The following is a 72,089-nucleotide window of genomic DNA, read 5'->3' as shown; positions in this document are numbered from 1 at the left end:
CTACACAATGAATGTAAGCCTCTTCAAAACTCCAACACAGTTGTTCAAAGAATTTGAACAAAAACCATAAAATTCATATGGAAACACAAAAGACCACTGGATAGCTAAACCTGTAAGTGAAAATACCAATGTTGGTATCACCATCCCTGATCAAGTTACACTAAAGTAATCAAAAGAGCATGGTACTGACAACCATAAAGACACATTGTCAGTGGGATGGAATCAGGTTTATTAATTGCAACTGTAATTATACTCAATAATAATTTTATCATTAAATATATTTTTCCATTATGAAAAAAAAAAGAATGCTAACATAGTTATAATTACAAAACTATCAGAGAACAATGAAATTGTTGAAATCAAAGAATAGTATGCAAAGAAAGAACAGGCCTTACCTTCAAGAATAGAGTGTTTAAAGTAAAGTTAAATGGTAGAAAAAGATACACTGCTCAAATAGTATTCCAAAGTTAATTGGGGTGGACATTTGAAAATCAAGGAAAGATTTTTTTATAGCAAGATATACACATTTCATATATACAGCAGTTCTAGATAGCCTCCCCTGTACATAGGACAAATATTTAAAACAAAAAATTGAAACTACAGAGACAAACAAGTACAACAAAGATTAAGATACATTTTTTAAAGTAATATAAACAAGTGATAAAAAGAAAAAGACAGCAAGAAATCTAGAACACCTGAAAAGACAGTGAAGGAATTAGATGATTGTCGACTAACACGAGTAAATTACACATTCAAAACCAAGGGCCAGTCGATTTTAAAGGCTTGAATCTTGGGCTATGTTCTCTGATTACACTTAAGGGGAATTGCTAATGAGAAAGATAGCTGGGAAGTCCACAAATGTTGAAAACTAAACAATAACTCATGGATCAAAAATAATCATGATATAAATTAAAAATAATTAGAACAAAATGGTAATTGACATCTGACAACTTGCCGGGTATGGTGATGCACACTTATTATACCAGCACTCAGGAGGCTGAAATAGGAAGATCTGGAGCATGAGACAGCCTAGGCTCAACATAATAAAATCCCAGGATAGACCAGACTTCAGCACAAGGGTCTAGCTTATACCAAAAAAACAAAACACCCAAAACAAAAAACCAACCAAACACCTTAAAATACATTTCTGGAAAAGGTATTTGTTTTTACATTTCATACAAGCATCTAAAACATGAGAAAATTATAAACAATTATATGTAAATAAATCTGAACTTTTAGATAAATGTACATAGTTTGGAAAAACACACCATTCCAACACAGACTCAAGAATAAACAGGAACACAAAATAGTTACATTCATGGTTTTAGCCAATTACTAAATATTCTCCTGAGAAGGAACTCCAAGCCCAGAAGTTTCTACTCCCAGTTTTTCCTCAACATTTAAACCAATATTAGAGAACACTTCCGGAGCAGATTCATGAAGGGACACTTGCTAACTCATTCTATGATGGTTAAGGTTCAAGAGGAAGCTGCCATGGGAATGTGTTAATTAAGGAAAATGATGGGCATGCTTATCATATGAAAACAGATGAAAAGTCCATAAAGGTCAGCAAAGGGAATCAACCGTGGTGAAAGCCAGAGTCTATTAGGATTGATCCAGGTTATGTTTTTAAAGCTGTTATTACATTGGAAGGAAAGAGGAGCAAAGTTATGTGATCTTCCTATCTGAATGTTGATGTCTTTACAGAACTGCATTCTGATAAACATTTGATTTAACATTCATTTATGATGAACACACTTAGACTCTAGGAGTGCAAGATGCTCCCTTTGTCTAGTAAAGGAATCTACAAACACCTCCATCATGTTTGAGGGTGATTTATTAAAAGATTTCCTTTTGATGTTGGGGACAGAGAAGGGCACTGCACTCTTGTCATTGTTTTGGGGGTCCTACATAGAGCAACAGGATAAGAAAAAGAAACAGAAGACATGACACTTGGAGAAGAAGTCAAGTAAATTGCAATTTTGGTTCCAGGTATAGGAAATCCAAATGATTTATGGCCAAACTATTAGAATTCCGAAGTGACCCTTGTAAGTATGCTGCAGAGCGAGCAAACTATTTAATAATAGGGTATGGCACATTCCATCACGGAAGGGGATGGGCGGTGGCTGGAGCTCTGTCTGTGGCAACAGGACAGGAGGATCAGTTGGTGATGCACTGTGAGCCAAGAAGCAGAGGGCCTGGGCCGAAAGAGACCCGGCCTGTAACCACCAAGTCCCACCCCTATAGTCTGACATCTGCCTTTGGCCCCATGTCCACAAGGTGCCACTTTCCCATAGAGTATGGCTTAAACACATGAAACATTCTCGACTATTATGACATTTCAAACAAACTTTAGCTAGAGTGTAGATCTAAATAGAAAAGTAACACCGTTAAGTTTGGGAAATAAACATGAAAGGCTACATATATATATATATATATATATATATATATATATATATATATATATAGTTAAAAAGATTTAATATGTCTTATTCAGTGTATCATCAAAAGATTTTAGAAGGCTATACCTTCTGAGAAAGAAAAATATTCCTGAAACCCAGTTGGTATTAGAAAAAAAAAAAAAAAAAGGAAAACCACAATAAACTTGTATTAAAATATAAAAGTTTCCTTAAAAGATATCACTGAGCATAAGAAAGGACATGGGACAAAATATCTTTCATCAACTTTGCAACAACAAATTGAAAGTTTCCTCTTTAAAATTTTTACAATTAAACAAACAGAAAATGGAAGTGGGTCAGAAACAAAATGCCGAGATGTCTATAAAAACATCGCAAGACACTTAGCTTTGGCAGCCATGAGGAAAACGTCAGTCAAAGCCCTTTGATATGCCCACACCACCATAAGAAAAGTAAAGGGACAAACACAGGCAATGAGAGAAACTGCTCACTCGACAGCGTGTTCGCATGGGAGCCTGAGGGTCTGAGTTTGGACCCCCAGCACCGTGTTAAAGAAACGGATTTGTTGTCGTGTGCCTCCAATTCCCAATGCCACGGGCCAGACACAGGATGGTCCCCTAGAGCTCATTGGTCAGCCACGATAGCCAATTGGTGAGGCCCAGTTTCAAGGAGAGACTCTGTCTCAAAAGTAAATGAAGAGCCATGAAGGAAGATATCTGATATCAACCTCTGGTCTACAGATGTGCGTGCATGTGCATAGGCACTTACACACATGTGTACATGCATACACCCATCACACACAAACAATAAATAAGTTAAAAGAGAAACATGATCACCTGGGTGGTGGTAATTCAATATTTGGAGGCAGAGACAGGTAGATCTCTGTGAGTTCGAGGCCAACCTGGTCTCCAGAGTGATTTCCAGGACAGCCAGGGCTGCACAGAGAAACTCTGTCTCAAAAAACAAAACAGAACAGAACAAAACAAAACAAAACAAACACATTCCCAAGTATGATTGAGAACATGAAGCAGCTGACAGGCTCATGGACTTTTGTGTGCTTTGAGTGGAAGTGTGGAGGTGTGCCCACAGGAGCAGCACATGCACAGACACACACATACAAACTTCTAATCACTCAAATGGCCATCCACACCAGATGGGTTCAATGACAGTATCTCAGCCCTGTAGGATATTTCACAGGAATAAGATACCCTCAGCAATATGTTTTAGTTTTGAGAACAAAGCTGAGTGACAAAAGGAAGCCACAAATAATGTGCTACCCTTTTATAATAAAAGCCACATCAGAGAAAACATGCCATACATCATGTGCATGTGTACATGTGTGTTTGCATGTAAGGTTTATATTATTATATATTTAAATGATTCAACTTATCTTTATTTGTGCATCTCTCTCTCTCTCTCTCTCTCTCTCTCTCTCTCTCTCTCTCTCTGTATGTGTGTGTGTGTGTGTGTGTGTGTGTGTGTGTGTGTGTGTGCATACATGCACACATGTACAGTTGTGTACAGGTGCCTGAAGACACCAGATGGAGCTTTGAATCCCCTGAAGCTGGAGTTATGGGTTATTCCCATGCATGTGCTGAGAACTGAGCACCAGTCCTCTGGAAGAGCAGCAGGCACTGTGGTCTGCTGTGCTGCTCCAGTCTTGGACAGTTTATTTTTAAAGGAGAAAGATAATGATGGGAAGAAACATGCTTGTGAGAACAGGGAAGTCTATGTGAAGCATGGTCATTGGAACCATACATATGTTGCTTAGCTGGGTGATGGTTTCACTGTGAGATATTGATTTAATGAAATACACGACCACTGACATGAATGTGTGTCTGCATGCATGTGCAGACAAAGTCGGGGAGAAAGGTTCCCAACAGATGACTTATATAAAAAAATGACGGAATAGTATGAGTCACGTGTGCCATACTCTGGGCTACTTTTTTAAACTATTTTTAAGATTAGGCGTGTATATGTGTGTGTGTGTGTGTATCTTGTGTGTGTATGTATGTGTAAGTAGGTGTGTATATGCTGTTTATGTATGTGTACATATATGTGTACATATATACACATGCATGTATGTGTGTATGTGATATGTATATCTGTATGTATGTATGTATGTATGTGTATGTATGTGTATGTGTATGTGTGAGTGCAGAGGCATTAGATCTTCCTGGAGCTGGTTGTGGGCCACCAGTATAGGTGCTGAAAACTGATCTGGGGTCCCCTGCAGGAGAAGTATGTGCTTTTAACCACTGATCTGTATGTATCTCCAGCCCCTGGGCTATGCATTTAAAGAAGTCACATATACACATCTTATCTCTGCATGTGTGAATTTCTGTGTATCGTGTGTTAAGACAGGCTGGCATGATTGTTTCTAGATTAGGATTTAGTTCCATGGTGTTTATCCATCACCCCTAAATATTCCATGGTGATGACAAAGGACTGTTTGTGAAGGTAGTGTGTTGTGTTTTAATCACCGCACAACATCTCAGTGTTGAGTTAGCTGTTCACTCTTACCACAGCCTCATTGCCTAGAGCAAACAGAAAAATAGAACATTCCTGTTGACTGGATTCCCTCAAGTCAATGGCTGCCCTGTAATCTGAAGAGCTGCTCAGGATCCTAATGACACTTGTAGCCACTTTGATAATAAATATCTCAATGCTCTTAACCCTTTGCATCCTTCAGAAGTTGATATCTTCTTTGCAGAGAATATAAGTTTTTTGAGGGCAAAGAAAAGTAACACACTTCCATTGGCATCCAGGCCTGCAGCTGTGTGTTTATTCGGATTTTGCGACCTGCCACTCATCACCAGCAGCCAGGTGTGGCAACAGCTCCTCACTGGTAAGACCATAAAGGAAACCTTGTCACCGAGAGCACCAGGATGCAGGGTTTTATTACAAAGTGATGTCTTTTTAAACAGCAGCGCGGTTTTAAGGCCATGCTGCGTTTGTCTGGGTCTTGTCGACTTCAAACAGCTTACTCCCAGCACTTGACGCTAAGCTTCACTGTTTCATATGTTAAGTGATTGGAAACTTGGGAACCATGAAGTAATACTTTTCTCTGATTTGGAAACTTTGAGTCTTTAACAATGAAACCTTAGATGTGTATTAAGAAAGGTATAGTGTTTTCTTTATAGATGCCTATCATTGGCCCCCATTATATAACTCTTTCATGGTGAAAAAGACATATCTAAAGCTGATTTCATGAGTTGTTTTTTTTTTTTTTTTTAACCCTCTCTTCCCCCTTTACTCACCTACTGCATTTCTTGTTGTTTTTTTTTTTCTAAAAATCAAACCAGTGCCAAGGGCATGAGGCTTTAATAAAGCCTCCTAACATGGGTCATTTCATTTTTTGCCTTAAGAAAGAGCTCATATGCCAGCTGCCGATTGCTATCACGCCATGCTCTTGAATAAACACGGTACCTCCTCTGAGCAGAGGCTCCTGCCAGTGTTTGTAATTTTGCATATATTTGAACCCAGATGGCTAGATTGAGCATTGCTGGTTAGCAGTTACAGTGAAAACCACAGAAGGCGTGCAGATTGGGAGAAGCAGAACTTAGGTCTGGCTAACAGCCGCACTCAGTTCTTGGTCCAGTAACTCTTGACTACATTTTGAGCTGGACCCAGATGGAGAGACCTATTGCTATTGGATTTAAGAAGTATTCTGTGCCTGGTATTGTACAGGCAGCACAGAGGGCCACCCAGCATGATCCTAAACCTGCCCCATAAATTTCATATTTATTTATGAGCAAAATCTAGAACTTTCTCAAGGAAACATGGATTTCACTTGACAGATGTTCTTTTGTAAGTTTTTGCATCACACTTCTTTTTGCTTTTACAAGTAAAGAAAGGCCTCCTTAGATTTTGATTCTATTTCTCATTTATTCTTTAGCACAGGTGGAACCAGCAGAAATGAATGTTTATTGACAGTGTCTAATGTATGAGAGGTTGCAAAACATCATGAAAATGTATGCTGGCTTAACGTATCATGCAGTCATTAACAAAAATAATTGATTGCTGTGTACCTGTTTTATCAGACACAGTGTTAGGGACTTCTGTATGCATCTAATATAATACTTAAAATAGTTTTGCTAAATATATATTATCGCTGCCATGTTATCTTTGCACCTGTATGTATATGGTGAATGAATGGGTGTTTGTGCAGTATTTCTGCATCTGGGTTTAGGTAGGTTCTGATGATCCAAACTCTGGTCTTCACACTTGCTTACACTTGCCCCACAGTCAATCCCTCAGACCCATCTTCACTTTTCAAACGAGAAAACCAATTCCAGATTCATATGTCTATAGCCACACCACAGAAGACCCAAGGAGTTCTGACTTAGGTTTTCCTACTTAGTTTCCTATAACTTAGTTATAATTTCCTATTTGTTAGTAACTGCAGAAAACAAAACAATGCACCTCCCCTCTTATCATTATGAAATAAAACAAACAAAAAATAGCTTTGCCTCAACATATTTTTTGTTCCAGTCCCATAGCTCAGATCCCATCCCCTCTGTCTAACATGCTTAAAACTTCAATGTTTCTCAAACAAACAAACATACCCCGCCCAAAAAAAAAAACAAAACAAAACAAAAAACCCCAACCAACACCCTTTCCTTCAGCATAAGGAACCCAGTCTTCCTTTAGTCCCTTTACTCTTGACCTCTGCTCTTTGTCACTTTGGGAACAGCACATGCATCAGGAAGTGCTTGCTGTTCTTCCTCACTTCATTTTCCTATCCAAACTTATTCCCAGAGACTGCTCATTTTTCTCTTTGCCTTTGGGCTTGAAAAATGTACTTGTGTTTTTATTTTTACATAAATTCCCCCAAAGCAAACATTTTTGTTGTTGTTTATAAGTAAAATCTGTCAGTCATCTCTGAGAAGAGGCAATATCTGGCTCTCAGAAATCTGGAGCCGTGATCAGAATTTATAAAATGTATACATATGGGGCCATCTTGATACCACATGTTTGAGAGGCAAAGATGTGCCAAAGTGCACAGATCCAAGACACTAGCACTCCATCTCACCAACTTTCTCCCTCTGACAAAGTACACAGATCCAGGACACTAGCACTCCATCTCACCAACTCTCTCCTTCTGACTAGGGTCAGGAACAGGACTGAAATGAGGGGCCAAGCTTGCAGATGCCTGGCTTGACACAACACACACACAGCAGCTTTCAATCTCAATGGGCTGCTTTTATAGGCTGATCCCCACAAATACTTTGCAGATTGACTGAGAAAAACTGACCTGTATAAAAAGCATGAAACATTTTTTAGCCAACTTCCTTCTTAATCATTATGGCATTTAATTTTCATCTCTAAGTAGTAAATGACTATTTGCAGAGATATTCTAAATATATACCAAACTGATGTAGGACCTGTGCTCATCTTGTATTCATCATACACTCTCAGGGGATTCACTCTAGTTTTGTGTCCTTTTTCTTGGCTATGTATAATTTTTCTCTGATTTACATTTTAGTGTTAGCTTTCCACCACTTTTTCAACTATTTGAGACAATGTGCTTCTAAAGAGAAATACCTTCTATGGGTTCAGAGGTTAAGCCCACACTCGTCTTCTCTGTTGCTTTGAAATTGTGGCAAGGAGGCTCCCCATAACATAAATATTGCAGTAGAACAAAACCAATGTCTTAGTTATTTTTCTATTGCTGTGATAAGGTACCATGATCAAAGAAACTTATAGAAGGTAGAGTTTATTTGGGGCTTACAGTTTCAGAGTGTTAGAGTCCATGACTATCATAGTAGAAGACTATCATGGCAGCAGGCAGGCAGGCATGGCTCTGGGGCAACAGCTGAGAGCTTACATCTTGGTACACAACCAACAGGCAGAGAGAGGGGGGCACTGGGAATGCTGTGAGCTTTGAAACTTCAAAGCCCATCCCTAGTGACACACCTCTGTGGTGATACTTTGTTGTTCTCTAATAAAATTTGCCTGAAGATCAGAAGACAGAGACAGCCACTATATTAAACATAGAGGCCAGGTAGTGCTGGCACATACCTTTAATACTAGCACTCAGGAGGCAGAGATCCATCTGGATCTTTGTGAGTTCAAGGCCACACTGGGCTATATGAGACTGATCCAGTCTAGGAGAGAAACAGAGCCAGGCAGTAGTGGCACACATCTTTAATCCCAGTATTTGGGAAGCACACATGCCATTAATCCCAGCACTAGGAAGGTTGAGATAGGACGTGAAACAGCTGGGTGGAGAAAGGCATATAAGGTGTGAGGAGTCAGGAACTAGAGAACTTTTTGGCTGAGGACTCAGGAACATTCTGTCTGAGGATTCATGGAGACAGTATCTTTTCTTTTCAGCTGAGGATTTGGAGAGGTGAGAAGTCCCGTGACTTGTTTCCTCTGATCTTCTAGCATTTACCCCAATATCTGGCTCTGGGTTTTTATTGTAAGACTAATTAGGATTTGTGCAAGACACCTCCTCTAACAAGGCCAAGCCTCTTAATCCTTCCCAAACAATTGCACCAATTGGGGACCATGCATTCAAATATATGAGCCTATTGGGGCCATTTTTTTAAAACTACTATGACCATGAGAAGAGAAAGGAAGAAGGTCCAACCATCCCCCTCAAAGTCACATTCTGAATGATGAAGAGACTATCACAATGTTACAAAGATGACAAATTTGACTACTTCCTCAAAGAGCCAGAGACAGAAGACCAGGGCTTTAGCCCTTGGGATGTGAGGAACACTCGGGTTCCAAGTTATAGTTACTCTAGTAATGATTCCAGTAAGAGTCACTGGAGTCAATTCTACAGATACACTATTTCCAGGAACTAATATACATTGATGAAAGGCATAGGATAAGCCCATTACAGTCTCTCATTCAGAAAAAGAAAGACACACAGCTATTGCTGTTCAGTCCTGCTGATGGCATCTGGTGAGGCAGGCTTTGGACTGCTGCCACTGTGGGAGGGTAGAAGTGTTTTGTGTAGGCTAGCTTCTGTAACTTAGAGAGAATGGCTTTATCCTTTATGCTGGCCCTACTCTACAGTCAAGTCTTCCTTGTTTGTTTTTCTCCTAGGAGTCCGTGGAGATGGAAATTAGACAGTGTGGAAGCTTGTACATGGAAAGGTAGGGGTTGGATTTAAGTCCATGCTTATAGTATCTCGACCAACACAGCTGAGTGGGCTTCTGAATTACTAATTTCAAAAGTCACTCTTTGTGGCTAGGACTGACCAACTTTACCCAAGTTCTTTTACAGACACAGTTCTTCATTATAATTTATTTTTGTACCCTCAGTTAATGCTCTTTGTTCACACTTTAGTAATGACTATATTAGAACTACCTAGAACCCTAGGCAAGCACTCTATCACAGGCCTGATGAGATCCAGTATAAACAGCACTTTCCCCTGGCATTGTAAGAAGTAAAAGTATGAACTGGCTTTAAACCTACTCTATTTGGCAGTGTGAACTTTGGCACCCTCAGAATTAGCTGACTCAATAACATCCTCACCCTAGTGATCACACTCCTTAAAGACAGTTGGGCAACAAGTCACTTTATATCTAAAGATCAAGTTCTGTTTCTGACCATCTGCCCATTCCAGAACTCTGCACTTTTTCAAACCCTAAACACACACATCAGCTCACTTTGTGTTTGTTCATAGCCTCTCAAAAGCACATTCTCTCTTAATTAATAATTAACTTGGGTTTTGTTATTTGGTTTATATATTGAGTGGATGAATCTTCTACCAAATACTTTCAGTGTCTTTATGGAGCTGAAAAGTTTGCAAACTAATAAACTTCAAAACTCTCCTTCATTCCTTAGGTCTAAAGTAGTTATATTTTACTGCTCATAATGGTAGAGTTTTTAGTCATCCTATCCATATTTGTTTTCTTAAAACTTATGCTTGACTTTGAGACAAGTGCTATATTATTTAGGCTTTGTTTGCCATTAGTTCTGCCTGATAAGGACTTTCTTGTAGATTTTAGGATAATTAAACTTCTTTTTTGAAGCAAGCAGTTCCAAAACTCAATGAGCATGCAATAACATCTGATTCTCACTCATCTTAAAGTGTTGGATGACTTCTCTGTGTGTCATTCTTCTCTGTATCATAACTCAAGATTACAGATCCTTCTATGTAATGATTTCCTCATCAGGGACATGCTGAGAGACAGCCATATTGGCAGAAGCATCATGGAAGAATCTTGTGGGGTAATTTAAAGCTCAGGAATAGACATGAAGATCATCTGATCCCATTTTCTACATGGAAAGGATGTAGTTATCTTGTATGTACAAGAAAAGAAAGCAGAATAACAGAATTAAAAATGTTTAGGCATCTCTAACAAACAAGAATAACCAAATTTCAAAGTTCTTTAGAAAGATCAATTCAGTTTTTTCTTTTGTGTGTGTGTGTGTGTGTGTGTGTGTGTGTGTGTGTGTGTGTATGTATGCATTTCTTGAATTAATTGAAACAGTGGAGCATGACAGTCATCTCCTGAAATGTTCAGTTTGTATAACTTTGTTTCATTCATTTAAAATTAGAACAAAAAAATTGTTTTCACTTCTTTTTATCCTTGCTTTTATATTGATATTTACATTTTAACAGTGTTGTCAAAAAGCTCGAAATGTAAGGGATAATTAGCCTGTATTCAAATAGATTTAAGGACCTGTACATGCCCCACCTTTATTCAAATAGATGACTGCACATGTGATTTTACTACAATAGATAACAGTAAATCCTTTTAGAATTGGGTAAAACCTTAAGTCTCTTAGTTCATATCAGTTGCATTTTAAAGGTATCCCCATTTAATTGAGAATGCTAAGGCTTTTCAAAAATTTATATGAAAGCACATACATACATACACACACATAAATACATACATATACATACACACATGCACACATATATTCCTTTTGGCTATTCATGCTACAATTCACTAACTTGCATTGCTATTATTAGGCCCAGAAAGATATTGAATGGAACAAGTGATTTTCCAGTCCTTCATCAGTTCTTATTTCCCAGTGACATGGGGAAATCCACACAGACACACATTTGTAGTTCAGGTGCTATGAGATCAGACATGATTTTCTGTATGTGTTATGTTAATCAGCTCAGTATTTCAGAGTGCTGCCTTACTGTTTGATGGGCTCTGGTGATGGTGTTGGCGCTGCAATCCTTACTTAAGAAACTTTCTGCAAATCCAGTGATGACTTTCTGACACATCAGGAACAGTATAGATCACATCAGTATGGGGAACAGAATGGATCCTTTATAATTACTGGACTTAATCGCTACAGGGAAAGGTTCTAACTTAGCATTATTGTGAGCCTAAATACAGAGAGAGTTAAAACCCAGTGATGTATTCAGGCAGCATGCTTGAATGTCCGCCAAAACTTCCATTATAACTCTTACTTGTTGGGAGTTGATACTCTGCCACATTGAGTTTAGCTGTAAATTGGAATATGATATCTAAATTTCACTTTAAGGTTAAAATTTATTATATTTAAACTATTATATATGCCAACAGAAAACACAAACGAGAGAGAGAGAGAGAGAGAGAGAGAGAGAGAGAGAGAGAGAGAGAGAGAGAGAGAGAGAGAATGAATCACAAAAACACGTCTCTGACAAGATTCTCTCCCTGTATGCCCAGTCAATGGCTCTTTCACTGCCATATGAACCAGTTCCCCGAACTGTCTTTGGCCTTCTCGCCTCTTTATGGAAAACTCCCTGTGTACCTATTTGCTAGTTTATTGAGTCAATGAACATCTGCTGAAGGGGTTGGTGGTACAACTCCATTGATAGAGCAATAGCCTGGCATGTGCAAGGCCTTGTGCTCAATTCTGGATCCTGAAAAACAAACATAAACTGAGAATCTACTACTTTTCTGCAATGATGTCATGAGCTGGAGCTCCCTGTAGGGATAGCAGATAGCACACAATGTAGACCACGCTGGAGTTTTGCTCAAGTACCCCAATTACACACTTAATTTATAATACTCTAATCCCTACTCTGTAAATAGCTATATACTTCTAGGAACACTGTTTGAACCATACTAGTACTAAATTGACAGCACTTTTGATACTTTCTCAAGGTCATACACTGCATGTTGAGAGCATATCTGTCACAGTCTTTTCTTATATTTCTCTGGTGAATCCCAGAGACAGTTCACATAGCCTCAACATATTCATATAAGGAATAATTGTGAGGATGTCTGTTGTTCCTTGGATTTGTCTGGTTTTTATTGCTATTGTAAGTACCATGACAAAAATCAGCTTGGAGGGGAAAGGGTTTATATGACTTACATTGCCCAACCCTAGATGGTCATAGAGGGAGGACAGGGCTGGGGAAAAGCCAAAACCTTGAGGCACAAACTGAAGCCCAGACCATGAAGTAATGAGGCTTACTGGCTTGCTCTTGAAGCTCATGTTCAGTAGCTATCTTTCTTATATCTGTTGGGACCACCTGCCCAAAGGGCCATCATCCTCAGTGAACTGGGCTTCCCATGTCAAACTCTGATCAACAAAATGCTCCACAGATTTGCCTACAGGCCAGTCTGATGGGAGCGTTTTCTCAACTGAGATTCTCTTTTCCCAGATGACCCCAGCTTGTGCCAAGTTGACAAAAAGAATGATTCAGCACATTCCTTATACTCCAGTTCTTACTTTATATTGCTTGTCTATTAATTCACTTAACTCCTTTTTTAAGGTAGGATCTTGCAGGTACCAAGGACAGCCTTGAACTCACAACTGCATTTCAGAACCTCCTGCATGCTGTACATATAAGCATGTGCCACCACACTGAACAAGATGAGGGCAATTTCAAATGAGATGAGCTTTGTGCTGTTATTTTGTGTGCTGGTATGAGTCAGATAGGCCCCTACTTTATCATTCACTGTTTTTCTCTGATGGTCTCAGCCCTTTGAGGCAGATTATGTGTTCTCAATCTGTTAAATAACTGGAAATCTTTCCTCAGAAGTTGAATACATGATTACTCTTGGGTATTGACTATCAATTTACTTATCAAAGCCAACTCAGCTTAGTCATAGTACACAGAGTTCGAAAACTATTGTTGAGGCAAAGGAAAGGGCACTCTGGCGAGGGCCCACTCTCAGAGATAACAAAGCCACAGGAAAAACTTCAGCTTCTATGTGTATTGGAAATCATCTTTCCTGTTTGCTCATTTGAACTTGAGGAGACAAAGGCTGAGCTTTGTTCTGCTTTCCCAAAAGTTCTGTGCTGATGGAAAGGTCCAGAAGACAGAGGCACAGAGTTCCCCTTCAGTCGTTGTTCATATACTTAGGATTTCATTCATTCAGTGTCTCTCAAGCATCCTGTAAATGTCAAGGAGTATGCTAGAAGCTGAGGACCATGTGGCAAAAGATGCTGTCCTGCCACAATAGCGTGCACACTGTGAACAGACAAAGAGAATGATAAAGGTGGGGTTACAGGAACCTCTTTGACTCTGTGATAAGGACCAGGAGCTCAGCTCAGCATTGGTGCTCTTACAAAAAGCTTCTGGGAGGACAAGAAACTTAAGTGAAAAACAAGCAAACAAAAATAGACGAAAACCAGACCAAGAAAGGAACAAGAACACCCCAACAAACCCCCACCACCAACAACAACAGAGATAGGAGAGTGGAGACTTTGAGAGGAAAGTGGACCCAGTCACAAGATTAGAAAACTAACTCCTTATCTAAATCCAATTTCCAAACTTGCTCTGTGGCCAGACTTTGTGCTGTCTTAAGGGCACTGCCTGTGTTGTGAGCCTGGGTATCACAATAGTCAATGAAACATGTTGACAAAATTGGTGGCGGCTGTTAAAACCTCCTCTGCACCATTAATTTCTTCCCTGCAGTCTGAAGGTTTGCTAAGAGCCTCAGATTGGTTAACAATGGTAGTGTCATTTGTGGGGAAATCGGCAACTGTTTGTTGTTCTTTAAAACACCAAATGTTTAAACAATGACATTTGAAGCTTATAGTGATTTGTGTTCTATCTTCTAATGATTTTTTTTTTTTAGCAAAGAGTTCACTCGACATTTTCTGAATGTCATGTGAATTACAAAGAACTTCCGAAGACTATGAATATATATTGATACTGGCCTGACTTTTTATGTTATTTTAACCCACCATTTCCTAGATTCAAAATTGTTAGCTAAAATGTAACTTAACAGTACTACTTTTTGTTTAGAACTTCCTAAGTAGCCATATACACACACGGTTTTAGGTACTATATTCATAAAACAAACCCACATATTCTTATATATTCAGGTGGCTTTCCACCACTTTTGAAATTTATAATTGGGTGTTTTAGATACTCACAAAATACTGAGGGCATCTTGAGCCTTATAAAAAAAGAAGGAGAAAAGGAAAAGAAAAAGACTGTCCTCAAGCTCATGTAAATGAACAGACTGCTTTAGTCAAGCACCACCAAAGTTACATGAAAGAAACATAAGGTTGGATTTAGACATGTAGCAAAGGGGGGTTCCTCACTTGCTTTGAGAGAGTAACAAATGCTGTAATTACTAAGGATATGTCATGAAGCTTAGCAACACATTGTGTAATAAAATGTGTTATATAAAACCTGGCAACTGTTGAAATGTGTGCCTTCCCTTTTCCCTCACTCCACAGGAAACCACATCTTTTCCCATCCAACAGCCCTAGACAGTAAGAGCAGTCCCCTGCCTAAAAGAATCTGGTTCTCCTAAATGGACAGAATCCAGATACCCAAAGGTAGATGATTTCCACCATCCCTCCTGGGACCCATATAGACCATATAAAACACATTTTCCTTTTTTTCATTTTTTAATGTCCATATGTTTATTTGGCGGGAAATCAAGTTTCATTACATGTTCCTATTTTTCCACTGTATAACAATTTTATTTATTGGCCACTCACATAAGAACTAATTTCTTTGATAGAAAAGCTGCTAATGTTGATTTAAGCTCACTATAATAAAAGCAGTATTGCTGGCACTCCAAACAAATGCTGGACCTGAAAACCATGCCTTTGTTCCCTCTTCCAATAAGGTAACTACATAGCATCAACCTCTTCTCTTGGCTCCTTACACAAATGTGCCAAAGGTCCACAGGAATATTATCAAATGGTGGAGATTCCTACACAAAACAAGGGAAGTATACCTAATCCCCCAGAATGTCTATGAGAAGTCTTTCCAATATAAGGTTATACTTGAATTCAGGGACACACATACATAATAAATGTCTCTTAGAAAACTATGTAGGAAGTAAGCAATATTCTTTTAGAGCACAATGCTATCTATATGGAATACATGTGTATTGGCAATCTTGGTTTCTCTACAACTCTGCAAAAACATTTTGCTCATAACAGATACTAAAAGACTGCACATAAAATACATCCCCTGCAGTATTAGAAGTTCACTGATGTTGCATTAAACACTGGAGAGTTTTTCCACATTGATCTATAGGTAATTAGATTATGTTCCATAAACAATGGGCTGGATTCACAGCCTCACTTCAAATCCAGTAGGGTCTGGTAGCAATCAAAGATGCCTCAATATTAACTTTAGAAAGTTTATACTTCAAGCAAAAGGAGTTTTCTGTTTCAAGAATGTCACTTCAGTGTTTCAAATGTTTATGTTTTTGCTTACAGATGTAGCCATGAGCAAATGAATACATGGGTTAGCATGGTATTTCATGGTATGGTTACTTTGGCCTCTAGAGTGTCCTGTCAGCAATCTAAAACCATATATTGGCAGTCAAACCCAATAACATCTAATTAATCTTTTCCTTGGAATATCATGGTCAAAGCGAGTTATGATGCATGCAAGTGAAAGATCATGTGTTATCTAAGATACATGTCCAAAGATAGTGTGAAAACATCTTGTTTTTAAATCATTTTAAGTGACTCTGATTTTTGTTACAGACTTATATTCATAAAATATAGGAATAAAAAATGAGTAACCTTAAACATCTAAAGTAAAGGTAAAACTCTCAATCTGCCCTCAAACTGGAGGTTCTGCATACATTATCTAGTCTGCTTGCAGTTAGAACTTATCTCAGGAACCATTCCATGAGTGTTCCTCGGTGATAAATTCAGACTTTGCATGCTGTGTCTTACAAAGAAACCCAAATTTTATTATTAATGTGTTAGTACATCCCTTGTTCCTGGCAGAGTATTAGATAACCAATAAAAACACATTTAGTAATTCAGCCTTACCTTAACATAACCTAGATGAATGTCTGCATATATTTGTGTGTTTAGGGGGTACACATGTATACAACTGACTGTGTGGAGGCCAGAGCACAACCTCAGCTGTTGTTTCTCAGATGGAATCTACCCTGTTCTTTACAGGCAGGCTCTCTCATTGGCCCAGAGATCATCAAATAGGCTGGGCTGGTTGGTAAGTCAGCTTCAGAGATATTTCTTTCTCTGCCTCCCAAGCACATGAATTACAACCACCAGCCATGATATATCTGACTTACTTTTAAAATATATGTTCTGAAGGACTGAAATTATGTCCTAGGGCTTGCAAGGCAACTGGTAGACTGGCTGAGCCATCATTCCAGCCTCAGTCAAAGTAATCCTTTTTTTTTTTTCAAATTTTATTTTTTATATGGATATTTGTGTTTCAATTTTACATATCAGCCATGGTTTCCCCTGTACTCCCCACTCCTGATCCCCTCCCTTCCCCCCGCCCCTCCCCTCCATTCCCATCTCCTCCAGGGCCAGGACTCCCCTGGGGATTCATTTAAACCTGGTGGATTCAGTACAGGCAGGTCCAGTCCCCTCCTTCCAGGCTGAGCAAAGTGTCCCTGTGTAAGCGTAAGCCCAAGGTTCCAAACAGCCAGCTCACGCACTAAGGACAGGTCCTGGTCCCACTGCCTGGGTGCCTCCCAAACAGTTCAAGATATTCAATTGTCTCACTTATCCAGAGGGCCTGATCCAGCTGGGGGCTCCACATCTTTTGGTTCATAATTCACGTGTTTCCATTAGTTTGGCTATTTGTCCCTGTGCTTTTTCCAATCTTGGTCTCAACAATTCTCGCTCATACAATGTATGTACTCACTCATAGGAGGATACTCAATGTAAAACAAAGATGAGTAGACTGCTACTCACAACTCCAGGGAGGCTACCTAGAAAACAGGACCGTAAGAAAGATGCAGGGATCGCCCAATGACAGAGAAATGGATGAGATCTACATGAACAACCTGGATGTGAGTGGGGGTAATATAGGGCAAGGTTCGAGGGAAAGAGAGCTTAGGGGAGCAGGAGATCCCAGGTGGATCAAGAACAGAAAGGGAGAACAGGGAATAACAAACCATGATAAATGAAGGCCACATGAGAACAGGAAGAAGCAAAATATTAGAGAAGCCCCCAGAAATCCACAATGATACCTCCACTGTAGACTACTGGCAATGGTCTAGAGAAAGCCCAAACTGACCTAGTCTGGTGATCAGATGGCCAAACACCCTAACTGTCATGCTAGAACTCTCATCCAATAACTGATGGAAGTGGATGCAGAGATCCTTTGCCAGGCCCCAGATGGAGCTCTGGGAGTCCAATTGGCGAGAAAGAGGAGGGATTGTATGAGCAAGAATTGTTAAGACCAAGATTGGAAAAAGCAAAGTAATATTAAAAGTTAATATTAGTGCCTTCACTTAAAAGAGAATCCAGGGACCAACATATTTATGAGCTGGACTTGATAGGACATTAGTCAGAGTAATGTTTACCACAATCTTCCCACTGTCTCTCCTTGGGGATGTCCACTGGAGTCTCTGTCGCCTGTGCGGCAGTACTTTTAGGAAGTGATTATCCTTCTATGAAAAGCATTTCTTCAGCGCTAATAGTGGCTTGCACTATATTACCCTATTTATTGAAAATAAGTCTTAAAATATTACACAATGTAAAAATTAGCATTTTAACCATTTAGGTATATAGTTCAGTAGTTACAGTATTATAGTGTTCACTTTTTTATACTGGAAAATTAAAACTCGGGATCTGTTATGTTTGGATATGAAAAATCCCCCTGAAACTCATGTGTTGAGAGGCGGGTCCCTTCAACTCAAAAGAAGTGGGGAGAACAACCTTGGAGGCATCATCCCATGAGCTGATGACCGAGGCTGGATAAAATGGGGGAAAGGAGGAAGTAGAACCCAGACATTCCCACTTCTCTGCATCCTGGTACAATGCATAAGCAGCTGCAGCTCCACCATGCCTCCCTGTCTGTCATAAAGCATAATTCTTCAAACCATTGACTGAAGTAAACTTCTTTCCCATTTAATTGCTTGTTGTCAGGTCCAGAGAGGAAACTAGTAAAATGTATCCATCATTTCATGGGCTGTTGGCACATGGCAAAGACTTTAGTAGGAGACAGGACCTAGATGGAGGAAATAGATCACTGGGAGAATTCTTTGGAGGCTGTGTTTTTGCTCATCGGTATCTCCTCTCCTCCTCCTATCTCCTCATCTATCCATATTCTATGTGTTTGTATCTATCTCTCTGAGCTCCCTTCTCTCTCCTGTCTACCTTACCCTGCCATTATATTATCTGTTCTGATGAGTCTGGCTACTTTAGATGTCTCCCACAGTGGTTGTCTTTTTGTAATTGGATCCCTTGACTTCTCATAATAAATTTTTATCCACTTTGGGGCATGTGTCAGAATTTCCTTCCTGTTCAATATTGAAAAATGTGTATATATACCTAAACATGGCACATTTTGATTTCTATTCATCTAGCGATAGACATTAGGGTCATCATGAATGATGCTGCTATGAACACGTGTATAATGATGTTTCTCAGAGATCCTATTTTTAATTTAATCAGATATATACCTAGAAGAAACACCAGATCATAAAGCATAAAGCATGTCTAGTTTTAGTTGTTTATAGAACTGTCATGTTGCTTTCCATATTGATTACATTAGTTTGCAGCCTTGCAACAGTGCAAGATTCCAACCACTCCACAACTTTGCAAGGTATATGTCAGGGAGAACATGGGTGAGTAGAGAACCATTTCTAGTTCTGAAAAGACTGAATATTTAGTAAACAAGACAGCTACACCCTTCATAGGAAGTTATCATACACTCAAATTAGCAATTATTTGATATAGCCTTTGTCTTCCTGGGAACTATATAAATTTATATTTATAAAAATATGAATAGTTGCTATAGATACTGATGTTCACTATATAAAGGAAGTGTGCCAGGTTTGTCAAGGTGTGTGTGGCAGATAGTCCACAAAGAAATTGATGTAGACAAAGTATCAGTCTGGTTGGACTTCTCTGAGGCCATTTTGCCATGTTTAAAAATAGTGATCCTTTCCAATTTTATATATTACAACCTCAGGACCATTGTCAAGAAAATTACAACATAGAGGCTTAATGGACATCCTTTCTTTTATCATTAACCAATTATATCTGTCCCTAAAATCTTGTGGACATATATATAATATATATACATATATATATATATATATATATATATATATATGATAAATGCCTATAATATATGTATGTATATTAGCATGCTTATTTTTATTAATATACACACATTCAGGTTAAATTATTGTTGATATAAAATACAAATTCTTTTGTTGTTGTTGTTGTTTTCCAAGATACAGTTTCTCTGTGTAGCTTTGGAGCCTGTCCTGGAACCTCTCTGTAGACCAAGCTGGCCTCGAACCCATAGGGGTCTGCCTGCCTCTGCTTCCCAAGTGCTGGGATTAAAGGTGTGTGCCACCACTGTCCAGCAAACACAAATACTTTTAATTAAAAGAAGATTGACTGAAGATACTATGCATTTTGGCATCTCTACCTCCCTGCATGGTTTTAGTATTGATGTTCCTTGTCACAATCAACAGTGTTTGATGTCCTCAGGGCTCTCCTCTAACATGTTTCAAACAGTCTTCTCTTCATTCACCTCACCTGGATCTCATCTCCATGCATGCAAGATATTCACCTACCTGGCCCCCGATCCATGCAAGACTGCTAAGCATCTTAAAAGGATGATTTACTTAAGACCCCAAGCATTTCAACATACTAGCAAGAAGTACTCTCCAAAAGTAGTCATATTTCCTTCAAAATTCCCTGCACAGTAAGCAGTTGATGTCAGTCATTTTATTAGCTCTTTTCAAAGATTTATGTAATTACATTCTGACAAATATTTTTTTCAAAGCCATCTGTAAATGACTTTTGAATAGAGAGTATATACTCTGGGGTGGTTGGTGAAATGGAATTCTGTGAGTCTGGCTTCAGGGTAGGTGTGTTCACCCACAGAATTCAGTTCCCTAGGTAGAACTTCAGTTTGTAAAAACACCTTGCTACCATCATTGTAAAAAGCCTGTGCCTCAACTCATGTGCATTTAAACTAAGCAAATGTGCACTTAATAACATGTCAGGCTTCTAGACCCACTGAGGCACCGAAGAGAGTCCAAGGGGATGCAGTCAGAGGGCTATTGTTCCATCTGGCAGTTGTTGAAGGCTTTCTGCTAAGCTTTAGTTATAATTACAGTTGAGTCAAAATTAAATTCATAAATATTTTATCTGTGTCTTGCCTTGAGATATGATTGGAAGCATTATGAGTTAGGGGAATATAAGACTAGCTGAATCATTTTTCTTTTGACTAATGAGCGGGCTTCACCAAATCAGTCAATAATAAAAGTAAGTTTTAGGCAGTTAAGAGAGGGGGTGATGGCATCCTATCTTCCAAATGAACTATGTTTGAAAATGGACTATGCAAAATGGTTCGGGCCTCAAGCTCTACTATAGAGCTACCATAATAAAAACAGCTTGGTACTGGCATAAAAACCGACATGTGGACCAACGAAATTGAACTGAAGACCCTGACATTAATTCGCACACCTATGAACATATAATTTTTGACAAAGAAGCCAAAAATGTAGAAGGCTGGAGAGAGACACCGCCAGCTGCCGCCATGAAAAGCAGCATGTAGAGACACTGGTATGCCACAAGCCATGTGGCAAAGTATAGACTAACAGAAATGGGTTAAATTAAGATAGAAAAAGCAGATAACAAGAAGCCTGCCAAGGCTATACAGTTTCGAAACAATGTAAGTTTCTGTGTGCTTTCTTGGTTGGGTCTGAGAGACTGTGGGACTGGCGGGTAAGAGAGATTTGTCCTGACTGGGCCAGGCAGGAAAACTCTAACTACACATCTTCAACAAATGGTGCTGGCATAACTGGATGTCATTGTGTAGAAGGCTGCAAATAGATCCATATCTGTCACCATGCACAAAACTTAAGTCCAAGTGGATCAAAGACCTCAACATAAATCCAGTTACTCTGAACCTGATAGAAGAGAAAGTAGGAAGTACTCTTGAACGCATTGGCACCAGAGATCACTTTCTAAATATAACACCAGTAGCACACACACTGAGAGAAACAATCAATCAATGGGACCTATTGAAATTGAGAAGCTTTTGTAGAGCAAAGGAAGTGGTCAACAAGACAAAGTGACAGCCTACAGAATGGGAAAAGGGCTTCACCAACTCCACATCTGACAGAGGGCTGATATTCAGAATATATAAAGAACTCAAGAAATTAGACATCAAAATGCCCAACAGTCCAATTAAGAAATGGGTTATAGAACTAAACAGAGAATTCTCCACAGAGGAAGTTCAACTGGCTGAAAGACATTTAAGGAATTGCTCAACATCCCTAATTATCCAGGAAATGCAAATCAAAATGACTCTGAGATGCCATCTTACACCTGTCAGAATGGCTAAGATCACAAACACAGAAGACAGCTTATGCTGGAGAGGATGTGGAGCAAGGAGAACTCTCCTCCACTGCTGGTGGGAATGCAAGCTTGTACAGCCACTTTGGAAATCAATATGGCACTTCCTTAGAAAATTGGGAATCCATCTCCCCCAAGACATACCTGTAGCACTCTTGGGCATATACCCAAGGAATGCTCAATCATACCACAAGGGCATTTGCTCAGCTATGTTCATATCAGCATTGTTTGTAATAGCCAGAACCTGGAAACAACTTAGTTGCCCTTCAACTGAAGAATGGATAAAGAAAATATGGTACATATACACAATGGCGTACTACTCAGCAGAGAAAAACAATGACATCATGAAGTTTGCAGGCAAATGGATGGATCTAGAAAAAAAAATCATCCTGAGTGAGGTAACCCAGACTCAGAAGGACCGACATGGTATGTACTCACTCATAGGAGGATACTAGATGTAAAACAAAGATGACTAGACTGCTACACAACTTCAGGGAGGCTACCTAGAAAATGGGACCCCAGGAAAGACACAGGGATTGCCCAATGACAGAGAAATGGATGAGATCTACATGAACAACCTGGACAACAGTAGGAGTAATGAAGGGCAAGGTTTGAGGGAAAGAAAGCTTAGGGGATCAAGAGATCCCAGCTGAACCAAGAACAGAAAGGGAGAACAAGGAATAACAGACCATGATAAATGAAGACAACATGAGAACAGGAATAGGCAGAGTGCTGGAGAGGTACCCAGAAATCCACAATGATACATCCTCTGTAGACTGCTGGCAATGGTCAAGAGAAAGCCTGATCTGACCTAGTCTGGTGATCAGATGGCTAAACACCCTAACTGTCGTGCTGGAACTTTCGTCCAATAACTGAAGGAAGTGGATGCAGAGATCCTCAGCCAGGCCCTAGGTGGAGCTCCAGGTGCCCAATTGTTGAGAAAGAGGAGGGATTGTAAGAGCATGAATTGTTGAGCCCAAGATTGGAAAAAAGCACAGGGACAAATAGCCAAACAAATGGAAGCACATGAATTATGAACCAAAGGCTGTGGAGCCCCCAGCTGGATCAGGCTCTCTGGATAAGTGAGACAATTGAATAGCTTGAACTGCTTGGGAGGCATCCAGGCTGTGGGACCGGGACCTGTCCTTAGTGCATGAGCTGGCTGTTTGGAACCTAGAGCTTATGAGGGGACACTTTGCTCAGCCTGGAAGGAGGGGACTGGACCTGCCTGTACTGAATTCACCAGGTTTAAATGAATCCCCAGGGGAGTCTTTGCCCTGGAGGAGATGGGAATGGAGGGGAGGGTCTGGAGGAAAGGTGGAGAGATAGGGGCGGGAGGGGGGAGGACAGGGGAACCCATGGCTGATATGTAAAATTAAAACACAAATATAATAATAATAACAACAATAAAAACTAAAAAAAAACCCTAAGAACAAAATGGTTCAGGGTAGTCCATGGGGGAAAATTTAGCTAGAAGCAGAGATAAAGTTATAAACCAGAAGTAAATGCCACAATGCAGATTACTCTGAAACAGTGAAACATGACCTCTACAAGGCATGTCAGTGACTTAAAGTATTGATGTGGTTCATGTATCTTAGCAACCACAAAATGCTCTCATGTGTGATTTAATTCCATTTTCCTTAACGTTTAATATTTAGGGTTAAAGTGTTCACTAAGGAAAATGCTGGTGCTCCACAGTTTGCCTCTATTATTCCTGAGTTGCTGTTGTGGTTTATGTGAGAAATGTCCCCTGCAGGCTCAGGTATTTGAGCATGTGGCCCCCAGTTGACAGTACTCTTTGGAGAGGTTTAGGAATTGCAGCCTTGCTGGAGGATGCACACCATGCACAAGCAGCCTTTGAGAGTTTATGACCTCATCCCACTTGCTGTTCACTGTGGGCTCCATGTTTGCTGTTGAAAATGTGAACCCTCAACTTCCTACTCTTGGGCCATGCCTGCCACTTGCTGCCATGCCTCTCTACCAAGAGGGACTTTTATTCCTCTAGAATTGTAAGCCAAGATAAACTGTTTCTGCTATCAGTCACTTTTGGTCACAGACTTTTAGCACAGCAACATGAAAGTAACTACTACAATGACTACTTTCCTACACATCTCTACGGAACAATATTTTAAACATACACTGTGGCTTTACGGTGTTAGTCTACATCATCTTCCCAGGGAGGGAGAATGTGTTTACCTTTTTAAAACCTATTTTCTCCTTTACCTGTCCTAACCACATACATGTGCTTCTCTTCTCTCTACTCCTTTCTCTTCTTTCTACTTACAATGACTTTATTGGGACACAACCACATTATAAGTCAAGGACTAGTTTTGTGTAATTTTTCTCAGTGAATACTGTTTATATTATGGTCAATATGTAAATTATATAGAGATTTGCAATATGTAGTATTTGAGGTTTAACGATTCCTGTATAATTTGAACTCCTTGCAATAACTATCTTATTTATCTGTGTGTGGTGACCTGATTCTATAATCCTAGCATTAAAGAGATTTAAACAGGAGGATTAAAACTTCAAGGCCAGTCAGACAATAGAGACAGACCCTGGAACAATAAGAAAATTAGTTCTACTTATTACTTAGTTTGCTAGTTTCTTTTGTATGTATTCACCATGAATTCAATTCTATAACTCTTTCCACTTGTGCTCATCATCTGGTTGTATGTTAAGTACATATTGGGGAATTCTGCCCACTCCAGAAAGGTAAGTTAGGAACATCTAAGAATATTTGGTTTCTTTTGGTATTTTTTCAGAATCAAAACCTCTGGAAGAATACCATGAGAATAGGAAAATTCCATTGAACATATTCTTAGCACTTGTTGTATTGTTTATTTCCTGCCTCCCTCAGAAGCATGAGTTCCATGAGAGTAGGAGCCATGCTGGGTTGTCAAGATTGGTGTCTTAAACAACTGCTGGGGCCCCAACCCTGGATCAGATCCTCAACAATAGTTATGTCTCTCAAAAGAACAATTCCTAGTATGATAGTTTCTTAAACTAGATTGTCTCATTATATTTATTCTTACATCAACCACCAAAAGTGAAACGGGAATAAATAACCCTATAGTTTGAATAGGAAAAAGTGAACAATGAACATTGACTAATAAACAATTGTTAAGGGATTAACTATTTAGCCTTTAATTAATTATTTAAACAACTAACTTACAAATTATAACTAATTATTAATAAACTATTAGAAACAATTAGCTGTTAAATATTGATGTACACAGGAGTTGTTCAAAATGCCATTACATGCATTTCAGGGTTGTCAACAACAAATCTGGACCAAAATTTGCAGCAATTCAATATTCACTCTGATTTATGATTATTTGTTATCCCCAAAAATTACATTTGATTGGTAGTAGCTACTGAATGGGAGGTTATATCCATCAGTATCCTTCAAGAAAAAGGTTTTGACTGTTAATCTATATTTACCTGAAATTAGGTGGAAACAGAGTTATAAATTTTGTATTTGATTACACAGTATTGCTTCCACAAAAATAAAGTATAGCCAAAAATTTAGGAATGCATCTCTAGTTCTTACAAACTGAAGTTCAAAGTATGATCAAATAAATCTAATGTTTAAGCAATTCCAAGAGAAATAATATGGCTGGCATCATCAATGATAGCATGTCTAGTCACTATGTAGGCACCAAGAACTCTAACCTTGCCCCTGAACACAATGTGGAGTGAATGCAGATTGACACATAAAAGATAAATACAGAACAAAGAAGAACTTGTTATTTCTGCTTGAAATAAATTGGTATGAGCTTCTCAATATCTGTATCTGAAACATACAAGTTTTGTCACTTGGAAGAAATGATAGCACCCCAGTCCAAAGGAATAATATGCTACAAGCAAAGCTGTGAAAGGGATTGGCATTTCTCAGGAAAGAGAGAGGAGGGTTGGGTGAGGGGGAGAGGAGAGTTATTATGTGCATGTGTTGTAGCAGGAGAGACTGAAATGGACAAGGTTCAGATTACGAAGGGTTTCCCACCAAGAATATGACAATTTTTTCAATTGCAGAACAGACTGGAAGCATGCAAGGCTTGTTAGGTACTGGCACAGTACAGAACAAATAGAAGGATTCAAGGAAAGAACAGAGACTGAGGAGCCACTGAACCCAGGACAAGGGAACCAAAATTACAGGGACATGAGTAGGGTTTAGAGGTCACAAGAAAAGGATGTCTCAGTGAACACCAAAATTGCACATTAACTGACATGATGAAGGACAAAAGAGGTGGATTAGTAGCGGGATATGGAGAAGCGATCATGTGGCTGCAAAGGCACCAGAACCAGGCCACAAAGAAGAGAAATAAGGCTTAGGGGCAATCTGCTAAAGCAGAAGTTCTGAATTATTAGACTGTGTTAGTCCAGTCTCTCCAGACCCAGTGGAGTTCAGCAATTAGAACTCTAAGAGAATGAGGAATAATTTTTAAGAATACCTTTATATGCAAATATCCACCAGGATTGTATGCAGGGGATTGGACCTGCTGTGATTACACTGAGACACATAGAGGCCAACCCAACTCATCCCTTTAGCAAACCAGCAAATACCATGGACCACAAACACCATGCATATAAAATAGCTACAAAGGAAAGTAAATAGTTCCTACTATAGAAAGTCTTAATTCCTATGAAGTTTTAGCTATACTTTCCATCGTGGTGGATAGCCAAAACAGCATCAGTCAGATGAATTGTGTGTCTGTCCTGTATATTGAAGACCATTCCACTGTGCTTCTTAGTCCCTCAAGTTTCTACATGTGCAAAATGACAATCTCTGAATTTCCTTCCAGCCATAAAATACTCTTAGCTACTATGGAAGAAGTATGACATTCTTAACCAGTTGCCCTAAAACACACTTGACATTTCATAGGATAATTAAGATGCTAAACACTCATGTCAGATACTATTTGAAATTAATAGATTTTCCATTTGCCATTTAAGAAATTCCCTTTTGACTTGCCTACAGGTTTATTGCTCTTGAAAGTATTAAAGAGAGCTGTTTACTCGCTCCTATCATGTAGCCTTTCTTTGTAACTCCTGGCATTCTTGTCACATAATAAAGAATGTGGTAGAACACCTAAGACCCAAAGGGGTTCCATCTCTCCTGAACACTTCCATCTAAAAATTCCACCAAGTCCATTGGCAAAAGAAAGCATGCCAGGAGCTTCTAGAATTAACATGTCAGGTAGCTAAAACATCAGCTGTATCTCTTCTTTTCAGTTGGACAAGCCTACAACTAACTAGGAAAATTTGGTTTGGGAGTCTGAAAATGAAAACACAGTAAATTATTTAAACCTAGGCTTCATTTTTTATTCCCTTAGAATTTCACACGTCTGTAATGTGTTTTGATCAAATATATCCCTCATTTCTTTTCCTCTGTTTTCTTCCTTATTTTTCCCTCCCAACATCATATATTCTTGTTTTAAAAATAATTGACCCCACTTAGTGCTGCCTATATGTTTATGGATGTAGGACCATCTACTGGAACATTGGTAGGCACTCAGGGGTTTCATCCCTGAAAGAAGCTTCATTCCCAGCCATCACCAATTGCTAATATCTCCCCAGTTAGGGGTAGAACTTTGTGAACCCTTCCCCATTCATGCTGGGATTTTTGCTGGCTTGGTCTTGTGAATGCATTCCTGTGAGTTTATGTGTACAACAGTCCTGTTACTTTTAGAAAATAATTTCACTGCAGATGTCCTCTACTTCTGGCTCTTATAATCTTTCCTCTTCCCCTTCTAACGTGATCTCCCAGACTTGTGGGGAGAGTTACAATATAGACATAACCACTTAGAGGCGAGAGCTCAACAGTCTCTTATTCTCTACACACTAACTGGTTGAGGGTCTCTGCATTTATCATCATTGTATTAATTACTTTCTGTTGCGATAATAAAACACCATGAGCAAATGTAACTTAGTGAAGAAAACATTTATTTAGGCTTAAAGTTACTGAGGAATGGGTCCATCATGTTTGGGAAGTAAGACAGGCATGGCAGCAGGAAGAGGAAACTGAAAGCTTACATCTTCAAAACACAGAAGGTGAACTTGAAGTGGCCTGAGGCCATTCATGTCAAAGCCTGCTTCCAGTGATGTACCTCCTTCAATAAGGATGCATCACCCAAACCTTCACAAACAGTGATACCGATGGGGACCAAATGTTCAAATGCCTGACAACAATAGGGATATTTATTATTCAAACCTCCACAGCCATCTACTGCAAAAAGAAGCTCCTCTGATGAGGGTTTAGAGATGCAATGACCCAGGGAGATAAAGATAAAAACTTAGGGAGCAGTTTAATACTGTGTAGTTCATTTAGTAGATTAATGAACGGTATTGGGCTCTTTCCTAGGGCCTGTGACCTAGTTGGTCATTGATTTGAAGCCTGGTTAACAGTGTCAGTCATGAGTTCCATCTTATGGAACAGGCCTTAAAACTAAGGAGAAATTAGTTCCTTTCTCTCATGACATTCATGCCATTAGTACACCACTGAGCATATCTTGCCAGGCCAGTTGTTATTGTGGTTTGCAGGCATCACAGTTGGGTAAGACTATGGATTACTTCTCTTTTCCTGTGCCATACATAGAACCTCCCAGTACTCTGAAAACTACCCAGTAGGGGGCTTACCATCAAGTTCTGGAGAGTAATCAAGAGCAATATGATGTTTGTTGGGGAGTCTATGGACCTCCGGGACTAACAACTTGAAAGGAGTAGCCATCTAAACTCTCTCTCTCTCTCTCTCTCTCTCTCTCTCTCTCTCTCTCTCTCTCTCTCTGTGTGTGTGTGTGTGTGTGTGTGTGTGTGTGTGTGTGTGTGTGTATGTGTGTGCTTGTGTGTATGTGCATGTATATTTTAGGAAGACTTTCCAGTACTAGGTTTCCATATTATGTTTTCAAAGGCCTTTAATGGTAGTTATTCCAGCCATACTCTTTCCTCTACCCTGTCCTTCCCCATCTCCCAACTGACTTAACCTTTCCTGTTTAAACTTTCCTCTTCCCACCTTTAGAACACCTGTGTTCTAGCTCCTTTCCTTGCACAGTCCTCCCATGCCCTTAGGTGTTCCTAACTTCTATGTGTGTCCAATTTTATCATGCTCATCTAAAGAGTCAAAGCTACCATCCACATATTATGAGAGAGAACATGTGTTTTCATCTCTCTGGTCTGGGTTTCCTCACTCAGAATGATTATTTTCAGCTCCATCCATTTACCTATGATTTTTCTAGTTTCCTGTCTATTTATAGCTGAATAATATTAGTGTGCCCTGCCTTAGTTACTTTTCTATTGCTGTGACAATACAGCATGACCAAGGCAACTTACAGAAGGAAACATTTGATTGGAGGATGACAGTTCCAGAGGGTTAGAGTCCATGATCATCATGGTGGAGGAGCATGGAGTATGGCACTGGAGCAGTGGCTGAGAGCTTAAATCTGACCCACAAGCATGAGGCAGAGAGAGAGAGAGAGAGAGAGAGAGAGAGAGAGAGAGAGAGAGAGAGAGAGAGAGAACTAGGAATAGAGTAGGCTTTTGAAACCTCAAATCCCACCTACCCCCTCAAAAAAAAAAATCACACTTTCTCACCACTTCTCAAAATAAATAAATAATTGAACAAATAAATATCCAGATTTGGTAAATTAGACTATTGGCCCACTGGGCCAAACATAAATCTTTTATGGACATTTTGATGAGAACAAGATTTCTTCCATGTTCAGCCTTCATCACAGAACCATTCTTTTTATTCCCAACATGAAAAATCACATATGGTTTCACAATGAATCCAAAGCAAGAAGAGGTCTACATAACATCACAAAATAGTAAAAATATTTTTTTAATATCTTTGTAAAAACTAGTCAGTGTTTCAAATGAAATTTTCCACCCAGTTTCTAAAGAGCTTGAGTATGTGAAGAGACAGACTGGAGGCCCTGTAGGGGATTAGTAAGATCTGAGTGAACTCTATGAAGAACTGTAGTGAACATGTTGACTAATGAGGATGGTTTTATTGGAGCTATTTTTTCTTTCAATTTTATTTCTTCTTAATGAGGAGAAACCAGGGAGGTAACTATAGAGTGAGACAAAATGTCCAAACAGCTTTCCAATGGTGCTCTGCTACTAACTGCCACCAGAAGGGAAGACCTCAGCCTGTCTCACCCACAGGCCCTTTAGTAACTGGTATAGATATTCACTCCTGATGGGTAGCAGTTAATGCTGTAGTTTGACTATGTAGATCACTCTAAATTCTTATTTTAGAAGTTACAACCTATGGTGATAGATTAGCAATATTATAAAAGAGGCACAATGCAATCCTGTTATGGTTTGGATGTAAAGTGTCCTTCACAGGCTCATGTGTTTGAACACCTGGCCCCAGCTGGTGATGATGTTTGGGGAGCTCCTGGGACCGTGAGGAGGTGGAGCCTAGTTGGAGGAAATAAGTCACTTCACGGAGGGCACTGAAGCTTATAGCTCAGCCCAGCTTAGTTTCTTATGAGAGCTCGCTCTTCCTAATCTACCCAGATGTGAGCAAGCAGCTCCATGTTCCTGTGTAGACAATCAACAGCTCTCCTGCCACAATATAGTTTCCAACTATCCTCACATTGTGAACCAAACTGAACCCTTCATCCATGAAGCTGCTTCTTGTCAAGTCCAGTAATGAAACAAGCACTGAACACCACATTGCTGTTTGGTGGCTGCCCCCTCCCCTCTATCATGCAGCAAGGCACCATCCTGAGCCAAGACTCAAGTCTTTACCTGATAGTCCTTCTGCCTGTCTTGACCTTGGACTTCCCAGCCTGTAAAACTATTTGATTATCTATAAATTTCCCAGTCCAGAATATTTTGTTGTATAGTAGGAATAGGTAAGAGGCATATGCCTAACACTTCCTGTGAAGAGAGGGGAATTCACACTCTCTATTATCTAGACCAGGCACATCACTGGAAAGCCAGCTGCTTTACCTGGTAGATGAGGAGAGCAGAGAGTGCAATGCTCCCAAAACAAGAAGGCCACCCTTGGTGCCCCTCCTGTCCTCCTGCAAGCCAGCCTGATCATCTGAAGATGGTAGAAGGCCTTAACAGCTTTGACTTGTTATGTTTCTGGTACAACAGCCTTGGCTGATTCCAAAGAGCTATTCAGAGAAAGTTCTGAGGTGGACTATCATGAGGAAGCACAGGATATATTTCTAATATTGCCCCCTGTCAAGCTTATAACGTGAATGAGGTCAGTCCTCTAAAAGGCAAAGGGAACTCCTCCCCCAAAACTTGAATAGTTCTTTTAAGCAGCTTCACGAAACTCAGAGTGGAAATGTGGTTTGCTTCCTGCATGTAGTGGTATTGTGTTCCCTGAAATATTATGCATGCTAATAAACTTATCTGGGGTCAGAGAACAGGACGGCCACAATATTAAACATAGAGGATAGGCAGAGGATAGGATCGCACGCCTTTAATCCTAGCATTCCAGAGGAAGAAATCCCTCTGGATCTCTGTGAGTTCAAGGCCACATTGGAAACAGCCAGGCATGGTGACACACGCCTTTAATCCCAGGGAATGATGGCAGAAAGTAGAAAGAAATATAAGGTATAAAGACCAGAAACTAGAAGCATTTGACTGGTTAAGCTTTCAGGCTTTTGAGCAGCACAGTTCAGCTGAGATCCATTCTGGATGAGGACTCAGAAACTTCCAGTCTGAGGAAACAGGATCAGCTGAGGAACTGGAGAGGTGAGGTGGCTGTGGCTTGTTCTGCTTCTCTGATCTTCCAGCGTTAACCCCAATAACTGGCCTCAGGTTTGATTTTGTTAATAAGACCTTCTAAGATTCCTGCTTTACCTGCATGTTGCTGCTTGAGTGCTCTGTGCTCTTCATCAGTCCCTCTCCTCTCTTGGAAGGAGAAAAATGATTGGGGACCACAAGGGACATCTGTTAATATTTCAGGGAATGGGGAGGGAGAAGGAATCTCACTTTTTTGTGTGTGGCTTGGTAATCCAGGAACCTGAGTTGCTGTTTTCCCATGATTCCATGGGGTGATGGTACTCCCATATTTAACTGCTAGGGTTGTAGTAGGTTCCACAATGGAGAAGAGAAGAGGGTAGATTTGTCTGTATTGAGTCGATGCTGTTGTTTTGGATTCTGCTGCTAAAGGTATAAATGCTCCCCATGTTTTATAGGCCTCTATTGAGAATGATGTAAGCAGCCAAAGTGATGCTCCTGATTGAGATGACACAGGTACGGCAGTGTTGAGACCTTGGTGTCTTCACATCTGCAATGATCCTGAGTCACAAAACTCTGCAACTGAGGTTGTCAATACGGCAAAGGGAGGTGGCTTCCACTTGGAGGTATCCCACAGAGTCTAGACTCTGACTCCCTCATGTAGCGGTTACCGCCCCTTTTAAAAGGAGCGATTTATCTACTCTTGGGTTCATGCTGACCTCTATCGTATGGCCCCACTGGAAAGACCCAGCTCACAATCAGTGACTGATGAAAAGGATTCAAATGGCTTTCTTATTAAATGGAACAGATGAAAATCCATAGAAAGCCTTGCCTCTCCCATCACCAACCCTTGTGGATGAAAAGGCTACATTGAAATCACAATAACATTGAGACTCCATCTCCCCCAAGTAAGGATGGCTGCCGTCAAGAAGAGAAATGACCACAAATGCTGGCAAGGATGTAAACACTCCTGGAGGCAATATGAACTAGTAGAGCCGCCATGGAAATCAACATGGAGGCTCCTCAGGAAACTAAGCCTAGAACTACCACCTGCTCCAGACAAAGCACTCTGGGTATATGCCTGCGGGAATCTACGTCATCAGCAGAGGTAGCTGCACATCCATGCAGACTGTACACTAGGTACAGTATTCAAGACCCAGAACCAGTGCAGAAGCCTTGATGGATGAAAGGAAAAGGAGAATGTGGTGTACTATACAGATGTTATGAGGAATACTAATTTTCAATAAAGTAATCAGAGGTGGAGATCACATTAAATAAGCCTGACATGCAAACTATCACATGTTCTCTTGTATGAAGAATCTAGGTTTAAATACACGCACATGCAAGAGTGGGAGAGCACTGTGTGGGGTGGGCAACTAGAGAGGAGGGAAAAAGATGAGTGTCACATTCTCCTGTGTTCTCTCATATGAACACACACACACACACACACACACACACACACACACACACACACAGAAAGTAGAAGGGACTATTTGACATGACTGAGTGGACCAATGGGAGGAGGTGCAGGGAGGTTTATGAGGAAAAACTGTGAGCAAGTACAATACATGTGTGTGAAAACCATGAAAAGTACTATTATTTTGTATGCTTATTTTAAAATACTTAAAGATCTTTAAGTGTTTGTAACAATTCATTTCAAAAACGATGCCACATAGTGGTCTCAATGAATTCTACCTTTAATAAGATATTACTCCTTATAGAACTAGACATTTTAATAAGTAATTCTATGAGTCAGTGAATTATTTATTCATATTTTATTTGTCTTTATAATTTGACAGTAAACCACTTTTCACAAAGACAATCTGGAAACAAATTGGAGAGGATAAACTGATTCTTCATAAATGTGGGAAAATCCCCCAGTGTAGGACTATGTATCACATTACTGGCACCAAGAAAATGGAAATCCAACCTGCATAACAGAAACGAAACACTATGGAACTCAAACACTATGCAGCCACTAGAACGGTCACAACGAAAGTATGGTAAAGAACTGGGCAGCAGGGGCTATCACACTGACTGGAATGGAAAACTGTAAAAGTACATTCACAAACAGCTAGATAGCTTCAGGTAACAATACAGTACACCACCCAGCCGAGTCTCTGTTGTGAGGGTGAATGCTTATGACAGCCCCACACAGGAAGTGACCCAAACCTGTCGAAAATGTATCAGCAAATTTCAGTATGTCCATAAAATGACATCTATGCAGCCACAAAATAAACAGTTGGCATTTACAACATGATAATTCTCAAGACAATTTTGTTGAATGAAAACAGATTATTATAAATTCCATTCATGTATTATGGGAGTGTTGGCTGTGTCACCATGATAATTTTTGTGAGGATCAAATAAGGAAAAAATTTCTTAAATGTAAGATAATATAATCAGTATGCCGGTGAGGATTCATTTATTCTGGCCATCAATCTCTCCTGGGAGCTTTGTAAGAATCCACGACTTCAGCCTCTCCAGCTCAGTTCTGTTCAGTTCATGGTAAAGAGTTGGAAAACTGTGAAACACTGTGCTCACTCCTAGAGATTTCAGGTTTGAGTTTGTCTCCTTGCCCCAAGAGTGAAGTACCAGGTCGTCTGCAGTTCCATGACACTGAAAAAGCTCAGGCAGTGTGCCGTCACTTTGCTGGAGATCCTAAAGGAAGGGGTAAGACAGTCCACTTTGGCAACCATCAGAGAAGACCACTCCTAGTTTACTATGGCTTCTGTAGGTAAATGAAGAGGGAGCTTCCAGAGATGGCAGAGAGTGAGGTGTGCATTGTATGCCAGTGAGCAGGCCTCTGTGAGGGCTGCGTGGGTGTGTGCCTTATGTGTTTATACCACTGAGGACTCTTCAAAGGCCAGGAAAGCACTTCCTGAAGAAATAAGTGAAATGCAAAGAGACTTCTTCATGGAGGGAGGGAGAGGAAGAATTATAGAGCTGACACACACCTGAAGGGAAGTCCCAGTTAAATGCTCTGTTCAATTTTTGGTAATGGAGCTATAACACCATCATGTAGAATAGTCATAATCTTGAATACTGCTGTAAAACAGTTGCTTTATAATTGATTTCTGAGTAGACTCATGATAAGCAAGCCCATCTATTGTCTTACACACTGTAGTTCTGTATGAAGGATTCATATAATACTAAATGTATCTTTCCTTATAACTGTCCTTTTCAAGGGGGAATTGCTAAACATAGAGGCTTCCTATAATCAACATGATTTATATGTCCATGGATTCCACAGACATTTAATATTTATTGACCAGGCACCACATTTTATTGCTCTATCATCAACTTTATTTTAGTTTCAATGTGTTTATGTTTCATGATACATTTGTTTGTGTGTTTTTTAAGCCTGAGACTTACCTTGTAAACAGCAGACTCTTTATTCAGAAAACTAGAAAGAGCAAATACTCCTGCCACATCTCGGTGATTTCTATATGCAAGATGTAGCGCCATGCAGCCTCCCATAGAAAATCCCCCTAAAGGAAACAACACACGGGCATTATTAGAAAGAGAGGACCACACATGGTCACATAATACTCAGAATAAGACATGTCAGGACCAATCTTTCACAAACATTTAAAAGCCGTCTGGAGATGTGAAGGAACTATACTCCTAAAAAGAACGTCAGTCTCCACCTTAAGCACTCTTCTATTGCTGAAGCGACACCATGACCAAGGCAACTCTTATAAAAGAAAGCATCTAATTGGGTTAGTACATTATCATCACAGCAGGCAGACATGGTGCTGGAGAAGGCGTTGAGAACTACACTCTGATCCTCAAGTAAAAAGATAAGGGAGGAGAGTGGGGGAGAGTGTACCTGAGCCTAGTGTGGGCATTTGAAATTTCAAAGTCCATCCCCAGTGACACACTTCCTCCAACAAGGCCACACCTCCTCATCCTTCTGATCCTTTCAAAGAGTTCCACTCCCTGGTGACCCAGCATTCAAATATCTGAGCCTACGGGGGCCATTCTTATTCAAGCCACCAGTCTTCTTCAGGGCTCAGAGAACAAACCCTGCTTTGAGTAAGTAATTCCAAGACATCAGTGGTAAAGAGATGTATTACAAAAAGAGCCCAACTTAGAGAAATCACATGCATCAAGAAAAGCATTTATCATAATTCAAAATACAAGTCATACTATGATTCTGACTTGGTTAAACTTCTAGTGTATACTTGAGTTTGGGTTTTACTTATAGGAGCCCTCCCACCACAGTTAATACCATGCTCCTCTCTCTATCACTTGCTGTGCTATGGGCTCCACTAATAGACATGTTTCTGCTCTTTCACCCATAACAGATGCCTGGAGACCTCTGCATTAGGAAGCATGATTAACAACATTGATGAGCTAGATGAAGCATTTTGGAATTATGATATTATTTTGTAAACTGACGAGATAAAATGAAATGAACTCACCGCTATGAGAAAAGCCATTTAGTTACTTAACTACTTGAAGTGCTCCAAGGGCTCAGGTATGTTTGTCAGCCCTTGGTTATGATGTATCCCAGGCTGGCCTGGAACTTATCATCCTTAAGCCTCACATAACTTTGCTAGCCCTTAGTTTTTTGAGATAGAGTCTTACTATGTAGCCCAGGCTGCCCTACTACAAATAGGCCAAACACATGAAGACCCTGCTATTTGCCGGGGCGGTGGTGGGGGGGGAGATGCTGATGAAAAAACATGTGTATCTCAGAGTAGAGATGGCATGCAGGGAAAGAGCAGAGAGACAGAGGATTTGACCACATGGCTAGAGCTCAGAGCTCCTTGTGGTGGTCCTGGCCTTTAGCGAGAGCTGAACGCATCTTCTTTGTATTCTATGAGAAATTAAAAATGGAAGCAAACCACACATTTACAGAGTTTAAAATTACACTCTGGTACACAATTCAGTCTCCTAATTTTTAGCCTACTGCCTTACTTCACATAATAAAGTGCAATCTTAGCCTTCCTCATGTGAATGTATAAGGTTCTCCCTCCATGCATTGAGAAGACAGGCCCCAGAAACCAGGTGGCCTGCTTAAAGGTGTAAAGTAAAGACTTTTGGGATCAAGATCCCTGTGGCAGAGCTTAATGTCCTTTCTCTCATCCTTTGATATTTATTCAGAGGAGTTCTTTCTCTGGGGAAGGCAGCTGCTATTAATTAGGGCACAGGATTCAAATATATAAAAGACAGCAGATTACGAGGTTTAGATTTCTCCTACAGGCACAATTTTGTAAGTAATAAGCATGCATGATAAAAATGATGGTTATGGCAGTGAGCACCAGTAGTGCTAGAGTCTTGTGACTAGACTTGGTGTGGACAAGAACCACCATAAAGGAGATGACAGACCCATCCATCCCAGATGCAGGCAGCGAAGGAAGGATCAGGAACAGCTTGGCAAGGGAAGAGAGGATGCATATCTTAAGACACTATGTGCTTGCCTTTATGTGTGAGCCTTGCCCGGACTGAACAGCCGGTGGGCTGTAGCTGTAGCTGTACTGATGCATCCTCAATGTGTTTCCTCTGGACATACAGAACTTGGCACAGTCAGGTAAGCATCCCCAGCCATTGACTATATGCCTGTGCAGAGTGGAGTCTCAGCATCGTTACTTTCACGTGATTTCCTACAGTTCTAGCTTCGGGCCTCTTTCTTCTGAAGTCTCTACACAGTAGCTAACATTATGTGGGTCTGAAACAAAATTCTCGTTTTGATTTGCTGAAGACATACTAGTTCTCTCATGTTGCAAACCTCGAGAGGAAGAGGCAGTTCTTTCTTCAATTGTCAGAAATGAGCTGAGTCCTAGAACCTGCTGAGTGGTGTCTCCTTCTCCTAGCGAATCTGCTCATTAGCTAGCTTCTCTTTAAACACCCAGTTCAGTCCAGGGTCTGGCACATGGTGACAACTGAATAATTAAGTCTGCATAACTGAATCCACATTGCTGGTGTACCCCTATACTGCCAGCCCAAAGGAGATGGAGGCAGGAGGAACAGAAGTTCAAGGTAAACCTAGGCTACATGAGACTCTGACTCAGAAACAACCAACCAGCCGTCCTAGAATGTCTGTTAATTTGATATTTTAAAAATTGATATTTTATAAGCCTCTCTTAATATTTTCTAACTTAAAACTTGGTAGCATGATGTTAAGACTGAAAATATGGGACCCTTATTTCTAGTCTGCCTGTGACATGTCCCACCTGAATGAAAAAATTCATTAAAATCCAAGACTTAATTTCCAGACAAATAAGAGAGCTAGTGTACATAGCCTTGACAATTTCCATCAGATTTCTGAACCAACAGTGTATAGTTGGTTGGTGCTAAAACTTGAATCTTCAAAGGCTTTCAAAGTTTACATTTATCATAAATATATAAATCCATTTTTTGCTGGGGAGTAAGATCAACAACTCTTGGAACAGAATTGTAACTTTCCTACATTCTCGTGGGTCAGTATTGGGAATGCCCATCTTTTTGACCTCTTCCTTTGTGTCTTACCCATTTATATGAATTGTAAAGTCAAGCACACTGTTAACCATGGGCTACACCTCTAAAATGATTCTAGGATGTGTGTGTGTGTGTGTGTGTGTGTGTGTGTGTGTGTGTGTGTGTGAAGAGAGAGAGAAAGAGAGAGAGAGAGAGAGAGAGAGAGAGAGAGAGAGAGAGAGAGAAGGGGAGGGAGAGAGAGAGGAAGGGAGAAGGAGATGAAGAGAGGCAGGGCCAGACATTCAGACAGACAGACAGACAGACACACGCACACGCACACACAGAAACAGAAAAACAGAGAGAAACAGACACGTACACAGAGAAAGACACACACACACACACACACAAGAGAAAGAGAGGTAAACAGGCAGACACACACACACAGAAAAGCAGAAACACACACACACACACACACACACACACGAGAGAGAGAGAGAGAGAGAGAGAGAGAGAGAGAGAGAGACAGAGACAGAGACAGAGAGACAGAAACAGAGAGAGAAACAGACACAGAAAAAAGTAAAGAGAAAGAGGGAAGAAAGGAGGGTGAGAGGGAGAGGCAGATACACACAGAGAAACATAAAGGCACACAGAGAGAAAGAGACAGAGAGAAACACACACACACACACACACACACACACACACACACACACACACACACACATGGAGAGACAGAGACACAGAGAGAGAATATGAATGAATATGAATTTGGAGGAAGTGTGAGGCTGAGGAGAGGGAAAGAAGCAGGCCATGATACTGGCAGGGTGATAATTCAAGCCATAGCTGGAGGTTTAACTGTTCCTCTATAGCAAGGCAATATTCCTTCACAGAAGGAATCATAATAAATCATTCTAGAAACTGTTCCTAGCATTTAATTTCTTGCTGGAATTTATTAAGTGGATCTTTATTAAACATACAACTCAAAGGCCAGACATTGTGCATGTGGCCACTTGTGCTACTGACACTTGAATAAAGTCTTCAATAAAGAGCATAACGCCTTAGCATTCACTGGAGAAGAAAGATCTCCCTATGCTCAGAGCAGGGCTGGGCACAGCAGGAGCTTCATAAATATTCACAGAATAAATGAAGTTAATGTAAACTGAAGTTTGCAAAAGATACTTCTTCAAGGAGGCAAATTTATCATCAGGGAATGTCATTTTCTGGCAATTTGATATGATAATAAAGCTTTAAAAAACTATCTATGGTTGAAGCAGGGAATGGTGGTGCTGTCATGTCATCGAAGCACTCAGGAATGGAAGGCAAGAGGACTGTTTGAGGTCAACCTGGACAACACAGCAGCTCACAAGCGAAAAGAAATATGGAGTGAATGATTAGTGTGCTCTGCCCTGAACATTCACAATTTGTCTTCTTAAAAATATCATTTCTGGGCCACTAGCAAAATCCCATCACACATGTCTGGTTTCAAGCACTCTCATAAGAATCAGATGTTTGGGAAGCACGGCTGTTGCGGTGAGTAATTCAACAGTAAGTGTTCTGGGTTAAGTGCAAGCATGGCCATGGTTGAAGATGGATCCTTCTTCTTCGAACACCAGGGTTACAGAGCTGCTCTTTTCGGAGAAACTGAAGAGCTGGAGTTACATTTTCTCAAACACTTCTCGCGATCACTTCAAGGACAGCTAATGTGATGGGGCTAAGCTTTAAATTGTGTTTGTTAGCTAGCCTAAATTCGAATTGAAAGAGCCACAGCTATTGATGGCAGCTGTATGTAAAGGATGAAGAGCATCTAAGTGTAGCAGAGAGAACAACTTTCCACGACCCAATTCAGCTAAAGGAATTAATTTATAAAAGATAATCTCAAGATAAGGATCATCAAAAACTAAAGTGCAAATCAAACAAACTAATAGGCCAAAACATGTTTTAAAGTGATTATAAAACCACAAAACTTTACACATTAAGCACCACTGACATTTCACTTTTATTAAGTAAGATATCTAGTGACTTTGTGTGGCTTCAGTGTCCTTTGATGAGACTAGCCTAAGATAGAAAACAAAGAAATAAGAGAGAGGGCTTGGGGCAGGGGAAGAGATGAGAAGAAGAAGAAAAAAGAGAGAAAACACAAAAAGATTTCCTACAGGCACTTGGCCTTGTGTTTATGTACATCACAACAGAGAACATGTGCATACTGAAATCTTATTAGGATCCCACTTTAAGTCTCTAATCCATTTACAATCCTGTGAGGTAAGCATAGCTCCTCACTTGCTGGCTTTGACAACACTGTCACCTCTAGCAGGGGACACTGTGAAAAGGAACTTTGTATATTTTCCCTCAAAGGGGAAAACTGAACACAAAGGACCAGTTATTGGCGTCAATTTTTCATCTAGGAGTCTAAACTCCAGCTCACAATATCCTACTCAGTAAGTAAACAGAAAACAATAAATTCACTGTAGGTAATGGTTATGGTGGGCATTTATAGTTGCTGGTCAAGTGTTTAAAGTAGTAAGAGGTAACAATTTAACATACACTTAAGATTAACAAGCTGAATAAAACATGTAAAAAAATAATAAACTTGGCTTTATGAACTCTTTATATAAAATAAAAAAGAAACAATCTATAAAAAAATCTATACTGGGAAAATTAATGTGTTCTATCTTAATGCAAATTCCTAAGGACAAAAATATGAAGTCTGCTATCAAGGGAACAGATTTTTTAAAAAGGTAATAAAATCCACCACCATCCCAAATCTCAGTCCCTCTGTTTCATTTACATGGTACTCTAATACTCTTCAGACTTGAGAAAAGGCTCAAAAGATCTGGGAATAGGCAACTCATGGTTACCATGGTTATTTCTGTTTTCCTCTCCCATAAAGTTTGCAAGTTACAATATTTCTACTATTTTATGGGAAAGTGTTAGGACAACAGTCCCAATCAAGCCTTTGGAGGCCTGGTAAGCATTGCTAAAAGAATCCTGAGTTGTTTTTAATTGGTAAAAATACATTATTTGCACATATACATAGAACAATGGCATCATTCCACGTTAGCTCCAGGCAGGACCTGAGGGTTCAGTAAATGGCTGCATCTTGTGAGTTCTAGATGCCCCTTGCTTACTTTTATTTTAAATCCTATCATAATGTTACTATATCAACACATGCCCATTCTGTAGTGTTTCCTCTATAAATAAAACAAATAAAGGAAGCCAATCCTGAAATTCTTAGTATCTAGACTCCTTTAGCAGGTTTTCAAGTTTTGTTTTAACAGTTGAATTAATCTATATTGTATCTTGCATTCTTATGTGGATCCCTTCTATGAAAAGTCTTCCCATGGGTTTCAAAACATGAAAGTAAAGAACTAAATTTAAAAATAAACACTGAATGCCTTCTATGTGTAGACAGTGAATTTAACGGCTATATCACATGCAGTTTTATGAACAGAGCATGATTACTTTAATGATGAGCCTGTCATAATGAATATGTAGGTCACCCATGTGACATAAGTATGGTCCTATAAACGCTTACTCCCCCCCATTGCATAATTTGGATCATATACCCATAGTATCAAAATATTGGTGTCAGATTCTATACATTCTAGATCAAAACTAAACCTAAATTATATCAATATTCTCTCTTAACCAACTGTCACCACCTAGTGGCCATGAATGGATCCTGATCCTGGCAGAAAGTTCTTGACTAAATCAAGAAGCTTGGGTTCTAGGCTCCTGCTGTGTCACCCATTGTGGTGATATATTGTGTCCCCCAAAATATTGTGCACCCCTAATAAACTTATCTGGGGTCAGAGAACAGAACAGCCACCAGATAGACATAGAGGCCAGAAAATGATCTGGCACACACACCTTTAATCCTAGCATCCTGGAGGCAGAGATCCATCTGGATCTCTGTGACTTCAAAGCCACACTGGCAGCAGCCAGGCATGGTGACATACACCTTTAATCCCAGGAAGTGATGGCAGGAAGCAGAAAGGTATATAAGGCTGAGGACCAGGAACTAGAGCCTGGTTAAACTTTTAGGCTTTTGAGCAGCAGTTCAGTTGAGATCCATTTGGATGAGGACTCAGAGGCTTCCAGTTGGAGGAAACAGAATCGGCTGAGGAATTGGCGAGGTGAGGAAGCTTTGGCTTGTTCTGCTTCTCTGATCTTCCAGCATTCATCCCAATACCTGGCTTCAGGTTTGATTTTATTAATAAGACCTTTTAAGATTTGTGTTACATCCCATAATCTCTGAATTGTAGTCCCTTCATTTGTGGAATGAAAATAATTATATCCTACCTTTCTCATTGCAAAGCTCAAGTGGGACAGCTGTATAAGGAAGAGAAGCTTATGATTTCAACACTTTCCAAACAGAACACGGATATGGAATGGCTGCTATGACCCAAGTGTCAGCTAGCAGGAGAGCATTACCATCATCTCTAGGCTTTCCCAGGACAATAGTGCATACTGGAGCCTCTCAATCTCCAGTTTTATTTTACTTCTTAAATAAAAATATACAGAAGTCTATGAAGTAAACCCAAGAGGTATGCACTGGCTATGAAATGTGCTCATATTTTACACAGTGCTGTAGGATGTCTTTATGTATGCTGTGAATATCTGTTGCTATGATTGGTTAATAAATAAGCTGCTTTGGCTTATGGCAAGGCAGCTTAGAGGCAGCTGGGAAATCCAAAGAGACAGACAGGAAAGGGAAAGGCAGAGTCTGGAGAGAGACACTAGCTGCTGCCAAAGGAGAAACAACATGCCAGTAAACCGGAAAAGCCAAGGAACACGTGGGAAAACATAGATGAATAGAAATGGGTTAAGTTATAAGAGCTAGCTAGCAAGAAGCTTGCCATAGGCCATACAGTTTATAAATAATATTAAGCTTTTATGTGTTTACTTGGGACCAAGCAGTTGCAAGATATGGGTTGGGAGAGATTTGCCCCAACCACAGGGCTGGGCAGGACCAGAGAAACCTTCCAGCTACAGAAGTTCATGAAGTAAACCTGAGAGGTATGCACTGACTATGAAATGTGCTCATATTTTACACATGGGCACTCACAATGAATGTGTAAGAAAGCCAGAACACAGGCCAATCTCATACTGCTCAGTTTCCTCACAGTCCAGGATTCAGCACTGCCTCTACCAGAGACTATCTGGTCAACTTCCAGAAAGTAATTGCATGACTGTGTTTCTTCTAAGTTATATCAGAACTTTTATAGACTCATGTTGTGTGTAAATAATGCAAAAACAAATAAAGTGAATATTGTCTTAAAGTCTTAGCACGCCCCATGAGGATTCATGAATATCTCTTGCACTGACTTCCTGTGTATCAGATGTATACCCCAGGCAGAACATTTGCCTCATTCTTCCTTTACAACAGAAGCTTACTAATGTTTTCTATTAGGAGAACAATTTGAGCCCTTTGCACAGGATTTGGAAAATGCATTCTCTGTGCCTGCTCCACAGTCAGTTATACTCGTTTTTGGAGCCATCTTACCTCTGTCTTCTCCACATCTTAGAGTGAGTCTATCGTTCCGTGAATCTCCTTCTCTGTTATGTTTGCCTTCCTGCTGTCCTAGTGAGCTTCACATGTCACCTCCACAGCATGGTTGGTGTCTTTGTGAAGTGAACATCCCATCACACCACTGTTCTCTGTGAAATTTGGGGATGCTAACCAAGTCCTGGGGTGTATACCAAAATACTGTTTCCTGAGAGGATGCGATGGGCCCCTTGCTTTCTTCCACAGACAGGTTTTTCTCTTACTTTACCAATTTCTTTCCATGCTTTAAGGTCAGATGGAGGGTTATGTTTCTGAGGAAGAAGTCCTCTTAGGGGTTACCCTAAGATCTATTTGCTCTCTCCATACTTATCTGTTCCACATATTCCAATCATTTCTCCCACAATACTTCTACATTAGAATGTCTGACTTCAGTTCCTATCCCATTGGAGTTTTTGAGAAATTCTACTACTCCAACACCTAAGTTTTATGAACAACTTAGGCATACCAGTTTGTCTAAAAACCATTCTAGTGTACGACAGAGTCCCTGGAAGAGGTGGCAGATCATGTATAATACGAAAAACTATTTCTAATTGAGTGTGACACAATAAAATAGCAGCAATCAAATTAACACACAGGAAAAGGATGTGTTGTCACCTGCATCAGGTCTAAAGCAGCATCCTTTACAAAGTTTCAATGGTTGTACTTATAATCTCAGCGACACGGTCCCATTAGCACACATTATCTCATAGTACGTCAGAACTCTGGTTATTATCACACAGAAGAATAAGGAAACCATTTTGTACCTAGTGCTTTCCTCCAATTCCCTTAAAATCTCACAGTTGTCCTACTTTGCAACCATTTGCTTTGATAATATAACTTTCATTCTTCAATATGAAGTGTGTGTGCCATGCACACACACATACACACACACACATGTGAATGCATAGATTTCAACAGTAGCTATATATTCTAACAGACACATTAGATAGAGTAAAGCTAGCAGAAATCTATTTTGCAATAATTTGGGTTTAAAGGATCATTGAATAGTGAAAAGGATAGACCTTGGTAACTCACTGAACAGTTCAGTACTTCAGTGAGCACCAAGGAGCTTCATAGCACTGAAAATATCCTTTAATCCAGTATCTAGAAGATTTCTGAGTACATTTTAATGCTATTTAGCACATGATGGAGATGTTTAATTTGCATTATAATTTCATCATCAAATACAGCTGTTACAAGTTTGTGCAACCAAAACATTCGGTACTACTGACATTCTATAAATCTCATCTTGTATTTGTATATGTTAAATAGAAATTTTGCTGGTGTATGTATTTGATGAGTTCAGCCAAAGAAGAATTCAATACATAATTTATGCACAGCTTTATATGCCCTTGGGAACAGGGATCACTGTGACATGTTTAACACATGGTTATCGATGTTTTAGTTTTGTGACATTCACTCAAAAGACTTGCTGCTCATGAATTTGACAACACATTCTCACCATGTACTCGATTTCAATCATGGTAAGACCCCAGCTACATGAAAGAAAAAGTATTTTTTCCATTACAATGGATAATCTCAGTTAAAACTAAAGTAGAAAATTATTTATCATTAAAACAATGGCACATTAGATAGGACATGATGATGCATTCCTATAGCCCAGAGCTTGGGAGGTAGGGGCAGGAGAATTGGGACTTGGAGGTCAGTCTTGGCTATATAGCAGTGCCTTGTCTGAAACAAATAAACAAGCCAAAAAAGAGTTCTTATTAAAAATGAAAATCAGTGAAAGTTTCATGAGCTGTTGTTTATGACTCTAATATTTCTGAAAGCTGCACATGTAGCTTATCCAAAACTGTGAACGCGTCAAGCAATATTCACATACTTGTAAACAATGTTACAAATATAACTCAAGAAATGTAATTAAGACAAAAGTGAAATACATTACCAATGTTATAAAGACCTCACCTACTAATATCCTGCTCTTCTGGATGCCATTTTTTACTTCATCATCAATCAATTCAGTGAGCACTTGACACATTCTATCAATTGACTCAAGGTGTTCCGGGCAGTCATTAGATATTTTAAATCTGTCAAACCACACATTGGAGAGCCCTCCCTTCATAGGAGTATATGGCCTGTTTAAAACAAACAACAACAAAGTGATATTAAAACTTCTAAAGGATTAATGTACTATTTTTTGCTGAATTTTATATTAAAGAATTTGTATGGAAAATGACCCATATATACTGCATTAGCATATTCATTCTATTAACATTTCCTAAAGCTGGCTCACCATCTTTACCTAAATGTCTAATTGTGATATTTATTTACTGGGGCGGTGTGACATGGGCAATGTGGCGGTCAGAGCACATCTGAAGCACAATTTCTCTCCTTCACCATGAAGTGAAGAGGTAAAACATGGGTCTTCAGTCCTGGTGGCAGGCACCCTTGCCCTCTGGGCATCACACAAGCCCATTGACTACTTATTTTAGGAGGCAGGACAATTCTGGTGCTATGAATATTAGCCCATTCACATACATTAATGCTATGTTTTATACACATCCTTGTGCACATTCTAAATATTCATAAATCAATTACAGTGTGGCTAAAGGTTTCATGTCTAAGCTCTGGGTCAGCAGAGGTAAACAAAGGGGGATGAGGACAATTTTGGCAACACTTTGCTGTGCAGGGGCAGCTCTGCTAAAACACGGAGAAGGAAGGGCTGCCCAAGATAAGGGACAAGAGGTTTGACCAGAGGCGCTGCCCATTCCCTGGCAAGCTCTTGTTTTCTTACTTAATAGTAAAGTGCATGGTCGGTTTTCTATATAAGACTGCCAAAGGTGATCTAGCCAGCAACAAATGACCCACTATGGTTGAAAGGCATCTCAACCAATCACAGTGACTCTCCTCACTTCCAGCTCCTCATCCCTCCCTCTTCAACTCTGTTTCTCAGACTCAGCTACACACTCACTTTTCAAGCCATGTAGATACAAGTTAATGTGTAACTTAGAAAAGTAAAAGACAGAGACAAAAAGGACCAGCCCACACCTGACCTGCTTTCTTGCACTTCTCTTCTGAAACCACAAGGGAAAGTGCAGCATAACCAACGGTCTCCCCAGTGTCTGCCAGGCCATCGTGGTGCTTGAGGACAGGTACATGCCACCACTTTTCCCTGCCAAGGACACTGCTGAAAACAAATGGACATTCAACCTGGGAACCTGGCTGTATTTAAAACTTTCCCAGAGAAGCTGACAGAATCTCAGAAACAAGAAAGTTGTCCTAACTCAAATGTAACAAAAGCCCATATGCCGCCATCTTCTGCTTACTAATGGAATCATGCTGTGGAATGCTTCTATACACTGTGGAAATTACATTGTGATCAGTTTAATGAAGAAGTCAATTGGCCAATAGTTGGACAGGATAAGGTTAGCCAGGAAAACCAGACTAAGGACACTGGGAAAGAAGGGCAGAGCCAGAGGAATCCCTAGCCAGACCACAGGGGAAGCCTGACGTGTACAAAATTAGGTAACATGCAATGAGCCACATGGCAGCAAGTAAAGAACTGGAAATGGGTTAATTTGAATTGTAAGAATTAGCTGGTAACAAGCCTGAGCTATTGACCGAGCATTTATAATTAATACTGAGTCTCTGAGTTGGTTATTTGGGAACTAGCAGGTGGGGAAGAAAAGTCTGCCTACAGAATCATGCAAGAGATACTACTTTGGAATGAGCTTTCAAGTGTTTTAATGCATGTGATGAATATTCCTATCAATGCATAAACACCCAAAAATTTCCACTGCCTTATGTATATATAAAAACATGTTACCAACATGGTGATGTGTCACTGTATATTACTAAATATACACAAATACATTAGTTCACTTCCCATATATACTATTTGGGTTTCTGAGATAATAAATCTGATTTAATATTTGCTCATCTCCTCACCCTTTTCCTTCCTTTTCCACAGCAGCAAATGGTTTTAACCATCTGCAATTACACCCTTGGTGCTTCCTCCACCTTACAGCACTATTTTTCTTTTGAGCATTACTGCCTATCAAAACTGAAAAGTGCATTATGCATGCTCTTCTCCACAGCCTCACAGAGCTCCACCTGAATGGTCCTCACTACGCACCTTCTCATCAGTGAATGCTGTTCTTTCAGTTTCATCTGAGTCTCTGAATTGTGGTCCCACTCCCAGTTCCCTGCCATCCCTACCAGCCTCCTTTCCTGTGAAGCCAAATAATTATATAAATAAAATTCCTTATGTTCACAGACGAAAGCTACTTTACAATTAAATCTCCCATTCTCCCCTGATGATTGCTTATTTGGTACCTACATTCTGGGCCCTGTAAACAGGGTGACATTAAACATACACATACATATACATATATATGTATGCATATATTTAATAAAGATGCATTTTTTTGTGTAGTGAGACTATTATTCTTACGGAACAGAGGCCAAGAATCATATTGCTGGATTAAGTTTTTACCTTAATACATGTTTGAAAGTTGCCTCCATAAAACGGAAGTGGTAAAAATCCACCATTCTACCACAAGGAAGACTACATTTCCCCACAGCACCTGTAGAAACAGGTACTGGTGGAGGTACTAGGTACTAACATGGCTCAGTTGAGTGTATTGACTAAATTATGGGCTAACACATTAAACCCTGCTCAATTTTAACCTCCAAGTTCAAATGCTTTTGACACGGTGACCACCCCTTTCCCAAAACACCCTCTGAGACCCTTTCAGATAATTCAGATACACTTCCCAGGCCACACCGACTGTTCCCACCAGTGCTGATTAACTTTGCCTATTCTAAGTCATTACATTAATGGAAATGATGACTGATAATATTAGCTATTTTTTGTATCACGGTTTTAAATTTTTTTCTCATTAATTTAGAAGAGCACTTGTATATTACTGACAAAGATTTGCCTTCTGTCTTCAAGTGTGGTGTTTTCTAAATGTAATTTGCATAGGTATATAGTATCCTTTAAATTATTTTATAATTTAATTCAAATATGACTACATCATTACAAAGTATCCCTTTTTACCAAATAAAGAATTCCACACCTGAAAGCATTTGAAATGTCTTCATTTAAAAGTTCAGTTTTGGGCTTTCCTGATTTAAGTGCTTTTTCCAGACCCCTGGGGGTTTTACAGTCTTACCCAGCAAAGCCTTAGCTAGAGCGCCTTCCATGACTGGTGTTGGCATTTTTACTTTCCAAAGCTTAAACTCTGGGGAAACCTTTTCATATGTGGTATGACTCAAGCTCAAATTCATTTTCTCTAACGTGGACAGGTATGGAGAGAGAGAGAAGGAGTGATGGGGGATACTGGGAGGAAGAGGCGCCATTCATAGACAAGTGGAAACCGTACGACCTAAGGCGCACACTGTAGACAGTGCAGGGACATCACGTCTAACCTGCTGGACAAGTGCCAGATCTCAGAAAAGTCAGGAAAGCCACTGCTCAAACAACCCCTGCGCTCTCTGGCTCCTTCAAGGCAGCTCCCCTACTGACCTATGCATCTGTCAGTGGGTGTCCCCACCCTCCCTCCTACCACTATTACACTAGGTCCTACGTACTACGCTACACAATCATGGGTCTTTATTTAGTAAAGAAGTCGATCAAAACACTTGGAAAGGTCTGAAATACTCTCATATAATTCTCTATAAAAGTCTTTTGGGATTTTTAATTAATATGCAGTATTATATCTGAGATTAATGTTTTAAGAGAAAGCCTGGGGAGGAGGGCAGACTTCTGTAGACTGCGCCCTCCAGGCTTCTCTCCCACTGCTCTCTCTCTGGCCCCTCAGTTGCTGTGGGAAAGATAAAATCCCACAGCAGCTCCTCAGCTGCCCACTCACCCCACTGCACCTTCTGACCCCAGCAGCTACCTGGCTCGGGGTTGAGGGGGACAGCTCAGGTACAATGAGAAGGCAGAAATCATCCGAGCCTTCCTCCTCCCAGAGGCCCTTTAAAGGTTAACCACGAGTCTACAGCAAATGAAAGCAGGTGCTTTGTTCAAAGTCCTTGTCATACACGGTGAAGTCGCAAGTTCACTGGGGCTGCTATTGAAGCCTAGTTCCAGAGTGGATGCACAGCCCTCACGCTGAAGTTCCAATCAGACTGTCGCCCTTTGAGTCACTTGGGCTTCCCTCTCCATTTCCCTGTGCTATTTCTCTAACTGTTTATTTGTCTGTCTAAGCACTTAAAGAAGGATGATATCATAGGCTAAGATGTGAATCATTCTGGGAACTCGGCCATTAATGGGAAAAAATGATACTCACTTTACTCTTTTCCCTTTGACAATGCCTTATTTAATTAATCTAGATAGATGCTCCACTGAGGTACAGCCCAATGCAAATCCCAATTTACTCATCTGGAGGTTTTTGGTCTCCCATTTCTCTAAGAAAAAAATTAAAATTCTCTGTTCAAAAGGAATCATTAGGATAAAAAGACTTCAGAACTTTTTTTTTTTTTTTTGCTAAGAAAACAATCAAGAGTACATAAATCTCCAAAGATGTTAGAATAACCTTTAACTAAAGTGTAAAAGATTGTTTTTAAACAGCTAAAAGGCCTGGCACATGTGTTATGTTCATTCACTTTCTTCCTCAAATAAATCACTTTATTAGCTGGTATAAAAACAGCTCAGACATTACCACAGTAAACAAATATGTTCAGCAGAGAGCATCTGTGTGGCTCCTAAATCAATCAATCAATCGACCCATTACACACTGGTAAAGAATTAACCCAGAAGAAATGTCCAAAGCTTTTTTTTTTTTTTTTTTTTTTAATAAAAAGGCATTCAGCTGAATACCCATTTTCATTTTGGTCTGTGTTCCCCTAAAATTATAAAAACCAGAAGATCATCTGCAGCCTTTCAGATAGCAACCTGGCTCCAGTTATTCTCAGTCCTGGTTTCCCAATTTCCCCCAGCATGCTCCAGGGTCCAGTCACTGGGACCAGCTCAGCAGTGATGCAGGAGCATTGAGACTGGTCTCCTCTCCCGGGATGGTCTTCCTGTACTGAGCTCCCACAGTCTCAACCCCAGTGTCGCCTTCTCAGAGGACCCCCTCTGACTCCGTGGTGGGGCCTCCATTCTGGAATGCGGACTCTGTCTCGTTACTCTAACAGTCTCCATAGTGTTCGTCATTATTTGACATTGTAATTGTTTGCCATTTTTTATTCAGTCTGGACATGGGCAGCTGACCTCTGACCTCCATGTGCATACCCCTTATATGTGCACTCCCCATATGGACATGTAAAGATATAAATGCATAAAGTAAGTATATCTGCTTTAGAGTACACATTTATTGCAAATGCTAAGCACTCACTTTATGTGAGAAAATGTATAATCAACATGTAGAGGCATACACAAGTCTGATGAGTTTTAGAATTTTTCAAATCACCAAGAGAATTTATACCATAAAAATAATAAATGGACTATAAAACATGGTTATTTTTCAGTGGAAAATCTGTTATTAAATCCAAACTAAGAAAACCTATAGTTGTAAACACAGTTAAAATATGCCACAAAAATGAAAATATTTATTGGGTACTTCCAATTAAAGAGTCCAAATTAATACTATTCTATTTTTCCATTTTAATTAACACAGCAAACTATTGTTGACTTTTATTTAATATACTCCTGCTTAGCCAATTTATAGCAAAGGAAAAGGAGTACTTATAGACAAAAGGGTAATTCACAATTTAGTGAAAATACAATGATATGCCATTATAGACTACACTGAGCAAACACAATAAACCACTGACCCCTCTTAGGTTCTTTGTGGCATTTATTACCACAAAAAACAAAATTATAACCTTACTTGATGGTGTTTTCAACATATGTAGATGAAAGACATGAGAATCATAAAGGGGAAGAGGAAAAGAGACTATGTATTTTGAAGTTATAAAATTCAGTTAAAGTGGTAAATATTTACTCTAGGATGGGGACAGGTCTGCAATTTATACTGAGCCTTACCACAATCAGGGAAAAAAGAACAGAACATTAAATTGAATATTAAAAAATTTAAATGGTGCAGAAAGTGAGGAAAATTGAATACAGGAGAACAAAAAACTCCAACAGACTTATATTCAAACCTATAAATCCAATGTTACATTAAATGTAAGTGGCTAAACAAATCATTTAACAGACAGAAACTGTCAGATGGGCTAAAGACATAAGCAAAGCTCGAACACAGGTTGTCTATAACAAACATATTTTAAATATAATTGATAGACAAGCTAAAAATAAAAGGCTGGAGTTTTGCTATGCAACACTAATAAAAGTAACAAAATGATAAAAAAATTTATAAAATAAGTATAGGAAAGCTGCTGTGCAGTATATAATTATTATACAAATTACACTTTGGGGTGTTACCAAAAGCTAAGTGTGATCATTTTGTAAGAAAAAGGTAATTATTAAAATCTTCCCCTCATGACTCCTAGAACCACTTAAAAATAATTATCAAGCATATATAAAATGTAAGTAATGCTATCAGCCACCTTGGACTATACTGGTATTTTTTAGATGCTACATATAAAAATACACATGAAGAGTCACCATAATAGAATTCATGCAATACCATAAAGACCCAGGAAGAATCCAAAGACTGGGATTGTATAGGATATTTTATCTGATAGCAATGAAATGAAATTAGAAACCAGCAACTATAAGACAACTTCAATAACCCTCAATTCAAGGAAATTACTAACAGGCTTCTAAATAGAAGATCCAGGAATTACATTTTTTGTATCCAGTCAGAACAGTAACCACACAATCCCTTCCCACAATGTGACTAACATTTGCTGAGAGGCAAAGGCCTACACTCTTTACTTGCAACCTGGTTGCCTTCTGCATGAGCTCTGCATCAGCTAACTTCTTTGTTCTCTGAGGCTATTTCCTCTGGGAACGGAGCCTCCAGAACTCTAAATGGTGGGCTGAGGAGATGTGCGCCGTATAAACATGAGGATCTGAATTCAGCACCAACATAAAAGCCAGAAGTGTTGGCGCTCTTCTGGGGGTAGCAGGAGGTCAGAAAGAGCAGCTAGATCTCTGGAGCCTGCTGGCCTGCCAGTCTTGCCAAATTGGGGAGCTCCAGGTTTGGTGAGAGATTTTTGTCTCAAAAAACAAGGTGGAGAGAGCAACAGAGAAAGACTGCTGACTTCAACCTCTGGCCTTCATGTGCACATGGATCAACATGCACACACATTTACTTTCTCTCCCTCTCTCTCTCTGTATATATATATATAATGAACATCAAATGGTGAAGCCCAATATGGGGTCATGGTGCAGAGATTGCAGGAAAGCCCCAGCTAATATCCCATATCAGCTGCCAGCTATGTGAGTAAGCCTTCAGATGAGGGATCCAGTCCCCAGCAGACAAATCATAAGTCACACCCAACCTTCAAGCTTTCCCAGGAGAAGCCCCAAAAACAACAGAATTGGGATTGAGTCACCGCTATTGTGCCCTTTCTGAGTTCCTAACCCACAAAATTTGTGACCATAATAAAAGTGTTGTTTGGGGGTGATTTGTTACACAAGAATTATACAAGGAACATGAATGTGATAAAAAAAATCTTCCAATATAAATAAAACAGAAAAAAAAAACATGGTGAGATTTGGCTAGAGTAGTGATAAAATTATTGCTCTAATATAAATAGAAGGGAAAAAGAAAATTAATAGGTATAAATGAAAAGTAAGAGAGAAAAAGGTGCTGGGTATGGTGAATACCTGTAATACTAGCACTCAGGAGACAGAGACAGAATGACCACGAGTTCTAGTCCAGCCTGGGCTATATAGTGAGACTCTGTATCCAAACTACAACCAAACAGAGAAAAGAGCTAAGCCTAAATTGGTTCTAAAAAAAGATTCAACAACTGGTACCCCTTGATATGACAAAACACACATACAGACACACACACACACACACACACACACACACACACACATAATAATAATAATAATAATAATAATAATAATAATAGTGTCAGAACCAAAATAAAATATACAAACAGAAATTTAATCATTAAAAATAAGTACATAAGGTCAAAGACAAATTCCACTTTCACTGACACTGGCTTGAAAATACATAGAAAATCTGGAAATCTTGGGTCTATAAAAGAAAATAAATTCATTGCCAACAACTCACAAGAAAACTTCAAGTTCAGGTGACTTCACTAACTGCTATGAAACATTTAAAGAAGACATAATACAAACCTAGAGGGACAAACACTTCCAAACACCTACAAATGACATAGAATGCATGTGAAGACATGTAAATATGAAATACTATTGGTTTAAAATTTGAAAGACACTGACCTAGAATTCATGTTACAATTGATAATATGGGAAAGTCAAGGGACAATAATCATTAAATTCTTAGCCAGAGATAAAACCTATTACATTCTTAGAATCATGCCTGGAATGTCTTATTTAATCATATTTACAATTAGCCTAAAACACACCATCCTTCCAGTTTCCACAAAAATATCAGTACTCCCTTTCAACTGCACCTGCCTAGAAACCAGTTACAAACAACAAACTCTTAAAATCCATCCCTAAAAGTTCTCTGTGGGTGCTACTAAACCTCTAAGCTTAGTTGTATAAAAATAACTTTTGGCCAGGCGGTGGTGGTGCATGCTTTTAATCCCAGCACTCGGGAGGCAGAAGCAGGCAGATCTCTGTGAGTTTGAGGCTAGCCTGGTCTACAAAGGGAGTTCCAGGAAAGCTGCAAAGCTACATGGAGAAACCCTGTCTTGAAAAACCAAAAAAAAAAAAAAAAAAACCAAAAACAAACAAACAAACAAACACTTTTAAATCTCCTTACTCTACTTTTGTTCTATAACTGTTCAATTCTATTGACTGTAGAGATAAGTTCTTATTGGTGAATATAAGAAGTTTCTTGAAATCCTGGATCATTTTCTTGTGAATACAAGGTTGACAGAAAAATGAAAGTCTAGCATTTTTTGTGAAAACAAAGCATGCTTAAGGAAAAAACATGAGAAGAGATCAAGAGAAAGATTGGGTTGTATGACACAACACAACATTTGTTTATTCAAAAAAAAAAGACTATGTGGATGACTATTTAATAAACATAAAGAGCCAGGGGTCTGAAGAGATGGCTCAGTGGTTAAGAGCACTTGCTGTTCTTGCAGAGGACCTAAATTCGATTCCCACCACCCACATGGTGCTCACAATCATCCATAATTCCAGTTATAGGAAATTCAACTTCCTTTTCTGGCCTCTGAGGGCACGAGGCATGCATGTGGTGCACAGATACACATGCACACACATAACATAAATAAATCTTTTTTTAAAAGCCATAATAGTAAGTAGGCCTGTGTGCCTCATGTCTATCTTGGTTGACTGACTCAAAGAGCCTGGCAGTATTTAACCTCCTCTGAAGCTTAGAAAGAATGGTATAAAACTCTTTTCTAGGAACTATGAACCTGGGTTTAACTAAATTATCAGAAAGTTACTATCTTGGCAGAAGTAATTAGGTTTGCTGTTGGGGTGTGTGAGGTAAAGAGGCACATCTAAGAGATGAGCACTGTGCAGGCTGGCAGGAAGCAGAGTTTGGGCTGGGAAGGGGTCAGTGTGAGTGGCAGAGCATGCTTCCCAGAGAGGCCAGGAAAGCTTGGCCAATTAGCCCAACTTCAAAGTAAAGCATTCATTTTTACAGGTGGGAGTTGTATTTAAAATATCTTCAATCCCAAGTTAAAGTTAAAAACATCTCACTGGCACATACATCTATTTTATGCCCTGGAGTTATACTGAGAAGTGAAATTGAGCATTGCTTACCTGGAGGGGGCCGTTGGGTAAATAATCTTTATGTGCTGGAATGTTAAGTCCTGGTTTAGCACATTGCTGATCCACTCTCTCTGTCCTTGGCCAGAATGACCTGAAAAATTACAAAATTCACAGTCAGATAAACATCTTCATAACACAGTGCATTTCAAAGTACTCTGTACCTCTCAGGTCACATGAAGGCTGGAACACAGAATGTGAAAATTCTCCACATGCCAAAAAGAGCTGTTTAGATTCAGCAGGCAGAATTAGTTGAGCAAGTATGAATAGTAGAAATAATCCTTATTATTATACATCCAGATGTATTGTTTATTAGTTAGAATACCATACTCAAGCCTGAATGTCAGCTTTCCTCACTTATAATAGATATAATGAATTCTTCTAGAGAGGAATTATTTTTAGCTATTTTCTAACACTATTCTTTTCCCATCTACACTTTAAAAACTGACATGTGATTTACACCATTGTAGCTGACATGACCTAATACAATTTTCTTGGTGAAAACAAGTCTGGGGAAGGGTAAGATATTTATTCTATTTCAAATTTAAACATGAAGAAATCAGATTTTAACTGTGTTGACACATTCATATACCCTAACATCATGACTATATACTACTCAAGGTCAAAAAATTAGTGTAAGAATTAATGTATGGCTATCTGCATGGCGACAGGGAAAGAATCTAAGTGTGTCATATATTACTGAAGAGAAAATGTTAAAGTTCACAACTTTAAATTTTTATCTGTCTTTCTGATGCTATCTATGGTTTTTATGTATGTGTGTGCATGTGTGTTTGTCTGTGTGTGTGTGTGTGTGTGTGTGTGTGTGTGTGTGTGTGTGTGTGTGTGTGTGTGTGTGTGTGTGTAATGGTGCAGGCCCATGTAAATATGCAGACATCAGAAGACATCGGGTATCCTGCTACATAACTTTCTGCCTTACCCCTTGACATAGGGCTCATAGGTTTTGCTTGTTTGTTTTTTGTTTTCACTAGGTTGGCTGTTCAGCAAGCCTCCAGAGACCCTCTTATCTCCCCCAGGCACATGCAGTGATTCCCAGTTTTTTCCTGGTTGTTGGAAACCCAAACTCAAGTCCTAGTTCTTGCGTATGTATTCTTACCCAGTCCCACCTTAAATTTGTAATTAATCAATTCATTAAGACATCAAGTTAAAAAGTATCAAAAGTATCTACCAATTAACCATTCATGGATGACCCTCTTCACACCAGCATGGCAATGGTGAAAACATTAGGTCACTGTGACAAACAGGCATCCAGTGGCCAAAGATAAACTTGAGAGACAACAGTAACCACTGAGGAGGACCCACTTGGTGTCATCAGCATTTGCTACATTCAGAATGGACCCAGCTAACAAGCTGCAGAACAACTTGACTAGAATGTAAGCTCCCCGGCTAGCTTCATTTTGCTTTATCTACTAATTGTCTGGAAGCCCCCACCCCCGACAAAGGCTGGACACATGCAGGGTATCTATCTAGTTGGAGGATGAGAAGTGTGGTGCTACAACAAAGAACATCCAGGGCAAAGGAAAGCAAGTTTTGACACCCAAGAAATCCAGGAGCTGCTGGCATCTCCACTCAGGAGAGCAGAGACTGAGTAGGAGAATGAAGAGAGGTGGAGAAGAGTGTCTAGAGAGTGTCTGCCAGGTAAGACTGCCACTTCAAAGGGTTTCTTGGGACTTCAGCAAGATTTCACTCAGCCGCCTCACAAAGACAATCTAACGGGGAGAAAGCCCCCAACAAGACACACACAGAATGGCCTTTAGGAGTCTTAAAGGTCAGTACAGAACACAGACATTAACTCAGGCAATCACAAGTGTGATGAAGGGCACCGAAGGGACACCGAAGGGAGACACGTCTAGGGGAGGAAACAAGAGCGAGGCATCCCAGTGTGGACGACTGCAGCAAGCAAGCCTCACTGACATTTATTTTAATCATCCTAAAAGGTATCTTTAAAAAATAGGCATTTTAGAAGTAGAAAAGGGTTCAAATACACCTGGGGCATATTCCCATATATTTTGCTACAGCTGCTACACTCTAGACCAGATTCTAAAGCTTTTTAGGTTGTTTTTCTTTATTAAATGGGGTCTGTTTTTAAATACTTTTTCAGCCTTGGGTGAAAGAAACAATCAAATGTTAGAAAACAACATTCATCGGTTTACTCACAAAATTCTCTTTTTAAAAAGCTTGTACCCATTGTATACATGTCTGAAATTCTCAAGAAAAAAATTTTAAATGACACAAAAAGTTAGTACCTTATTCCAAAACCATGGTAAAACCATATAATTGGTTTATTTATATTTGGATTACCCAGAAGGCAAATACTTCTGTTCCTATAATACAAACACATGCTCAAGTCCAGTGTAAAATTGTTACCCTCCAACCTGGAGGCCCAAGGCCTCCTTCTCCTTTGCATTCTGTTGCTGTGATAAAACACTTACCTAGGCCAACTTGGGAGGAAAGTGTTTATCTCAACTTACTCTTCTGGCTAACAGTCCATCACCAAGGGAAGTCAGGGCAGGCACTTGAAAAGGAACAGATGAGGAACCACAGGGCAAAGCTGATACTGGCTCATCCCTGTGGTTCATGCTCAACCAGCTCTTTGGTATGATCCAGGACACCTGCCCAGGGGTAGCAACAGCCACAGTGGGGCCTCCTGTATCAATCAACAATCAAGGTATTCACCATAGACACAGCCATAGGCCAATCTGAACTGGGCAATGTCTCAATTGAGACTCTCTTTTCCCAGGGGACTCCTGGTTCAAGATGACAATAAAAACTAACAGGACAGGCCTATTCTAAAAAGAGCATTTTACGTATCAATGGAGACTTAATTATGTAAGAATAATATACCTGCACATCTGGAAGAATTATTTAGATGAATTCTTTTTCCAATGTACAAAGTAAAGTTTTACACACACACACACACACACACACACACACACACACATGTGCGTGCACACTGTGTAAAATACACACAGAATGGATGACTGTGATTTCAGACATGCATTATAGGTTATAAAAATGTCAGTGATTTGAAATTGAAAAATAGGAAGCATTAAGCAAAGTGGTCCAGAGGCGGGGTGGGGAGGTGAGGAACCAATTCTAGTTCTTTCTAAAGACACTGAATTATGAGAAGGAATTACTATGTGGGAATTCTGGATGTTCATCACTGCAGGCTCCTGGAGTCCTGAATAACCACTATTCAGCTATTTATACAGCCATAAGTCGTCAGCCACCTCTTCCCCTTTACACATACTCAACCCTTATCTTCTGTTTCCAAAGTGATACATCATAGTTTGGGGTTCCCCTCCCTCTCCTACCCAGAATATTAATTCTGAATCAGGCATCTGTGTTTAAATCCCAGTCACCCACCATTCACAGCGACAGCAAGTAAACTTTTCTAGCCCCATTTTCAAATGAAGAGAATCTCTCACGTTGCTAACACGCCTTCCAACCCCTTCGGTGTTCTGGTCTCTACTGCCTTTAAGTCTACACGCGTCTCAGCTCAAATAAGGCGTTCTTGGACAACTCTGACAAGCCCTTCAGTTGCAAATGCCATACTAATGTCCAACCACATTTTTCCCTTTCCTTACTATTCCCTTGGCAGTAGCTCAGGCACCATCTTGTGATCCCCTGTCCACTGCTGACTCAAATTAATGAATTGTTTTTGTTTTTAAATTTAGGTAGGCCCCCTGAGGACACCGGCTGTATCTCATTTCTTAAAAAAAAGAAAAGAAAGAAAGAAAAAAGAAAAGAAAAGAAAGAAAAGGAAAAAAAAAAGAAACACAAATTATTTTTCTTTTCTGGGAACTCACCCTAAGCCAGCCAAGCTCCGTGTATGCAAGGATTAAAACAGGGTTCTTATTCTTTCTCTAGGAGCACTCCCTGGAGAAAGAATAAGACTTTGTACTTACCTCAGAGATTTAATGACAGAGTGCAAAAAGATAATTCAGGGAGGAGGGACATTAAAAAGGACAGGTGGGAAGCGCACGGGAGCCTGGTGGTGCCAAGCAGAAAGAGCACAGGCTGTAAATATCAACCCAGTTCACCGTGAAGATCAAGCCTCCCTATGATCTTGAAAAGGCAGGCACAGGCTCATGACCAGGGGTCGGTGGTGGTGGAGGGTTTATGTCAGATCACTGGTGGCCGACCCTGAAAACAGTAGTTGATCCATGTGCCTGAAGACTCACATTGCAATGGTGGTGTGCCTGAACTTGGGATGGGGTAAGGACTGCCCAGAAGACTATGCTGTTGTTGGAAGGATCAAGGACACCAGCGAAGGAAGCTAGATAAAGACAACACTCTAGGGAAAAAAGACACCCTCCCGGGAGGTGGCAGCCTCCCTCCCGACCCTGGGCACAGGAGGCCTCTAGCACTAGGGAGCTGGGGGACGAAGGAGAGGGTGCTTCCCCAGCGGCAGCACGCGGGACGGAGACCACGACACTGCAATGCATGCACCTGAGCCGTGCAGGAAAATCAGCGAAGCGGTATGTCTCCCGGCCGGCGACACCACACAACGCTGCAAGTGAACAGCACCGGGTGCCACCGCCATGGCGGAACCAAGAGCCAAGTCGCGCGGCCACGCCCCTCGACGTCGCGGGACCGCGCACGCAGGCGCGCAGTACAAGCGTGTGTTTGCGCAGGCGCCAAGGAAGGCCTCCTGCTCCTTAACCAGAGGTTGGCAGTGAGCAGCCTTACTTTCTGCTGAGAATTGCATCTCTTTAGGGTCAGGCTTCTCTATTGTAATCACCGAGAATAGACTCCTGTCCTGATAATTTGCTGCAGGTTTTAAACTGTAATTCTAAAGCACAGGATCACCCCATTTGGAGAATATTACTACCTTCAAAATTTTACAGATATAATCACATTTTTAAATAACCATCCACTTTGAGGCTTACACCAGATGTTTGAAGCTTTTTGCATACGGGATGAGCCAGCCACTTATTTCTTGTGTCTTTATTTTTCTAATAGTTAACAGACAGATCTAATTTTAATGAGCTTGGTCTTCACATTCCTTGGCATGGCTGTTACCAAAAATGTGGGCAATGATTGGTGGGAATGAGTACAAGCTGAGGATTGTTGTGGATGGCTGATGGGAGCAGGAAGTAATGTGAAAATAAGTGTGGAATTATATGAACCTCAACTTCTATTTCTGGATACATCTCTTCCTAAAGATAGGAAATCAGGGACTCAAGACAGAGGCTCCCACACCAATATCCGAAATGGTATTGATAGTCCACAAAGGCTACAACAACCCCCACACCCATCTCCACATGGATGGATGGACAGGATGCTTGGTATATGTGCACCTGTAATACCCATCAGTCCTAACAAGGGATTCTGATTCCTGTACAAAATAGATTGACTTTGAAAACACTGTGTTGGTTAAATGATCCAGGTAGAAGGGTCAAACATAACTGACTCCGTCCTTTTGTCTTATCTAGAATGAACAAATTTATGAAGGCAGATGGTAGAAGAACACTTGCCTTACCAGGGTGGACTACAGTGTAGGGTGGGCAATGTTAATAAGTGCAGAGCTTCTATTTGGGGTGTTGACTCCTTTCTGGAAATGGTCAGTAGTGAGGAAAATAGTTGTTGAGATATTTAATACTATGGAACTGTACCTTTACAAATGGTTAAAATAAGATTTGTTATTTTATTCTAATTCTAGTGATATGCAAAAATATGAAATTATTGCTTGCATAAATATTAAACATAAGTAACTTTTAATAATAAGACTGCAGCCCCAGCAAGTGTCTCTTTCTTCATGCAAAATTGAACAAAATAACCCTGGGAGAGTTTATGGGACTAAACTACATGGTAATATACACCATATTTAAGCAATTACAAATTGTATCTTATTTTTAAAAGTATTTTCCCTGCTCCTGAGTGACAAACCTGCTTAGTAGTAATTCCTGGTTGCCAGGATACCCTTGACACTCTCAGGGTTTTGTACCAATGCTGTCAGTGAGAATGCAACTATATGCCATTGTAGCTACGAACTAGCTAGATTAAAAAGAGGCAGAATCAGTTCTCTGGGAGTAATGAGAGTGAAGGAGCCAGCCTGAGGTCAAAGCACCATTGTCTCTAGACCTACCTCTTTTCAGCACTCAGGAGCCAGGCACGAAGAGATCAGTCGGCTATACCTAGAACTCCAGTCACTCCTGCAGAGCCTGGCTGTGATCCACCTTGAAACAGTGAGACAAATCATCAAGAACGGTGATTTAGTAGCTGCTATTAATATAACCTTTATTCTTGTTAATAAGCAGCCTGTCTACGTAGTACTTTCAAGGTGCCGAACTCTGACATAAATAAATACCCATGAATGAATTATGACTGCCTATGCTTGGCAACTTAGTTCACTAGATAAGGAACTTGTCTCTCTCTTTGTTTGTTTGTTTGTTTGTTTGCTTGTTTCAAGATAGGGTTTCTCTGTAGCTTTGGAGGCTTTCCTAGAACTCACTCTGTAGAGTAGGCTGGCCTGGAACTCACAGAGATCTGCCTGCCTCTGCCTCCCAAGTGCTGGGATTAAAGGCCTGCACCAACCACCACCCAGCAACTTGTCTCAATATAATCTAGCAGTCATTGGTAGAGCCTGGGCTCACACGTGTGTCACACCAGGGCCCATGTTATTAATTATACCCACAGTCACACCCCGGCCTACAAAAATAAGGCCAGGAAATACCCTAACTATCCCAGTTAGTTTTTCTTGTCAGCTTGACACAAATAGAGTGCTACCTGGGAAGAGGGAACTCATCTGAGGAATTGCTTGGATATCATTGGCCTGTGAGCATGTCTGTGGGAGATGGTTTTGATTGCTAATTGATTAGAAGGGCCAAGCCCACTGTGTGTGGTGTCGTTCCCTGGGAAGGTGATTCTGGGCTGGCTAAGTATGAACCAAGAAGCAAGCCCATAAGCAGCATTCCTTCATGGTTTCTGCTTGAGTTCCTGCCCTGACTTCCTTGAGGATGGACTGTGACCTAGAAGTGAAGCTGGAACAAACCCTTTGTTCTCTGATTTGCTTTTGGTCATTGTCATAGCAACAGATACCAAACAAAAGCACCGGCTATGGTGTGATTTTTTTCAAAACATTTCTTTAGCTTTTCTCAGATGTCTGGGTGCCGTATCCTGCTCTCTGTCTCCAAATGAATGAGTATTAGTCACAACAGGTAGATGGTGGGGAATGGATTCTTTCATGCAGGCTAGGAGTTGGCCTCTCACCTGGATTCATGATCACTATTAGATTGAGCCATATCCTTCCAAACCTAATCCCAGTGTTCTTTCATTTGTCCATGATGGGACATGATAGAGAGCTATTGTTGCTGTCCCTTTCATCTCTAATTGTGGAACAAGCAGAGGGGTTTGTATTCCTATATTTAGAGATGCCATCTGGTAAGCACACCATAGATGCTTTCTTTCTTTCATGTCCTGCCATACTTTGAAATGTAATTAGGTTTCATGCGGTGGGGGGTGGGGGGCTGCCTCTTTTATGATAGATCTCTTACTCTATTGAGTTGGGGGTAGGAATGTTCCTGGAGGGTCTTTATTCCAACATTATCTCACTCTTTCTGTACTGTCCTCTTTCCTTGTTACTGCTCATATACTTTTAGCTGGTCTGTCCGTCTCCCCTGATAGCATCAATTCAAGACCAAAAAAAGCTAGCACAGAAAAAGAAGCAAAAGCAAAGAAAAGGAATAAGAAAGACAATCTTTCACTTTACAAATTTTCCATGTCTATTGGGATAAAAACATATGAGGTCAAGATCAGCACAGTGGCACCTGCCTTTAATCTCACAACATGTGAGGCAGAGGTGGGCAGATCTCTGAGTTCTGGGACAGCAAGAGCTACATAGTGATACCTTTTCCAAAAAAGAAAAAAAAAATGCAGTGATGTTGCAAATGGTCGCAGTTATACCAAACCCTGTCAGTTGTCCCTTGTCTCATTCATGAGCCTGAGATTGTCTTCTCTGTTGGTTGGATTTTTAATTAGTTATTAATTTTACTTATTACTATTACTGTATGCATGGATGTGAATAACATGTGGGTGAGCATGCCACAGTGCACATATGGAGGTCAAAGGACAACTTTGTGGAATGAGTTTTCCCTTTCCACTTGTGAGTTCCAAGAACTGAAGTCAGGTCACCAGGCTTGCACATACCAGCTCAGCCATCTTGCTGGATTGGTTATTATTATTTTTTTTATCTACTACTACATTTTGCAAAAATACAAACATACACAATTAATACACATTTCACAGCCTCAGACTTAGGTGACTTAATACATTTTATTAAATTGGCAAAAGTAAATCCCCTTATCCATTTATGAAAGAAACTAGGAGAAACTTAAAGGTCCCGAGTCTTTATCAAACAGTAAAACATTCTTGAAATGAGACAACAATTTTAATGTAACTGTTGCCTTCATTCTAGAGGCTCTAAGCTTTTTAGTTTTGGCCTTCTAGATGCAGCTGTGTGGCATGCCTTTCCTTACCCCCATGGCACTCTCTGGGTATACAAGGTCCCTTTCTCTTTGGGCGTTGTAAGCTGAGCTGGGAAGCATTGGTAATGATGGGGATTATGACAGAGGAGTTGCCAAAGCAAAGCCTTGGAGTGTTGATGGGTTTTCCTCTGTTGGATTACTAATAGTTGTAGTGATTAATGTTGAAGCAATGCTCAGACTTTTGGGGACAATAGTGGAAGTCCATAGTTAGTAACCTTGACACGGTGTATAACCAGGGCACTCAAGTCTTTTTTTTTTTTTTTTTTTTCCCTTCCCGAGACAGGATTTCTCTGTGTACTTTTGGTGCCTGTCCTGTAACGAGCTCTGCAGACCAGGCTGGCCTCAGACTCACAGAAATCTGCCTGCCTCTGCCTCCTGAGTGCTGGGACCAAAGGTGTGTGCCACCACTGCCCGACTGGGCACCAAAGTCTTAATCTTCGCAGTATCTTATGCCTCTTCTCTTCCTTAGGAAAGAGATTCTCCCCTTTGAGCACTTCTTATGACTGTTTCTTAGATTCCCAAGTTACTTCTGGAAATATTCTTATTCTGCTTTCTCTAAGTCTACCTGAGTCTCAGAAACCCTTCCATCCATTTTACTAGCCTATCATTATTTCAATTCAAAGCTTTTAAGTTTGGCTTTCTAGATGCAGCTGTGTGGAAGGAGGCCAGTCCTTTAAATCCCTGAGGTGAGGGAAGCAACAGCATCCCAGAAGTCACATATCAGAGAAACAGAAAAGGCATTTTACTGTCGGTGAGTTCAGACTTCCACGTTCTGCCCCATTTGTTTGTTATAGTTGTGTAAGCACATGAATGTTGAAATGCTGTGACAGCAATGAGGACTTCGAGTCCCTGGCAGGGATGACAGCTGTTTTGCCACTGTGTGCCCTGTGTCTTACTGGACACAGTCTCCAGCTGTATAATAAAGGAACCAGGCTTGATGACCTCACTGATTCAGTGATTTTAAGTCTATGAAAAACTCACATGTTCAGCTGTCTCCACTATTTCCATGATTATGCCCAAAAGTTTAAAAAATTAATATAGAATATATGGCTGATCTGAAGGCAATCTTTGCCATTTATTTCATTCCAGCATGGACTATTTTCAGGAGTGTGTGTGTGTGTGTGTGTGTGTGTGTGTGTGTGTGTACCATCAACCAACCTCTGAACAATAGTCTATGTGAGGATATGACAGTGGATTTCCTGGCACCATAATTGTATCTTCAGACAATAAGGAAGCTTTGGAAGTTATTATTAATTCTCATTGTGAAAGCAAGTCAATATGGATTCTTTTTCAGACTTTGCTTTAAAATGATTTGCTTCCTTTTGAGTTGGTATAATGTCAGTCTTTAGAAGCAGATAGATAGTCTTGGGCCAATGAGATGGCTAAGTGTGTAAAGAGGCTTGCTATCAAGCCTGCTGACTTGTGTTTGATCTCTAGAACCCAAATTGTCTGTGTGTGTGTGTGTGTGTGTGTGTGTGTGTGTGTGTGTGTGTGAAAATGGACTGCCACAAGTTGTCCTTTGACCTCTTCATGTGGCTCCTGGTATGCATGTACTCAAACCCACACATACAAATTAGATAATTAATGTAATAAAATCTATTTTTAAAACAGAGCATGTTTTCCTTGTGTAGATGGACAATGAACCAATAATCATAAGGCTATATGTCTAGAAAGAGGGTCTTTGAGAGGTATGTATACATTCATATTTATATACATAATAACCAAAGTGTGGAAAGAAACCAGAAGTCTACAGATAGGTAAACAAACAAAAAAGGGAGGTAAGTCTTGTCACATGCTCTAATGTGAACAGATTTCTAAATTTGCTGAAGACAGTTTATATCATATGACTCATTCTCTCAGGTATCAGAAGTAAAATTCATAAAACACATGAGAGTCTCACAAGTCCAAGCACAGAATAGGGAGGCTGTAGAGTAATTTTTATGGGAAAGCATCTCTTTAAGAAAACATAATTGTATGTCCAAAGTCTACATTTACAAGATTAACTATTTATGGTAAAATGTGAATTTTATTAATGTATTTCAGTGACTTTCCTACACACAAAACAGGACGTTTTCATCTTACTATTGCTGGTGTCTAATTTATATAAAAATCTGTGTACAATTAGATTTTTAAAATACACCTTTGCAATGCCTCTGCTGCCAGGCCTTGATGCCAGCTTTCCAAACATTCCTCAGGAACAGGGTGCTGCTGACCTGCCTTGTTGTGTTTGCAGCCCTGTCTCTAGCCCTTCTTTCTGTGCTGGACCCCAACAGTGAGCCAGACATGGTGCTCTATTTCCTGCTCTCAACCCATCTCTCCCTGCCAGCTAGCTGCCCCCTCTCCTTTTTGAGACAAGATCTTAACATGCTGTCGTAGCTGGTATAAAACTTGCTATGTAAGCCAGGTTGGCCTGAATTTACGGGGATCTGCCTGCCTCTGCCTCCCCAATGCTGGGATTAAGGGCATGGGCCACCACATCCAGCCTTGCTCATTTTCTTTATGGTCCACCTTCTGGACCTCCATTGGTCCACTTTTGTTTGTTTACTAACATGGCCAGTGCAGCTACATGAAATATTATGGAATGTTTAATACACAAATGGCTATTAAAACCTCTGATCCATACAGCTGCTTTAAAATAAAAAGTAAAAGAAATAAGAAATGTACCCCTCAGTGATTTAATTTACAAAGAAAATCTGAATATCCCCCCTTTAGAAACTTAAGTAACAACTGTTACTTAATTGTTTCAGTTTGTATCAGTGATGACTTTGAAAAACTATCAAGATCTTCCCTTCCTCTCTCCTCCTCTTTTCTGCCCTCTCCCCTTCCCTGCCTTCTCTTCCCCTTTCCTTTCCTTCCCTTCCCTCCCTGCTTCTCCCCTTTCCCATCCTGTCTCCTCTTTTATCTCCTACCCCCCCTTTCCTTCTCCCCCACCCCTCTGTCTTCTTTTTTTTTTTTTTTGGGGGGGGTGAGTGTGCCAAGATCTCACTTCATATCCCAGGCTCACCCTGCTCATTTCTTTGCTCTAACAACTTGTGTATCCTTAGTAGGACTGAAGTCCAAATGCATGTGAGTGTTTAATGCTTTCCTAAGACAGTTGGTGTTAATAAAAACATTTGTCTCATGTCTTCCTAGCAAGAAATGCCATCCCCAGACTACCTCGATACTTCCTGCTCTTAATAATACAATGTCAAAAAGGTCATTTAAAAAAATACCTTCATTTTCACAAGTGTGCATAATTTAGTTCTTTTTAACTTTTATTCTTCTCTCACACATTTCATCCTAACAAAATTTCCTCTCCCTCCACTCCTTTCGGTCACTTCCCCATCCTCTGTCTCCTCCCAGATCTAGTATTTCTCTCTTTCCTTTAAAAACAACAACAAAAAGAATAGTCTTCTTAGGGATAGTCCCCAAACATGATATAACAAGGTGCAATAAGACTGGACACACACCCTCATACCACAGTTAGAGGTGGCAGCCCTGAAAGAGGGGGACACGAGAGGGAATATGATTGGAGTGTATTTACACGTGGATGGAACAACCCGATGAAACCTAGTGTTTCATACATTTAGTACATATTGATTTTTTAAATCAGAAAAAAAATGGTTTGTCTTCTTTTAAATAGTGGTTTCTATTGAGGATAAATAGGTTGTTCTTTATGGTCAAAGATTATGCTGGTTATAGCATTTTTTTTTTTTTAATCTGAAGACAGGATTGTATTCTGTGTCCCTGGCCTTTCCTCAAAGGCCACTATTGGTTTTAATTACTGTCCTTTTTGACCTCTGCTTGACTAAATCCCTTACTCATGATGTCCCTTCATTCCCCACTGTGTCTTACCTGTCTCCAAGCCCCCATGCCATTGTTGGAGGAAGGGGCTATGGCTCTCCTCACATTGCTTTCTTTTTCTGCTGCTTGCAGTTGAACCACAGAAGCTCTCTAAAGTTCAGTCAAATTGAATGGCTGTGAATGTCGCCTGATTTCAAGTGGATGAAAACCATGATTATAGCATTTCAAAATCGGCACTTAGATGATATAACCAGAAATATAAAACCGCCCCATCTTCTAAATGTGGATAGCCCAAGTATCAAAAATATTAACTCACTAACCATTCCTTCCAGCAGGAAGTTGGGATTCAGTACTAGTGTTCTAGAGGCCTGGTGAGGTGGCTTTCCTGTTGTCTGTTAGTTGTTGTGGATTTCCATTGCATAACTAACATACTATTTCCTGAAGATTAGTTCAACTTAAGTTCGTTAAGCTGTTTGTAGAATGAGTTGCTTCTATGGTAAGCTACAATTGACAAATGCGTACTCTAAAAGTACTTCGTGTTTTAAATTTTTCTTTATAGTGTAGCGAAACCTAAGGGAATGTCACTATCCACTGGGGACCTGGCCATGAGGAGATGGCCCTGTGGATGGCCCCACACACCCATGTGCATATGGGCAGCACTAACTGCACTCAAAAAGGCTGTGAAGGTGGGAGGATCTGAGGTTAGTGGCTCTGGAGCTGGAGGAAGGTAATGGTGGATGAATATGATCAGAACACATTGTATAAATGCACAAAATAAGAAATGATGGATAAAATTGCTATAAACAGGAAAAGAGAAAAAACTGAAAGATGAGGAAAAGGTGCAATTTATATGGTCTGCTTAATAATTGGAACCTAATACATTACAGATAACAAATTTCTTATTTTTAAGATTTCTAGGATACTTTCTGCAACATTAAAAATGTGGTAGTCATGAAAATAGACTTGTTTCTGACAGACATCTGACATGTGCATCAATATTTGTAGAGAAAGAAAGTGGTCCAGCAATACGTGCTACTAAATTAGAGAGCAATAATTAAAAAAAAAAAATGACAGTACCACACAGTTCATGACATTGTCATCTTGGATTGCATACTCAGATACCTTTGGGGATTTAAAAAGGGTCACTTTGCAGAGACTTCTTGATCTAATTTGTCATCTTCAAGCTAAACTAGAATGCCTTCATTTCTGTCCAGAATAGATAGAACAGGAGTCTGTGCATGATTTGGAGTATCCTCTTAAGTATTCCTCCCAAATGCTGCTCCTAACTGCCCTTCCCAATCTTTCACTACACATCTCTGTAATAAGTATTGTTGTGGTACAGTGAGTATTTGGAAATATATTACTTGAATCTGTTGAGAACTTTACTCAACCAATTAAAATAGAATATCCGCTATTCCAATGCACAGTGTTAAATACTGTTGGTGAGGAACAGGAAGGCTCTTGTCCTTACAGAGTTTATACTCAACAGGGAGAAAAGTGGTAAGAAAAACATCCTGGTGTGAATGACAAATACTAAAGGGGGACAGGACAGGTTTTAGAGGTTCAGGGGGAAATCATATGTTTATAGTCATATAAAATCAGAGAAGGCGCCAATACAATAGACATACAGTCCTATGAAAGTAGAAAGTAGAAATTCTCGGACAATGGGATCTAAGAGAACAGGGATAGCCACATCCTCTCCCACTGAAGCTCTGCAGTTTTCTGCAGCAAATCAATGTGCTCAGTAATACATTCTGTTACCTCTCTCTCTGCCTCTTTTCCTTGTTCTCGCTTCATCTCATTTTATCTCAAGCCCAAGAACAGCACAATTCCCTTTGATAAATTGGTGAGATCTTGGTATGATACTGTGATGGTTCTCTTGGATTTAAGCATATGTGGCTTAGAGATTGTAAACTTGTCAAAGATGTGGGATGACTAGATGTTGACTGGTTGACTGGTAAGTGACTGAGTATGTAAAGAGAGAGTGTAACCATCAGCTGGGAAACCACAGGCCAAGGCAAACAGTGGGTCCTGACTGTACTACTTCCTGTCACTTAGGGAGCATCTTTAGCACAGCTCTTCAAATGTTGAGAAGCTGAACCTGATGCTCCTTGGAAGTCTCAAGTCCTGCACTTGGGTGCCAATATTTAGGTAATTAGAGAAATCTCGGTCACCTTCTGGAAGTACAGCCGTGTTTCTCCACTGGATAAACAGACCATTGTGCAGTGTTTCCAGCAACTTTCCTAGAAATGACCCTGATGAGTTCAAAAGCAACCAAAAAGTGATTCAATTTTATAAAGACCAGGCACTTCTCATTATGTGTACTCGTTGACAAAATGAAATGTCCCAAACCATAACTCTGTGTGCCTCAAAGTTTTCCTACTGTGGAGTCTCCTTCTTAGGGCATTACATCTCACTGTTGTTTGTAAGAACAGAGCAGGGATAAAAGGATCCCATCGGCCAGTTTCTGTGATGCTGGGGGAAGGCAGCATTTTCAGTTTTCACCAGTGATTAGCTCAGCTCCCAGCTGTGCAGCACCACGCCCTGCTGTGAGATTGAGAGGGAGTCCTGGGACAAGTTTATATTGGCTTAAATTTATAGCTTTTCTTTGGGAAGGTTTTTTTTTTTTTCTTCTAAATTACATTGTAATGTTGTGACTTTGTGTTATAGCCTGTATAACATGAGATGATAACTCAAGGGAGTCATCACTAGTGTACTATGTTTCGCTCTTTTAAAGAAATATTAACAGCTAAGTGATGAGAGGAAAACTGAAGCAAGAATCGAATTAACTAATTATTTAATGAGAGAGTTCACCAAATCCAATTCCTGAAAAATATATCTATGAGGACCTGGCCTGAACAATATGTTCAGAGTAGTAAGCCAGTAGATAATAATGCAATCGACTCAAATTGTGTGTGACTTTTGACACACCCAACACTGAGATAACTTCAAAGCTCCATGTCGGTTTTCACATGGGAAGAGCATGTTCAGAAGGACAAAACTAGGTTGATGTCACAGAGCTCTGACATCTCCAGAAAGTGGCTAAACAATGACTGTGGTGTGGGACCTTTCAATCACTGATGACAACAAGTTCACAATTTTTAGATAAGAATTTGATCCTTGGCTTTTTCCCAGTTCTCCTGTACACCCTAACATGTGAAGGAAAGGAGGAGACTCTTAAAGCATTTCCTCATCTTGGAGGAGGCAGGTTAGGTGAAGTCGGGTAATGCTGTGAGTATTTGTGCTTTGTGGCAGCTTATCTATCAATGCAGGGTTGGGGTTTCAGGCATCTACTGAGCACTAAACACTGTGGAAAGACAGGGGAAGAAGGGGTTCTGTAACAAGGCTTGCAGAAGATGCTCAGCTCTTGCAGCAACAGTGGGAGGGAAGAACTCTGTGTCAAGACTTGCAGAAAGCTGGCCCTGATAGCCAGGCAACACCTTTCAGTCTCAGCAGCATTAGCTGGAAGTAGCCTTGATTATCTTGATGGTTTGGTTTGAACATGTGCAATGCACACTAACAGTAAGGAATCTTTGAAGATCATCTTGAACGTCTAGGGTCCTATTCCGTTAAGTGAATTATTTTGATTATGGTAATGATAATCTTTGCATAGAGCAGTAGCTCTCAACCTTCTTAATGCTGTGGCCCTTTAATACATTTCCTCATGTTGGGATGACCTCCAAAAATAAAATTATTTTGTTGCTATTTCATAACTGTAACTTTGGTACTGTTATAAATCATAATGTAAGTATCTGATATGTAGTATATTTGATATGTGACCACTGTAAAAGGGTCATTCTACCTTCAAAGGGGTTGCAGCCAACAGGTTGAGAATTGCTGGTCTAGACAGAAAGACAAGAAACAGGGTGTTTCAGTAGACATTTTCAAAAGCAACATTAATTTTAATGCCAAATGAAAATGCTTTTCTTTGTAAATAAATGTTGAATGTTTAATAAAGCTCACAGAAGAGTGCCTTCTGTTTTAGCCATGGATGGGAGGTATAAGAAAGGGTTACCACAGGCCAATGTGGCTAGCCTATAGCCCTGAAAGGCATGGATTTGTGTAGCATGGATCTTAAAGAGTTTTATTAATAAAAACAAACCTGCGCAAAGTATCCCTGTGTAAGCCCAAGGTTCCAAACAGCCAGCTCATGCACTAAGGACAGGTCCTGGTCCCACAGCCTGGATGCCTCCCAAACAGTTTAAGCTATTCAATTGTCTCACTTATACAGC

General features: G+C 40.0%; 1 protein-coding gene across 3 annotated transcripts; it reads right to left on the bottom strand.

Moving 5' to 3' along the window:
- Nucleotides 1–33,593: 33,593 nt before the first annotated feature.
- Nucleotides 33,594–60,170, bottom strand: Lyplal1 (lysophospholipase like 1). 3 transcript variants are annotated; one of them, XM_036203018.1, is made up of 6 exons: nucleotides 60,038–60,170; nucleotides 55,562–55,661; nucleotides 46,797–46,930; nucleotides 45,709–45,878; nucleotides 35,211–35,326; nucleotides 33,594–34,496 (listed from the first exon to the last, which is right to left on the bottom strand). In XM_036203018.1, the coding sequence occupies exons 4-6, from the start codon at nucleotides 45,863–45,865 to the stop codon at nucleotides 34,257–34,259; spliced, it is 513 nt and encodes a 170-aa protein (XP_036058911.1). In that variant the 5' UTR covers nucleotides 45,866–45,878; nucleotides 46,797–46,930; nucleotides 55,562–55,661; nucleotides 60,038–60,170; the 3' UTR covers nucleotides 33,594–34,256. The 3 variants fall into 3 exon arrangements, with proteins under 3 accessions (XP_036058911.1, XP_036058912.1, XP_036058910.1); XM_036203019.1 differs by having other exon boundaries at nucleotides 46,797–46,927; XM_036203017.1 differs by lacking the exon at nucleotides 46,797–46,930.
- Between the last annotated feature and the right edge of the window lie 11,919 nt (nucleotides 60,171–72,089).

This window comes from Onychomys torridus, chromosome 11 (genome assembly GCF_903995425.1).
Source record: "Onychomys torridus chromosome 11, mOncTor1.1, whole genome shotgun sequence".
NCBI lineage: Eukaryota > Metazoa > Chordata > Mammalia > Rodentia > Cricetidae > Onychomys > Onychomys torridus.
The sequence above is the reverse complement of the archived record's forward strand: the minus strand, read 5'-3'. Positions and strand labels throughout refer to the sequence as shown.

Coding starts and splice junctions, on each gene's coding strand:
- Lyplal1 (XM_036203017.1), bottom strand. CDS start 60,131: ATGGCGGTGGCACCCGGTGCTGTTCACTTGCAGCGTTGTGTGGTGTCG. Junction 45,879..55,561: donor TACCCAACGGCCCCCTCCAG/GTAAGCAATGCT, acceptor TGTTTTAAACAG/GCCATATACTCCTATGAAGG. Junction 34,497..35,210: donor AAGAGTCTGCTGTTTACAAG/GTAAGTCTCAGG, acceptor CCCTTCCTTTAG/GATCTCCAGCAAAGTGACGG.